The sequence below is a fragment of the Euleptes europaea genome, chromosome 19 (genome assembly GCF_029931775.1).
Source record: "Euleptes europaea isolate rEulEur1 chromosome 19, rEulEur1.hap1, whole genome shotgun sequence".
Classification (NCBI taxonomy): Eukaryota; Metazoa; Chordata; class Lepidosauria; order Squamata; family Sphaerodactylidae; genus Euleptes; species Euleptes europaea.
In genome coordinates, this window is record NC_079330.1 from 6,989,982 (window position 1) to 7,061,093 (window position 71,112).

A 71,112-nucleotide genomic window follows, 5' to 3' on the forward strand; every position below is an offset into this window, starting at 1 on the left:
AAGTTAGTACCTCGAGGTTGGCAACCCTAAATGTCCGCCCCACTCCCCCCTGCCCATAACAAAACGGACAACAACGGAGCCAGACCTTGGTACCAAAAAGATTTGTTTTTTATATATAAAGGTAGACAGACCTTGAATGAAAGAGTGGCCGAGTGAGTCCAGGACTATAGGAAATAGGCCAACGCAAGCAGACCGAGGCTAACGGAGTCGTGCAAAGTTGGCTTCTCCTCTCCACGTCTCAAATCTTAAAAAATAACTCTGAAACAGGGATGGGGCAATCATCCAAAGGGAAATCTGGATTTCCCCCCCTCCCTCAAGAAATCACAGGGAGGGAGGGAGAGGGGGAAAGAGTGTCTAATATTCCAAGAGCTCATCTGCCCCATACGCCAACCTGGACTCGCTATCTGGATACACAGAGACGTCCGAGTTTGCGCTGTCGGTGTGATCTTCTTGAAGTGCGGGCCGTCGGGGCTTGCGGCTCAAGAAACGAGTCCAGTTCCGCCACCACAGCCGCTAGGCCGGTTCACCCTTCCAGGCTCTTCTCCGATCTCCCCCAGGCTGCCAAAATCCTCAGTAGTAATCGTCTTTCTTGCCGACTCCTTCTATGTGGCCCTTGGCTCCTCGGACCGGCTCCAGGTCGTCGGGATCTTCCACCTCGCCTCCGTGATCCTCCTGGGGTCACAGAAAGAAGAGGGAAAGCAGGAGGCGAGATCGAAACGTGGCACCAATGCATGGAGAAAGTGTTGGAACACGGACTCCTTTTTGCACAATTAACCTGTAGAACTCACTGCCACGGGATGGCAGTTCCTGACGAGCCACTTCCTCGGAGGACCAGTGGTAGGCCGGCGGGTGCAAGCCGAACTGATCCCTGGCAGGATTGGTAGCCCCACAGGGAGCTGCTCTGCTCAGCCTTTGCCATCGGGGGGCAAAGATGTTCCCGCTGGCCGGGTCTGAGCCGGTCAGCTCCTATGGGGCCGGCTTGGTTCAGCTTGTTCCTGGGCTTTTGATACATCCCGACCTGCCCCTTCTCTGGCACTGGGCAACCAACTCCCTTCCAACCCAATTAACCCGCCCAAGTAACACACTGAGACAGCAGCCTGGCCTAGTTTCCAAAATGCACACCCCGCTGGTGACCAACCCCAAAGGCACTTAAACAGGGCTGTTAATTTTTTATGTTTTCGAGCGAGGATTGCTCCACTCCCGGAATCTTCTCTGGCTTTCAGAACCAGCGTGGTGTGGTGGTTAAGAGCGGTGGTTTGGAGCGGTGGACTCTAATCTGGAGAACCGGGTTTGATTCCCCCACTCCTCCGCATGAGCGGCAGACTCTAATCCAGGGGTGCTGAACTCAATTGTTACAAGGGCTGGATACGACATCAACGTCACTTGGTCGGGCCGGGTCATGCCTCGCCAGTCCTGATTTAGAGTGGGGTGGTGGCTGCCGTAGCTGGCTCGCGGGCCAGATAAGAGCTCTCAAGGGGCCGGATCCGGCCCTTGGGCCTTATGTTTGATACCCCTGCTCCAATCTGGAGAACTGGGTTTGATTCCCCACTCCTCCACATGAGTGGCAAAGGCTAATCTGGTGAACTGAGTTGGTTTCCCCGCTCCTACACATGAAGCCAGCTGGGTGACCTTGGGCTAGTCACAGCTCTCTTCGAGCTCTCTCACCTCCACCTACCTCCCAGGGTGTCTGTTGCGGGGCGGGGAAGGGAAGGTGATTGTAAGGAAGACTGTTTAAGTCGGCATATAAAAACCTCCTCCTCCTCTTCTTCTTGCCTCACAGAAGGGGCAGATGTGATTTAACTGGACAGCCCTTTGCTGTCTTCCAGGTCTATTATTGCAAGAGTGGGGAAGGGGAATAAAACCTCCTTTACTGCCCGTGCAGTCATATTAGCTGCTTCCCGTTGTGCTTGTAAAGCACAAATTATTATTTTTTTAAAAATGGCACAAACTGTTGACACTCATGAGGAACCCGCAGGCTGTACAAACGGGCAGCTCCTTGCCCGGCTTGCAATCAAAGCTTCCTCGGGCGTTCCAAAGCGGATATAATTTGCATCCGAACGTCTCATGAGACTCAAGGATACCAAAAGGGTTCATCCGAGGACAGAAGGGTGGCTTGAAATGGAAAAAAAAAAAGTGCTTCCCTTTTCTTCCACTCCTACCTCTTAACCAAATGCCAAAACATTACAGAAAAGAGAGAGGCCTAAATCGTTATTAAACGCCATGCTGGCGGCTTAAACATAATAATCGTCGGAAAGAGAGAAACGGCCATGGGATGGGAAAGGGCACGTTGCATCATGAAGAAGAGTTGGTTTTTATATGCCGACTTTCTCTACCACTTAAGGGAGACTCAAACCGGCTTACAATCACCTTTCCCTCCCCACAACAGACACCCTGTGAGGTAGGTGGGGCTGAGAGAGCGTGACTAGCCCAAGGTCACCCAGCAGGCTTCATGTGCAGGAGTGGGGAAACAAATCCAGTTCACCAGATTAGCCTCCGCCGCTCATGTGGAGGAGTAGGGAATCAAACCCTGTTCTCCAGATCAGAGTCCACCACTCCAAACCATCGCTCTTAACCACTACACCACACTGGCAAGGACAGAACAATGCTTTCGCCATGGCCAAGCACATGGGCTTCCCAGAAAAGGGTCGTTGCTCTGTGGTAAGAGTTGCCAACCTCCAGGTGACACCCGGAGATCTCCTGCTATTACACTTGATCTCCAGACGACCAAGATCTGTCCCCCTAGAGAAAACAGCTGCTTTCGAGGGTGGACTCTATGGCATTAGACAGCCAGCGTGGTGTAGTGGTTAAGCGCGGTGGTTAGGAGCAGTGGATTCTAAGCTGGAGAACTGGGTTTGATTCCCCACTCCTCCACATGAGGTGTGGACTCTAATCGGGTGAACAGGGTTGGTTTCCCCGCTCCTCCACATGAAGCCAGCTGGGTGGCCTTGGGCTAGTCACAGCTCTCTGGTTCCTGACATCTCTGGTTCAAGGATCTCAGGCCAGTTGTCAGGAAAAGGCCTTTCACTGCCCGAGACCCCTGGAGAGCTGCTCTAAATCAATGTGGATGAACTTACTAACTTTCAGAAGCTTCAAAGGCCACTCAGCCTTTACAACGAGCATTTGGTTGTGTAGGTAGGGTTGCCAGTACCGGGTTGGAAATACCTGGAGATTTGGGGGGCGGAGCCTGATGAGGGCAGGTTTTGGAGAGGGGAGGGACTTCAATGCCATGGAGTCCAACTGCCAAAGCGGCCATTTTCTCCAGGGGAACTGACCTCTGTCAGCTGGGGATCAGTTGTAATAGCGGATCTCCAGCCACCACCTGGAGGTTGGCAACCCTAGGTGTGGGTGTGTTTTGCTAACACTCCCTCCTTACGGCTGTAGAAAAAGGAAGCAAGAGTGAGGAAAGATCCCGGGATTCGTACCAGGTCCTGCTCCTGGTCTTGATAATCGTCCATCGGATCATTTGCAGCCTTCCTCAGTCCGGCAGCATCCTGGTAGGGGGGAAAGACAGGGACAGAGAGAGGAGACACTCTTCAGTCCAATCATATAGAACAGAATCATAGAATCATAGAGTTGGAAGGGACCATCAGGGTAATCTAGTCCAACCCCCTGCACAATGCTGGAAATTCACAACTATCCCCCCCGCCACATCCCCAGCGACCCCTACTCTATGCCCAGAAGATGGCCAAGCTGCCCCCCCTCTCATGATCTGCCCAACATCATAGAATCAGCATTGCTGACAGATGGCCATCTAGCCTCTGCTTAAAAACCTCCAGGGAAGCTCGCCACTTTCCAAGGAAGCCTGTTCCACCAAGGAACCGCTCTAACGGTTAGAAAATTCTTCCTAATGTCTAGACAGAAACTCTTTTGATTTAATTTCAACACGTTGGTTCTGATCCGACCTTCTGGGGCATGTGGCATCTAGCTAACAGAAAAACCAACAATGCAGCAGCAAAATACACCCTGGTCCACAGCAAAAAAAACAGCCATAGGCTACAAAGCTTGAAGCGCAAACGCCATCTCACGAGCGTCCTTTATTTTTAAAAGAACACACGGCCCAACCTACCAATTTTCTGTTTTAGATTCTGACAGGTAAAATGCCGCCTTGAGGAAGGAGCGACATGAAGAAAGCACGGCCACCTGTCAAAACAAGCGAGTGTTTCTAAAGCTCGTCTCAAGGATAATAGTCTGGAAGCGAGCCAGGAAGAGGGAGGACAGGTAAGCGGCCACGAGCGGTCCGAGAACAGTTCATTCTGTGCTCAAGAGCAGGAGGCCGCTCGGACCGTGGAGCCAGAGTCAGGAGTTTTATGGGACCAGGTGGGACCCTGCCGGATCCTCCTTTCAGACTTGCTGAGTTGGTAGCTGCAATGCCACCCTCTGGCCACATGCATTGGGGGTGCTGTAGAGCAGCAAATAATTTTCTTAGTAGCAGATAGTAAATCACTTGTTTTTTGTAGCAGGGGATCCCCCAACGGGTTCGGGTCTGCGGGCGTCTTTGGAATTCTGATGCAGAGTGATGGGGGCAACCACGAAATGGGTGCCACGGGAGGGGGAGCCAACCACAAAACATCAGAGAGGGAGGTTATGCATAACTTTAATAGTAACTCTTCAACATTTCAGGCAGAAGCTCTGCTTAACCTGTTAAGAGGGACATGTTGCTTAACCATGGCTTATCGTCAGTCGCTCAGTGAAGATCTTTGTGCTGCGGTATTAGCTGCTGCCAAAGCAAGGTTTATTTTAAATCTGCACAGCCAATCAGATCCCCAATGGCCAGTCACATGAACACATGAACCTGCCTTCTACTGAATCAGACCCTTGGTCCATCAAAGTCAGTGCCGTCTACTCAGGCCAGCAGCGGCTCAGGCAGGGGTCTTCTACATCACCTACTTGCCTAGTCCTTTTAACTGGAGATGCCGGGGACTGAACCTGGGACCTTCTGCATACCAAGCAGATGATCTACCACTGAGCCACAGTCCGTTCAGTCTTGTCTACTCAGACCGGCAGTGGCTCTCCAGGGTCTCAGGCAGAGGTCTTTCCCATCACCTACTTGCCTAGTCCCTTTAACTGGAGATGCTGGGGACTGAACCTGGAACCTTCTGCATGCCAAGCAGATGATTTACCACTGAGCCACAGCCCCTTCAGTCTTGTCTACTCAGACCGGCAGCGGCTCTCCAGGGTCTCAGGCAGAGGTCTTTCCCATCACCTACTTGCCTAGTCCCTTTAACTGGAGATGCCAGGGATTGAACCTGGGACTTTCTGCATGCCAAGCAGATGCTCTATCACTAAGCCATGGTCCTGCTGGGCAAAAGCCCCACCTGGTCCTGCACACTTCCCAAAAACATTTGATAGGTGCTAGGGAAGATAGTGCTTGGTACCATGGCGCCCAATGGGTGGCTGCATCAGGGACCTCTTCACTAGGGTCTCCAGTTCAAGACTTTACAGACTTGGAGATGGAACCGGTTTGCCCAACATACAAAACTGCTTGGTTACCTTCTGGATCTTCTGTTTTGTGGCATCTTTAGCGGGCTGGTGAGTATGGCCAAGTTGGCCCGCTTTCTCTTCAAAGTCCGGCCGCTCCAGCTCTGCCTCTTCAAATTCGTCTTCTCCTTGATTGTTGGGGTCCTGGGCTGGATCCGCGGCATTGTCTGGTACCTGAATAGGATCAAAGAGTTGGTGATATCCAATCTTTGGTTTTGTATTCGTTTGAGCGAATCGGACATTTCCGGTTTTCAACGCTTTGGACCATGTTTTAAAATCCCAAGTGGCTTTTCCGCTCCACCCAGAAGTCAGTTTTTCCCCCTCCTCTTACCATCGGTTCCTGGATCACCGATTCCTTCCGGGGGTTCTCTTCTCTCTCAATCATACCCGCATCTGCAGACACAAACACACATATGCCAAGTTACTGCATTGAAACCTGGCACTATGCCTTGTAAGGTAAAGGTCCCCTGTGCAAATAGTGGGTCATTCTTGACCCATGGGGTGACGTCACATCCCGACGTTTACTAGGCAGACTTTGTTTTTACAGGGTGGTTTGCCAGTGCCTTCCCCAGTCATCTTCCCTTTACCCCCGGCAAGTTGGGTACTCATTTTACCGACCTCGGGAGGATGGAAGGCTGAGTCAACCTTGAGCCGGCGACCTGAAACCGACTTCCGTCGGGATCGAACTCAGGTCATGAGCAGAGCTTGGACTGCAGTACTGCAGCTTAACACTCTGCGCCACGGGACTCCTTATGCCTTGGGGCTCCTCATAATTCCTTCTTTTCAGTTTCTCTACTTTCCCACCAGCTCTTTGATTTCTTCCCCTCCGCAATGAACTATTTTGTAATTCGGAGGGCACCGATGAGATTCCCACACTGTCTCAATTTCGACCGGCCTGGCTGCAAAGACAAGCATTTCCAAGGTATGAAGTAGTATGGTGCAACAATTCGGGTGGTAGATTAGGAGGAGAAAGACCAAGGTGCAAACCCTCACTCTGCCATTCAGCTTGCTGCGGGGCCTGAGGGCCACCGTTGTGTCTCAGCCTAACCTACCTCATAGGGTTGTTGTGAGGATAATGTAAAGCAGGGGTGAATCGTGTATGCGACTCTGAGATCCCTGAGGATCAGGGTTGTGGTAGGAGTGACAGGGTAATGTTTTGGCTAGTATTTTGGGCACTATATACATGCTAAGCGTTACAATTAAGAAACAGCTGTTAGGGAAAGGGTATTGAGATTTTGCTTGGGTTCGCCTGACGCCCAAGGAATCCACAAAGCTTCCAGGAAGAGGAGCAGAGTTCTGCAGATGCCTTTTTAAGCACAACCGATCGCAGGTGGGCACGAAAACCATTGCAATACGTATCGCCCCAGTTCCTTTACAGACAGAGGACCAAGTTAGTCGGCAGCCCCTTCCTAATCGGTATGTCCAGGATGCTGTCCTTCCCCTCGGGCGGTATCCATGGAAACAACGCAGCTGCGCAGCCAGTCAAGACTGTCGCCGGCGGCCTAGCCGTGCTGCAGCAGTTTAGGGGCCTGCGCGGCTGCGTCTTCCATCGCCATGGAAACAAGCAGGCCTTCATCAGAGCTTTGACTCTCGAACGCTTATACCCCCCCCCCCAAATCTTGTTGGACTCTAAGGTGCTAGTGGACTCGAATCACATGAACACACATGAAGCTGCCTTATACTGAACCAGACCCGTGGTCCATCGAAGCCAGTTTTGTCTACTCGGACCGGCAGCAGCTCTCCAGGGTCTCAGGCAGGGGTCTTTCACATCACCGACTTGCCTGGTCCCTTTAACTGGAGATGCCGGGGGTTGAACCTGGGACCTTCTGCATGCCGAGCAGAGGCTCTTCCACTGAGCCACGGCCCCTCCCCATAATTTTAAGAAACAGACATCATATGAACACATGAAGCGGCCTTGTACTGAATCAGACCCTTGGTCCATCAAAGTCAGTATTGTCTACTCAGACCGGCAGCGGCTCTCCAGGGTCTCAGGCAGAGGTCTTTCACATCACCTACCTGCCTAGTCCCTTTAACTGGAGATGCCGGGGATTGAACCTGGGACCTTTTGCATGGTAAGCATAGGCTTTGAACCATGGCACCTCCCCATGAAGCTGCCTTATACTGAATCAGACCCTCGGTCCATCAAAGTCAGTATTGTCTACTCGGACTGGCAGCGGCTCTCCAGGGTCTCAGGCAGGGGTCTTTCCCATCACCTACCTGCCTAGTCCCTTTAACTGGAGACTCCGGGGATTGAACCTGGGACCTTCTGCATGCCAAGCAGAGGCTCTACCACTGAGCCATAGCCCCTGTCCATGACTCTCCAGGGTCTCAGGCAGGGGTCTTTCACATCACCTACCTGCCTAGTCCCTTTAACTGGAGATGCTGGGGATTGAACTTGGGACCTTCTGCATGCCAAGCAGAGGCTCTGCCACTGAGCCATGGCCCCTCCCCTAGATGTTCTACCACATATAGGGTTGCCAGGTCCCTCTCCACCACCGGCGGGAGGTTTTGGGGGCAGAGCCTGAGGAGGGCAGGGTTGGGGAGGGGAGGGACTTCAATGCCATGGAGCCCAATTGCCAAAACAGGCATTTTCTCCGGGGGAACTGATCTCTATCGGCTGGAGATCAGTTGTAATAGCAGGAGATCTCCAGCTAGTACCTAGAGGTTGGCAACCCTAACTGCAGAGCAACACGGCTACCGTCTGAAGCTAGCTTTTAGTCATGATGTCTAAACAGAACTTCCATGTTCGGAGGCAGTATATCTCTGAATATCAGTTACTAGGGAGGCGGTACTGGAAGAGGCTTTGACCTCTGTGCCACGGCTTGCGGCTCTTCTGGAGTGTCTGGTTGGCCACGGGGTTGGGGGGTGGGAATAAGATGATTGAACAGGTGGGCCATTGGTCTGATCCAGCAAAGCTGTGCATGTTTTTGCTCTTGTTCAGAGAGGCACTACTTTAATGAGCATAGCTTCAGAGGCGAAAAGATGTCTTCAGCCAAAGTAAAAGCCGGCAGCGGTCTTATGGGGCAAGCTGGCTAGACAAATTGTTAAGACGTTCCCCCAACTCTGTTGGGTTAGTTTTTTCCTCCCTTTCGAAATACAGACAAAGCCACCAAAGGGATCCAATTAGACAGCCTCATCGCAGGGGCAGGAAAGCCTCTCCCTCGGGTGTTAATCCAAATTAAAGACACGGAGGTCAGACTCCCGATGATCCCCTCTGCCCCACGCTGCGAGCCTCCTCCACCCTGCGAGGATTTTGGCTTTGATGCAAAGCAATTAGCAAAAATCCTGGGGGGGGGGACTTGTTGAAAGTGGGTCGAATCAAAGCCGAAGGAACCAGCTGCGGCACTCCACGGAGAAGGGCAGAGCGCTCCGCTCGCCAAACAAGACCCTTGTTTTCTTTCCCATGTCTCCGCACTTCCGCCTGGCTCTTTGGTGGGGCACCGATGCTTCCCCCAACTCACAACAATGGGCTACTTCCTACTTTAAGAACATAAGAAAAGCCCTGCTGGATCAGACCAAGGCCCATCAAGTCCAGCAGTCTGCTCACACAGTGGCCAACCAGGTGCCTCTAGGAAGCCCACAAACAAGACGACCGCAGCAGCACCATCCTGCCTGTGTTCCACAGCACCTAAGATAATAGGCATGCTCCTCTGATCCTGGAGAGAATAGGTATGCATCATGAGTAGTATCCATTTAAACTAGTAGCCATGAATACCCCTTTCCTCCATGAACATGTCCACTCCCCTCTTCAAGCCTTCCAGGTTGGCAGTAGGGTTGCCAGGTCCCTCTTTGCCACCGGCGGGAGATTTTTGGGGTGGAGCCTGAGGAAGGCGTGGTTGGGGAGGGGAGGGACTTCAATGCCATAGAGTCCAATTGCCAAAGCGGCCATTTTTCTCCAGGTGATCTGATCTCTATCGGCTGGAGATCAGTTGAATTAGCAGGAGATCTCCTGTTACTACCTGGCAGTTGGCAACTCTAGTTGGCAGCCATCACCACATACTTCCCTTTCCTAGTGAAAAGGTGGCCAGATTGAGTTGCAAGAGGTCATAGTTCTGCCAAAGCCTCAGGGTGCTGCTTATGTTGGGTGTCCAAGAACCTCTTTAGGCTAAGTCTCAGTTCCTTGGGAGCTGACCCAAACTTCCTGGCAGTGGGCAGAGCCAAAATTCCTGGCCCTTCAGAATATGCCCTTGTTAAACTAGTAGTTGCAAACCAATGCAGTCCTTTCCTTGCTTCCTCCCGCTACACCAAAATATGCATTCTCAGTGGCCATATCCCAGAAGCCTCCACTGCTCTGCTTTCAAGTCCACGACGCCTGCCCATTTGAGACCACTCCAGATCCCAGAAGCAGTACCCATTTGAAGCTCCTCATCATCCGTTCCTCCTTTCCCTGTTTCCCAACCCGCTCGTGGTTGTTGCCGTTCGGCCCCTTGCTGCTGACTGCTCGGCATTCGATTGCGGTTTGGCAGCGCTTGCTCGGCTCGGGCGGGGAGGCGAAGACTTTGCCGGGGCGCTTGTTCCTCGTCCATCTGGGCGTTCACTTTGTTCACGATGTCTTGCCAACTAGGGTGGGAGGAAAGAAAAGAAACGTCAGAATCGTACTGGCCTTCTCACTGTTCTGCATGGGTGAATATGATTTTGGAATCACACGGGCATATCGGTTTGAAGCAGGAAATAAGATCCCAAGCAACACTCCAGGAAAGAGATCGATATTTTTATTCCTTTGGTTGAGCTGGGAAGCTGTAGAAGCAACCTGCCAAATTTCACCATTTGGGCCGGTTTGTCAATCGCCCTGATAAATTATTCCTGGCCTTCACCCCTTTTCACCTGCTCCTTCAGTTTGCACACAGGCTTTGTTTTGGTGCTGAGCTCAGAAGCGCAGAATGGTACTTTTGAAGTGGTGGGTCAAAAGTCATCTTGGAGGGAAGCTCTGAACCTGTATCCCAAGTTTATTTTAAAAAAATGACAGTCAAAATCTGTAATAGCAGGAGAAGAAGGAGAAGAAAAAGAAGAGGAAGAGGAAGGGAAGAGGAAGAGGAAGAAGCAGAAGAAGAGTTGGTTTTTATATGCCGACTTTCTCTACCACTTAAGGGAGAATCAAACCGGCTTACAATCACCTTCCCTTCTCCTCCCCACAACAGACACCCTGTGATATAGGTGGGGCTGAGAGAGTTCAGAGAGAGCTGTGACTAGCCCAAGGTCACCCAGCTGGCTTCGTGTGTAGGAATGGGGAAACCAACCCAGTTCACCAGATTAGCGTCTGCCGCTCATGCGGAGGAGTGGGGAATCAAACCTGGTTCTCCAGATTAGAGTCCACTGCTCCAAAGCACCTCTCGTATCCACTACATCACGCTGGCTGAATAGGGAGGCCATGAAGCCCGGAAGATCCTCCCACCAATCGGGAAGATAAATATGATCTACATTGTCCTCTGTAAGATTCCTTCACCACCATGAAGGATAGAACTTGTCCTTTCTTTAAAAAAAATGAAAGCCGAGACTGAAGATTGACAGGTTTGCTGCATTATTCACGGAGAGAGACGGGGCTGTTGGCAAGATGAAAGCGATGGTATCCCTGCTTACCATTTCCATAGCCCATACTCTGGAAAGAGACAATGCAGCATCTACTATCCTGCTGTGTCTGGAATACCATATAAACTTGAAAAAATAAGACAATACCTTCTAGCTTCTCTGCTCTGGCTTCTCCCACAGAGTCGGATGGATTACCGATTAATGAGACAAAAGGCAAGGGAGTCTCATTCCCAATAAAAAGCTTAATGCCTCTTAATTAGAGGAAGTGAACCACCCCCGCAACCCAAAAATGTGAGATCCTCACACAAAAGCAAAACCACAGAGTGTAACAGTTGTGAACTAACATTATGTAGTGCTGCGTCCTCCTTCCCATCAACACTCCACCTCACCAGTCCCTAAGTAAGGGAGGGGCCGTGGCTCAGTGGTAGAGCATCTACTTGGCATACAGAAGGTCTCAGGTTCAATCCCCGGCATCTCCAGTTAATGGGACTAGGCAGGTAGGTGATGAGATAGACCCTGAGACCCTGGAGGCTGCTGCCGGTCTGAGCAGACAATACTGACTTTGATGGACCAAGGGTCTGATTCAATATAAGGCAGCTTGAGGTGTTCATGTGTCTTGTGCGCTGATGGTCCTGAGCAGATGGAAATGTTGAGAAATATTCCTGTTGGAAAATGGAACTAGGAGGGAAATTCTACCTGATGGCCATCGACCTAACACTTACCTCTGCACCACGGGCTCGCGGTCATTTCCCGTGGAGGGTTCTTTCTCTGAAGCCTGTGCTTTCTCGCCAGGTGCAATCCTTGGCGAATTTGCATGGTCCTCCCTTTCTTCCTGCATAATCTTCAAAGCCTTTTGATCCTACAGGAAAACAAGACCTCAGGAGCAATTCCCCAGCATTTCCAGATTATTTATTTGTTTACTTGCTTATTTTATCCATTTATACCCCGCCCTTTCCCATCCCGAGATGGGCCCAGGGTGGCTTCCAGCAGTACGGACCATACAATATGCATTAAACATTAATTAAAATGCAAAATTTCCAACACATACAATACATTAAAATGGCCATTCAATCTATACCTTCTGCCACAATAAATTTATATCATAAAGGTGAGGAAGCCCATCATAATTGTGGGCAGAGGGCCAAAAGATAGTAAAAAGGCATGAGGAGGAGAAGGGAAAGGGAGGCCAATTTCTTGAGGGAACCATTGCTGCCTCAACCATATGCCTGGCAAAATATCTCCATCTTACAGGCCCTGAGGAATTCAATTAAGGGAAGGGAAGGAATTTGTAATCTGCTTTGAGACTCCTTTTGGTAGAGAAAAATGTGTGTGGGGGGGTGAAAAACCAACTCTTCTTCTTCTCACAACAACTCTGTGAGGTAGGTTAGGGTAAGATTGTGTGACTGGCCCAAGGTCACCCAGCAAGCTTCCATGGCAGTGAGAGGATTCAAACCTGGGTCTCCCAGTTCCTGGTCCAACACTCTAACCACTACACCACCCTGGTAGCCAGTAACAAAATATAAGTAGAATCGGTTTAAAGCCAATGCAAAAACACAGTAGCAATACAAGGCAGAGTCCGTAAAAATAGAGTTAAAAGTCTGTTACCGAAGAGAAAGAGAGAAGCGGGATGAGGAACGAATAAAACAACCTCACCCAATCGATGAACACTTGGGTAAATGAGTAAACCTCAAAGGGGCTCACGTCCAAAAATTTTCATTACCCAGTTGTGAGCATGCATATATATTACAGCTATAATGATCCAAGCCCACAAGGGCTTTTTAACCTGCGGTTCTCTGGCTCACCACAAGGGGTAGCACAGCGCCAACATACCTGGCTCTACTCTGCGTGACTCCTGTGACCGAGGGCCTCGAGTTCAAATCCTGACTCAAGGGTCGACACCCAGCATCCAAGAAGGAGGGGAACATTCACACGAGTTTTGCACCTTTTCAGCGTGTCGTCTCCAGCGCAGAACATTTCGAACCGCTCCGTGTTCTTACCTGGCTCACGCTCTGCACGCTGTTCACCATCCTTGTGAAACGGATGACGTGGCCGTCCTTTGGCCCCGGAGGAGGCCAAACGGCGAGGGGCAGGCGAGGCTCGCGCAGAGGCGCCAGCTGGCCAAGCGGCACGGGTCGGTTGTTGCTTTGGGAAACCTGGCCTCGGGGAGGGTTCTCGTCTTTCCAGCGTTTGGGATCCGGCGCCTGAGCGACCAGTGAGCTCTCCCGGGGAGCTGCGGCCTGTTCCAGGGGACTCAGGGGAGGTTTGTCCTCATTGCCTGGGGAAGCCTAGAGAGAAGAGCAGGAATGACAGGTGACAGAGTCCGATTGCCAAAGCGGCCCTTTTCTCTAGGGGAACTGACCTCTGTCGCCTGGAGATCAGTTGTAATAGCAGGAGATCTCCAGCCACTACCTGGAGGTTAGTAATCCAAAACAGACACCTCTGTGTACAAATATGGTTACTCAAAATCTGACACAAATGATACACCTAGTATAGCTAAACAAGAGACTGTATTATACACAAACCACATAAACACACACACATACATACAAAAGTTCACATCCAATAAGTATAATGTCCCCTATTTCAAAAATCTCAGTCCTATAGACTAATAATTATTATTTTCTTTCAGGTATGGATTGCAAGTGAGTATATTCTTTTCGGCCCTGACCTGGATGGCCCAGGCTAGCCTGATCTTGTCAGATCTCAGAAGCTAAGCAGGGCCAGCCCTGGTTAGTATTTGGATGGGAGACCACCAAGGAAGTCCAGGGTTGCTGTGCAGAGGAAGGCACTGGCAAACCACCTCTGTTAGTCTCTTGCCATGAAAACCCCAAAAAGGGGTCGCCATAAGTCGGCTGCGACTTGACGGCACTTCACACACAAACACACACACACATTCTTTTCAGAGGCAGGAGGATCCCAGGTGACGAGGAAAGAGGAACTACCTGGACTGCCTGGAGGTCTGAAATCCTAGCTGCAGCAGCATCGGTAAGAGTTCCCGAGCCCTGCCAAATTCAACAGGAGAACTCCTTTGTTTGGCCAACTGTGCATTTAAACAGGGGAGGGGGACAAATATCGGCATGAAAAGAAATCGCAAAGTGAGCAGACGTGACGGGCAAAGGATTTCGAAGAGGGAAAGAGCACCTTGTCTCTGGCAAGCTGCAGCAGGCCCTGGGCGGGCTGTGGGGGCCGCAGGTTGGGAATCGGTTGCTGCTGCCCGTCGGCGGCTCCCGCTTCCTTGAAGCTTGGCATCCTCTGAAGCGTCTCTTTGAGCTGTCTGAACTCGTCCATTTGGGCCTGGAAGAACGGCAAGAGAAGTTGCAGGCGGTCATGGTCTACAATTTACATCCGCGCATAGCTCGTTTCCATATACTTTTGTGTGTGTGGGGGGGGATAGTCCATTTCTTCACACGTGCAAAGATAACTGTGGGCTATAGGGTTGTCAGATCCAGGTAGGGTTGCCAGGTCCCTCTTCACCACCGGTGGGAGGTTGTGGGGGTGGAGCCTGGGGAGGGTGGGGTTTGGGGAGGGGAAGGACTTCAATGCCATAGAGTCCAATTGCCAAAGCGGCCATTTCCCCCAGGTGAACTGATCTCTATTGGCTGGAGATCAGTTGCAATAGCAGGAGCTCTCCAGCTAATACCTGGAGGTTAGCAACCCTAGCCCCTTGGATGCAGGGTCTAAGCCTCAGGAGTCTAGTAACTGTAGAACTGGCTGATCTTAAAACATTCACCCCTGGAGACCCAAAGACTTTGTCCCAGTCTGTACAATGCAGCAAAAGGACGTGGTACAGTCCTGAAATGGTGGAGTGGACTGTACCACTTCAGGCCGCAGGTGAAGCAGGCCATTTCTGAAAGCTCCCTTAGTTTTTAAAAAAGTGTTTTTTGATTAAGCACTTCAGGGAGAGAGGTTCTAGCCTAGCCTTTTCCTTCCCGCATGCCCGCCACCATTTGCTGCTTCCGTTCGAAGCACAAGAAGCAAGAAGAAAAACATCCCTGGGGCATTTGCAGGAACCATCTGCCAAAAGGAGTTAAAGTGAACGGTGAACAGAATAAATGCATGTGTTTCCCCCCCCCCCTGCATGCTTTAAAAAAAAAAACCCTCTCCAGTTCAACAGCTGTGCGCTCCAGCCTTTCTTGGTCCTTCCAAACTGAAGTACAGAAGACAAAAGCTCTTTTCAGACAAAATGTCCATTTCGTAGCAGATTTCCATCGAGATGCAGCTGTCAGAAGGAAAGGGTTCTGCCAACTACTTCTCTGCCCTCGTGCCCAAGACCCTGGAGAACATGGTTTGGGTCACTTGGCTCGTCTGTAGTGGAAGACATGCTTTGGCACATAGGGGCACATGAATGCACGCAAAGTTGCCTTCTACTGAATCAGTATTGCCTGCTCAGACTGGCAGCAGCTCCCCAGGGAAAGGTCTTTCACATCACCCACCATCTGATCCTTTTAGCTGGAGAGACCGGGGATTGACCCTGGGACCTTCTGCCTGCCAAGCAGATGCTCTACCTCTGAGGTTTTTCGCTTGCTAGAAGGGGGGACCTGGCAACCCTACCCCATCCTCATCGAGCAGAAGGAGGGGCTGTGGCTCAGTGGGAGAGCATCTGCTCGGCATTCAGAAGGTCCCAGGTTCAATCCCCGGCATCTCCAGTTAAAGGGACTAGGCAAAGAGGTGATGGGAAAGACCCCTGCCTGAGACCCTGGAGAGCCGCTGCCGGTCTGAGTAGACAATACTGACTTTGATGGACCAAGGGTCTGATTCAGTATAAGGCAGCTTCATGTGTTCAAGGCCATTCCAAGCACCTACCTGAGCACTGAGAAGTTGTGAATGGACATCCTGGTGAGCCTTTCGAAGCAGTTTGCTCTCTTCCCGCAGCTTGTAGACCGTATCTATGAGAAACCACACCGGGCCAGTTTAATCGGGCTATTTGCATTTATAGAATGGTTTCGGCTTTTTAAAATACTTCACCTACACTGGTGGTGGAAAGTGCTGTCAAGTTGCAGCCCGGCTTACTCAAATGAGAAGAAGGAGGAGGAGGAGGGAGGGGGAGTTGATTTTTATATACTGACTTTGTCTACCACTTAAGGAAGAATCAAACCGGCTTACAATCACCTTCCCCTCCCCTCCCCACAACAGACCCCCTGTGAGGTAGGTGGGGCTGAGAGGGTTCTAAGAGCTGTGACTAGCTCAAGGTCACCCAGCTGGCTTCATGTGGAGGAGTGGGGAAACCAATCCAGTTCACCAGATTAGCCTCCGCCGCTCATGCAGAGGAGTGGGGAACCAAACCCGGTTCTCCAGATCAGAGTCCATCGCTCCAAACCACCGCTCTTAACCACTTCACCACGCTGGCATTGGGGTTGCAGAACTCATTAAAATATTATTTCCCTTGCACCGATTGGTCCTTTGCTTTTGTTTTGGTGCGGCCCTCTCTTTTTCTAACCCTATCAGCAACCCTTTGGAGCTACAAAAAGGATTTTCCAGAATAAATGAGCTACCATGTGGGGAAGGGAATACTGTCCCTTCCTCCCAAACGATATAGGAGAAGGTGTTTTTCTTTGGTGGGGGACCACTGCCGAGATGGGGCATCTTTTCAGGGGGGATCAGGGTGGGCTGATCTGGCTCGGCCGTGACCCCTTTCGCCCTCTCTCAAGCCTTCCCACAGAACTGACAAAGAGGGGAGTCGTTTTGCGGGGGGGGGGGCGAAGCTGTTTGTGCCCCCTGGCTCGGCTCAGCCCTATTAAATTCCTCCATTACCAAAGAGAAAGCAGCTGTTCCACTAATTGAAAACAGCGAGAACGATTCTTGCGGCGTCCTACAAGCTCATCTCTGCTGCAGTTCATCGCAAGGTCTTTGGGCCATTTCTCAGACGTACGAACCCGGTCCAGTCGACCGTTTCATCCCCCTACCCACGAAGGCTTTCCTGAGATCACGTTCCACTGGATCTCAACAAGTGATTAAAATGCAGGAATCCGCTGCCAGAGGATGTATGATGGCCACAGGCTTAGGTGGGCCAGCATGGTTTAGTGGTTAAGAGCGGTGGTTTGGAGCAGTGGAGTCCGACCTGGAGAACTGGGTTTGATTTCCCACTTCTCCACATGAGCGGCGGAGGCTAATCTGGTGAACCGGGTTGGTTTCCCCACTCCTACATGTGAAGCCAGCTGGGTGACCTTGGGCAAGTCACACCCTCTCAACCCCACCTACCTCACAGGGTGTCTGTTGCGGGGAGGGGAAGGGAAGGTGATTGTAAGCCGGTTTGAGTCTCCCTTAAGTGGGAGAGAAAGTCGGCATATAAAAACCAACTCTTCTTCTTTAAAGGGATCAGACAGATCCACGGAGAGGTCGATCAGTGGCTACTAGCCATGGTGGCTAAAGGGAACCTCCACATTCAGAGGCAGTCAACCTAAGGTTGCCAGCTCCCAAGTTGATGAATTCCTGGAGATCTGGGAGGTGGATCCTGGGAAGGGTGAGGTTGGTGTAGGGGAGAAACCTCCATGGGGTATAATGCCATAGAGTCCACCCTCCAAAGCAGCCATTTTCTCATGATCTCTCTAGTCTGGAGAGAAGCTGAAACTCTGGAAGATCTCCAGGTCTCACCTGGAGGTGGCAACCCTAAATAAACCTCTGGACACCAGTGCTAGGAGGAAACATCAGGGGAAAGCCTCGGACTCTATGTCTTGTTTGTTGACCCTCTGTAATAACTGGCTGGTCACTGTGTAAGACAGGATGCTGGATTAGATGGACCGCTGGTCTGATCCAACAGGGCTCTTCTTGACATTCTTAGCCCCCATTTTGTGCAACCAGCATCTCTGCAATAAGTAGATTGTCAATAAAAGCCTCGCATCCCCCAGAGGGGCCGTGGCTCAGTGGTAGAGCATCTGCTTGGCATGCAGAAGGTCCCAGGTTCAATCCCCGGCATCTCCAGTTAAAGGGACTAGGCAAGGAGGTGATGTGAAAGACCCCTGCCTGAGACCCTAGAGAGCCATGGAGAGGGGCTGTGGCTCAGTGGTAGAGCATTGGCTTGGCATGCAGAAGGGCCCTGGTTCAATCCCTGGCATCTCCAGTTAAAGGGACTAGGCAAGGAGGTGATGTGAAAGACCCCTGCCTGAGACTCTAGAGAGCCATGGAGAGGGGCTGTGGCTCAGTGGTAGAGCATCGGCTTGGCATGCAGAAGGTCCCAGGTTCAATCCCTGGCATCTCCAGTTAAAGGGACTAGGCAAGGAGGTGATGTGAAAGACCCCTGCCTGAGACCCTGGAGAGCAGCTGCCGGTCTGAGTAGACAATACTGACTTTGGCAATTCAGTATAAGGCAGCTTCATGTGTTCAGATCATCAGAAAAGTACTAATGTCAACCCAGTCTCACCAATAATAAAAAATAAGGATTCGTTCTTAAGCCATCTGGAGCTATTTCTTCCAGGCCCTTTCACTAGCACATTTGATGCCCGATAACGGCACATGGCAGAAAGAGTCTAGCAGGAATGGCTCCAGATGCCTAAAGTAAGCCAAGGGGGTGGCGGAAAGGGTGTGGGGTAGGGTTGCCAGGCCCCCCTCTTCCCACCGGCGGGAGTTTATTTTGGGCGGGGCTAGCGATTCCATAGAGCAGCTGTGCTCCACGGAGCACTTGGTGCTCCGCGAAACATCTCCTAGTGCTCCGCGAAAAGATTGGAAAGAAAAATACGACTGTCATTTCGTTTAGTATATAGGTGCTAGGCAAAAATTAGTGCTCCGTGACGAATTTCTCTCCTGAAAAGTGCTCCATGACTCAAAAAGTTTGGGAACTGCTGCCATAGAGTTTCCAGAGGAAATGGCTAGAGTGTCTCGAGCGATGCCGGCACGTCTGGGCTAAACCCGGAAGCGACAGTATCGTGCTGGGAGCACGCGTGTTCGCGGGTATCGCTCTCCCCTTCTTGCTTCCGCCCACCGACCATCAGCTAGTCGGCGGACAGCCTGGTGATCGACAGGCATTTGGCCGGCACAACCAGGCAGTTGGGAACCCTAGAGTGGGGACTCAGGAGCAGATAATCCTGGCTCACAGGTTGAATTGAATCAGAGGGCGCGAACCTGGGCTGCCCCGTCGCTCCTTCCCTCTGGGGTTCTCGCGCTCACCCTGCAAAGCGACGACCTCCACTTCTTTCTCCCGCTGCAGCTGCGAATATTTCTGGCCGTGGGTCTCCAATGCCTTCCGATGCTCCAGTTTCAACCCGTTGTGTTGCAGCTGCAAATCCAGAAGCTGCTTCTTCACATCTTCGTGCTGGTTCTGAGCGGAGGACAAAAAAAAATCAAAAGAAATACACTCTGGGAGGGTTGCATTGGTCGCATTCAGACAGAAGAACAACCCAGGTTTGTCAGGATGAGATTAATCATCGGCACTCGTTGCTTGTTGTTTCGCTCACAACACCCATTGACAGTGGCAGAAGCTGAAATAAGGTTCTACAAGCTAGCACTCATTAGGGTTGCCAACCTCCAGCTAGAGATCTCCTGCTATTACAACTGATCTCCATCCGAGAGATCAGATTCCCTGGAGAAAATGGCCGCTTTGGCAATTGGACTCTATGGCATTGAAGTCCCTCCTCTCCCCAAACCCCGCCCTCCTCAGCCCCCACCCCCAAAACCTCCTGCCAATGGTGAAGGGGGACCTAGCTAGGGTTGCCACCCTCCAGGTACTAGCTGGAGATCTGCTATTACAACCGATCTCCAGCTGCTAGAGATCAATTCACCTGGAAAAAATGGCCGGTTGGCAATTGGACTCTATGGAATTGAAGTCCCTCCCCAAGCCCCACCCTCCTCAGGCTCTGCCCCCAAAACCTCCCGCAGGTGGCGAAGAGGGACCTGGCAACCCTAGACCTGGCAATTCTAGCACTCATAGAAAACTGCAGGCGTTCTAGTATTCAGATACATGATCACTGCAGCAAGGGGGGGCAATTGCTATTAAACGGAAATTGGAAGAAGCTCCTAAAGCAGAAGACTGACTAGATACATTAGCAGAATATGCAGTGACGGCCAGGCTAAATGAACCTTGCGAATAAAAGACCCGTAGAAGTGTTCAAGGAAAACTGGAAATTGCATAATGATTATGTGCCTTAAATTATTTTTAAATCTGTAAGAGAAGCTATTGAGTAATGCAACTAATTTCATCAAGCTATATAGTGGTGACGAATAGAACTTAGGGAATTTAATAAAGCTTTCTGTTTTGTTTGAATAAGAATATAAGAAATTTAAGAAGAATCAACAATAGTTAAGTTTGTTGTAATAGTATGTTTTATTTACAATATATTTACAAAATATAAAGAAGGTTTGAATAGAATGAGTAATCCACTAGGGATAATATTAAAACACGGTTAATTTCTCCCCCTCCTTTCTCATTAACTGAAAGTAAAATGTAGATGGAAGGTATTAAAATAGCATATGCTCACCCAGAATAATGTTGTTTTGGTATATGCTAGCTCAGGGAAGTTTACTGTTATGTATTATATTCTATGGATTGTTATATTTGTATTGTTCAGTTATGTGCTGTGAGTAAAATGAAAATAAAAACATTTCAAAGAGGAAAAAAAGAAAACTGCAGGCGTTCTACAAGGGGGCAATAAGGCACGGAGCCATCTTGTCTATTGAGTATGAACCTGCAGGAAAATTTGACTGGGAAGGGGGCTAATTCATGATTTTGCAATGACCAAAGGCCGGAAGAATAAAGCTTTAAAGTTAATTGGCCCAGTGTTTGCAGCCATCCTGGTCCATTAGAGTTAAAAAAGAAGAAGGATAATCCCCTTTTAATGACCAAAAAGTTACAGAACAGTTAGCCAACTAGTAGCACTTACAGGCTGGGTTAGGGTTGCCAGCTCCGGGTTGGGAATTACCTGGCGATTTTGGGGGTGGAGCCTGAGGAGGGCGGGGTCTAGAGAAGAGAGGGACTTCAATGCCATGGAGTCCAATGGCCAAAGCGGCCATTTTCTCCAGGTGAACAGATCTCTGTCGCCTGGAGATCAGCGGTAATAGCGGGAGATTGGCAACCCTAAGTGAGGATGCAATCCTTTAAAAATTTCATTCCTTGACTTAGAAATATATGTTACAGCAGAGTTTTCTTTGGCAGTTAGACCCTTCCGTAAACCCATGTCTAGGGACTCTGGTTTCCATTATTCATCTTTCCATCCTGAACATCCTAAACGGAACCGGCCTTTTAGTCAACTCTTGCGCCTAAAACGAAATTCCACCTTCTATGAAGATTTTAACGCAGCAGCAGGACGGTTACAGGTTGCTTTACATGGAAAGGGTTATCCTAAAGATGTCCTGCATATTGCGAAAAACAAAGCAGATGCACGGGAACGCCCCACGTTGTTAAATAAAATGTCTGAGGCTCATAAGAATAATAACATCTTTTGCTCAGCATCAGGCTCATAAGAATAACATCTTTTGCTCCTTAGCATACAGTAGACATTTGGGGGCAATAAAAGGAATTATAAGAAAACACTGGCATGTAATTTCTAGCATACCGGGTTGCTCTCAAGCTCCGATTTTTGGTTTGCGCAGGTCAGCAACTCTCAAAGGGGGATACTAGTCATGACGCAGACCTGTTCTCTCCAGGATCAGAGGAGCATGCCTAATATATTAGGTGCTGTGGAGCACAGGCAGGAGAATGCTGCTGCAGTCGTCTTGTTTGGGGGCTTCCTAGAGGCACCTGATGGCCACTGTGTGAACAGACTGCTGGACTCAAAGGGTTTGGGACCCTTTCAGCAAAACCAAAATCAGTTGGCTGCAAAGTGTGGGGGGGAGAGAAGGCCGCCGACTTTCCTTTTCTTCCCAACCGCCCCCTTCTCACCCTCCCTCCCAGCCGGCCTCTCCGTCGGAATGGTTTTGGAGAATCGGCTATTGTGCACCGGGCCAGAGGTTCACCCACCGATCTGCATATCTAATTGGCACTGCCAAGTCCGGGCTGGCAGGATCGCTGCAGGTTGCTATGAGAACCCAAAAGGGAGGTGAATTCCGGGTCAGCGGTGTTACGCAAAAGGATGTCTCTGCGTATTTCGGTCCCTGGCCTGGGAATGAGGCGCAGGAGAGAGGGGCGTCTTATATCAAATTCCGTACGCTCCAGCTATTCCCTGTTTACTAGAGACGGTCCCCATTGTCTGGTCCCGGCCTCTAGTAAATCACTGTCCGGGTTTCTGTCTTGTGGGGGTGGAGGGATATCCTTGTGAAACCACTGGCAACGGGAGATGCTCAAGTTGTCATTCTGGAAGGTTTTGTTCTCCTGGCTTCCCCTCTCTTTAATTTACATCTTCAAGTGAGGATCATGAACGCATGAACACATGAAGCTGCCTTCTACTGACCCTTGGTCCATCAAAGTCAGTATTGTCTACTCAGACCAGCAGCGGCTCTCCAGGGTCTCAGGCAGAGTTCTTTCATATCACCTACTTGCCTAGTCCCTTTAACTGGAGATGCCGGGGATTGAACCTGGGACCTTCTGTGTGCCAAGCAGAGGCTTTGCAACTGAACCACAGCCTAGAGAACACATGAAGCTGTCTTATAATGAATCAGACCCTTGGTCCATCAAAGTCAGTATTGTCTACTCAGACCGGCAGCGGCTCTCAGATCAGCCCGGGACAAATTTTTGCACTGTAAACCATTACAGGAAACAGAATAGGGTTATAGCAGAAACGAGGGTATAAGCAATTAGTATAGGTCACTATGCTAATCTCTGGCCATTGGAAAGTATACAATTCCCTAAATTCCTGAACCTTTTTACCTTCAGTATCTTATGCTGGGAGCTCAGAGCACCGTATCTGTTCATGGAATCTTGCTGTAACAAAAGAAAAGAGAAAAACACATCTGAGTGCGCACTGTCTACCTCCAAACCCTAGACAGGAGGAAGGGCAGGCACGTTTTGCACATGCTCAGAAAAATGTTCCCAAAATTAGATACAGGAAAGGGGTTGAACATCAATAGGGTTGCCAGCTCTGGGTTGGGAAATACCTGGAGATTTTGGGGGTGGAGCCTGAGGAGGGCGGGGTTTGGAGAGGGTGGGGTTTGGGGAGAGGGGAGGGGCTTCAATGCCATAGAGTCCAATTGCCAAAGCGGCCATTTTCTCCAGGGGAGCTGATTTCTATTGGCTGGAGGTCAGTTGTAATAGTGGGAGATCTCCAGCTACTATCTGGAGGTTATCAAAAATATGTAAGCACGTAGGCTCATTCAATAACATAAACAACTTTCTGGGTATTCAGTTTTATATTTTTCTTAAACAGAATCAATCACAACAAATATTCTATTGTTGTTGGCAATATTTGTTGTGATTGATTGTGTTTAAGAAAAATATAAAACTGAATACCCAGGAAGTTGTTGATGTTATTGAATGAGCCTATGTGCTTACATATTTTTGATAGTCGATACTGTTAGAGTCGATACTGTTAGGTTTATTGTTAATTGTAACTATCTGGAGGTTGGCAACCCTAGAGATCGAGGAGGTCAACAATGCAGGTCTCGTCATCACTCGAACTGGGTTCCCTCTCCCGATGGCCAAGGCACTGAATTCGAGGCTTCTGCTGTCAAGATGTGGGGGGAAAGTGATCCCCTTGTCAGAGTCCAGCATAGAGAGAGAGAAAGATAGGGTTGCCAACCTCCAGGTACTAGCTGGAGAGCTCCTGCTTTTACAACTGATCTCCAGCTGATAGAGATCAGTTCACCTGGAGAAAATGGCTGCTCTGGCTATTGGACTCTATGGAATTGAAGTCCCTCTCCTAACCTGGAGGTTGGCAGCCCTAACCACACCTAGATCTGGCACCAGCAGAGAATCCCGTCTAGCTTCCACTGCAGAGACCTTCGGAGGTAGGGCAAGGAAACTGCCAGGTTATCACTAGGGTTGCCAGGTCCCTCTTCGCTACCGGCGGGAGATTTTGGGGGCAGCGCCTGAGGAGGGTGGGGTTTGGGAAGGGGAGGGACTTCAATGCCATAGAGTCCAATTGCCAATGTGGCCATTTTCTCCAGGGAACTGATCTCTAACGGCTGGAGATCAGTTGTAATAGCAGGAGATCTCCAGCTAGTACCTGGAGGTTGGCAACCCTAGTTATCACTCCGTCACGCCCCCATCTGCAGAGTGCCCTTTCGGCTCACAAATTTTCATGTTTTATATACATATCATAAGTCACAAATGAGAGGAAACCATTCCCCTTCGTGCAGAGCATTTTAACTCTCATCCTCCGTCAGCTCAGCTAACGCAAGTTTTTTTTTTTTTTTAAACACCCCAGATTAACAGGGCCAAGATTGATTCCCTGAGCAAATATGCTTTGGAACGCAGATAATTTACCCTCTTGTCACGCCCGGCCTCCCTGTAATGAATAGCTATTAATTTAGCATCCAAATTGTCAGCCCATTAGGCATAACTGTCCCCTCCCACCGCTTCTGTCCTAGCCTTGTTGGACGGGAGCGACTGAGCCATTCCCAAGCACCATCACGCTCTGGACAGAACACACAGTCAAGTCCCAAAACCTATGAGCCCATGAAGCTGCCTGATACCAAATCTAGGGTTGCCAACCTCCAGGTGGTGGCTGGAGATCTCCCGCTATTATAACTACAGAGATCAGGCTGCTCTGGACTGTGGAGTCTATGGCATTGTATTCTGATGAGGCCCCTCCCCAAACCCCACCTTCCCTTGGCTCCACCCTCCAAATCTCCAGATATTTCCCAAGCCAGAGCTGGCAACTCTACTATTGTTAATGAGAATAACTGAAGACCCGCAGACCGCAATGCATATGCACTAAAATTATAATAAAACAATCTTAGGAAAGACAAATTCTGCGAGTTTCAAGCCTGCAGGTTTGAAGATGGCACTCTTCCCTTTGAGAAACTCTGAGGCCATTTATGATTAGCAGCACGTTCCAGGCCGAAGTGCCCTACATATTTTTTTTTGAGTTTTTCATGATGAACCGTCATTCAGGAAGTGACTGAGAAGCCGGCACAGAGCTCCTTTAACGCGACCTTTTGTGTTTGCTCCGCCCCGCCTCAAAGAATCCCCTCAAGGAAGCATGCAAAATCACAGCCCCGTGTTAGCTATGCAAACAGCGGTTGCTAATGGAAGGAACAAAGGAGAAGGCGAATGGGGGTGGGTGGAATTTCTCCTTTTGTGTCGGGACCATGAATAGGCATTTTAAAGGTCGCATTTTAAAAAAGAGGTTTGAGCGAGCATCAAAACTGACCCTGCATAAATGGCCTGAGATAGTTAAATTTAGCGCTGAACATAGGCTATTACACTGTTGTACGTTCTCTATATACAGACACAAAATCAGAGAAACTCCATGTTACCCACCTTTTCTTTGTTAAGGGCTTCCTGAGCTTCTAGTTTGTATACTAAAAAATCTGAAAGGAGAGGGGGGGAAAACAGAGAAATTAGCACAAAGGCATTTACAAGGATCTGGTTTGCATTTTCAAGAGGGAGCGGGCCAAAAGCCTATGAACCTAAATGGATGGAATGCAACCGCTGCAGACCATTAAAAAAAAAACCATGAAAGCAAAGTGGGGGAGAAACATCTAAATCTTCAAAAGTTAGCTTTGTTGCACTGGAAAACAAAGGGAGAACAAAGAATAAAAGCAATAGAAATAGTTGGTAGTTTTTTATCCTTGGCAAAGCATTTTGGAGGGGTTAGGCGTGTCACATTATCTCAGCAATCTTTACAACCAACCTGCAAGGCAGGCCAGCCTTTGATTTAATTGCATACCCCCCACTCCACACACGATCATGCATTTCCAACGTGGCATACCGTAACTGCACCAAAGCAAGCTCCCATAAGAAAATCCATTGTTAAGACAGGCAGGTAAGGGGAGACATGATAGAGGTCTATAAAATTATGCATAGTATGGAGAGAGTGGACAGGGAGAAGCTTTTCTCCCTCTCTCATAATACTAGAACGCGGGGTCATCTGCTGAAGCTGGAGGGTGAGAGATTCAAAACAGACAAAAGGAAGTATTTCTTCACACAACGCATAGTTAAATGGTGGAACTCCCTGCCCCAGGATGTGGTGATGGCTGCCAACTTGGAAGGCTTTAAGAGGGGAGTGGCCATGTTCATGGAAGAGAGGGCTGTTCATGGCTACTAGTAAAAATGGATACTAGTCATGATGCATACCTGTTCTCTCCAGGATCAGGGGAGCAGGCCCATTATATTAGGTTCTGTGGACCACAGGCAGAATAATGCTGCTGCAGTTGTTTGTGGGCTTCCTAGAGGCATCTGGTTGGGCCACTGTATGAACTGACTGCTAGACTTGATGGACCTTGGTCTGATCCAGCATGGCCTTTCTTATATTCTTATGAAATTGGCAACCCTAATTTTCAGCTGCTGAGGGTGATTCTCTTCTTGCCAAAGGGCAGCTGCTTCTAGGATTTGGGCCCTCCAAAGCCCTCCCCAGATTCTCGTGCTCTCTTGGGAGGAGATGAGGACAGATGAACCCCTGTTTCCTCCCTCTCTAACCTTCATCTCAGAATTTAATGTTTGCGAAGCAAAAAAATCAATCCTGTTCAACTTCCTCTCTGAACTGCAAATTAATGGGGGGATTAATCAGTTGAGGCAGTTGCCAAGGAATGACATCTTTATTTAGGACAACCAGAGATCGCTCGCCGGGAGGCAAAACGCTCAGAAACCTTCGACAAACACGCAGCAATTGCCTAATCGATCTTTTGGAAAGTCCTAGAATGCATCAACGCAGCTCAGCATCCTGGAAAATAAATGTCTGTCTGTCTGTCTTTCTTTCTTTCTTTCTTTCTTTCTTTCTTTCTTTCTTTCTTTCTTTCTTTCTTTCTTTCTTTCTTTCTTTCTTTCTTTCTTTTAAAAGGCGCTGGGATTGTTGAATGGGAGAAAAATTTGCTTGGAGGAGGAGGAAGAGGAAAGAGGGAAGAAGAGAGGGCTATCCATGCCTACTAGTAAAACACAATACTAGTCGTGATGCATACCTATTCGCTCCAGGATCAGAGGAGCATGCCTATTATCTTAGGTGCTGTGGAACACAGGCAGGATGGTGCTGCTGCACTCGTCTTGTTTGTGGGCTTCCCAGAAGCACCTGGTTGGCCACTGTGTGAACAGTGCTGGACGTGATGGGCCTGGGTCTAATCCAGCAGGGCTTTTCTTATGTTCTTACATCCCCCCTGAGCTCTTCCCCTTCACAAAACTCTCCCCTCCCCAGGTATCACCCCCAAATCTCCAGGAATTTCCCAAGTCAGAGGCGGCAACACCACCCAGATCTATGTCCCTGTGCTCTAACCTCTACACCATGCTGATGTTGTACAGCTTGTCAGATAGTCTGTTGGGTCTGGTTGCCACCTAGGCTGAACACTCACCTTCTTTTGTCTTCTTATGTTCCCCTCGCTCCTTCTGCAAGGATCGTTCTAGCCGAGATCTGTGTTCATAAACAACTAGAGGAGGATGCAAAGAGAAGAGAGGGAGAAAAATCAGCCTCTTTTATTTTATTTTATAAACTTATCCACATTTTGTTCCTGCTCTTCTTCCCAATAGCTCAGGGTGGCCCAAATGCTTTCCCCTATCATATTCACAACAGCCCTGCCAGGTAGGTGAGAATAGATTGGCCCAAGGTCAACTCTGGCATTACAACTGATTTTCAGGTTACAGAGATCAGTTTCCCTGGAGAAAACAGCTGCTTTGGAGAGAGGACTGTATGACATTATACACTAAGGCCTCTCCCTTCCCCAAACCCCACCGTCTCCAGGTTCCGCCCCCCAAATCTCCAGGAATTTCCCAACCTGGAGTTGGCATCCCTAATAGGATGACATCTACAAAAAGCCATGCAGGATCAGGCTGCTGTACGGAGAGGGTCTGAATGAGAATCTTTTTTTGCACTAAAGGAAAAGTTGGGAGGATCCAACCCGAAGTGTTCTCTACACACTACCCTTGATCTTAGCCAAAAGGCAGAGAAGCGATTCTCATAAATAGCTTGAGGGCTTCCTCACTTAGCTAGAAGCTGAAAACGCGTAGAGCTGTAATCGAGGATTTTAGCTATGCTTATTTATTTATAAGATTCCTATCCTGCCCTGCTCCTTCAAAAAGCACTCAGAACAGCTTACAAGACAATTATGGTTATCGCAAAACAAACATTAAAATCAGCAGCAGCAGTTAAAGAGGGCAAAAACATAACACATCCAAAAACACCAACAACAGTCGGTTTTGGAGAGATGGTTCATTTACCCCTCCTCCCTATGTCCCTGGAAAAGAATAGTCTGAAAAGATGAAAAAGGGATATTTTTCCTCTCTTTTTCTCAAAACTCAGGACGTGATTTCATAGCAGAGGCCATCAAACCAGTGCAAATGACTAGGGTTGCCAACTCCGGGTTGAGAAATTCCTGGAGATTTGTGGGTGAAGCCTAGAGAAGGCGGGGTTTGAGACCTCTGTGGGGTATCATTCCATTGAGTCCACCCCCTTCCTAAGGTTGCCAACCTCCAGGTACTAGCCAGAGATCTCCTGCTATTACAACTGATCTCCAGCTGACAGAGATCAGTTCACCTGGAGAAAATGGCTGCTTTGGCCATTGGGCTCTATGGCACTGAAGTCCCTCCCCTCTCCAAACCCCGCCCTCCTCAGGCTCCACCCCAAAAACCTCCTACCAGTGATGAAGAGGGACCTGGCAACCCAACCCCTCCCCCAAAGCAGCCCTTTTCTCCAGGGGAACTGATCTCTGTCATCTGGAAATCAGTTATCATTCAAGGAGATCTCCAGGCCCCACCTGGAGGTTGGCACCCCTATGGACACCACAGATGGGACCGAACACTGAGCTGTGGATGTTCTGCCATCATACATCTGAAGCGGTTTAAACCTGGCACAAGAAGAGGGAATCGCAGTCAGCCAGAATTACAATCTGATAACAGGGGGTACAGCAGAGAACTGGACCTCTGCCCGCACCAATGCAATTTTTTTTTAAATACCTGGACTGGTAAGGGGGAGGGTCTCCATCAGTAGGGTTGCCAGGTCCCTCTTTGCCACAGGCGGGAGGTTTTTGGGGCAGAGCCTGAGGATGGCGGGGTTTGGGGAGGAGAGGGACTTCAGTGCCCCCGAGTCCAATTGCCAAAGCGGCCATTTCCTCCAGGTGAACTGACCTCTATCGGCTGGAGATCAGTTCTAATAGCAGGAGATCTCCAGCTAGTACCTGGAGGTTGGCAACCCAATCCATCAGCTGCTAGAAAAGCAGCAGAGTTCCAGCTCTTATTAATAATTTTTGCCAAGACCTCTCTTGTTCTCTCCTCACAAACAATCACGTTAAAAGGCCACGCCGGCCTCCCTACCACGCCAGGGAATCGAAACAATGCATAACTCTTCCCCTGAGAACATTTTTTTTAAAAGAGAGTTATTTACGATTCTTCTGAGATTGTGTTTTTTCCCCTTCCAAGAACATAACCGCCTCGAGGCAAGTACATTTTGCCTCCTGGCGTTCCCACCTTGCTAGGATCGTAGCCAGAGGTTTGGGGGAATGAACAGGAATGTCCAGAAGCAGGAGAGCAAAACCTAATTTGGCCCGGGAAGGGTGGATCGACACCAGGGCTTCCCGGTATTTCCTTCGCTCGCTAAATTTCGGCTTTGATCAAGAAAGAACGAGAAACTTTGCTGCTTTTTTCTCTCTCTCACTAAGCGGACAGGACCGCCGGCACCTGTCAAAGTGGCTTTTTAGAGCACTTTAAAAGCAGCTCGGTACCCTACGGGGCACTGGGCTTTCTGAAATTTTAAAAAAAGACAGGCCCCGTAGCTCCGTTCCTCTGACAAGGCCTTGACGCGCTGGGGTCAACAGGATGAGACATCCGACTCCATTGTGGACTGGTCAAGTCACCGGGGCCGTTTCTGCGGTAATCCAATTGACAGCTACCCAGAGTCCTCGGGACAGCTGCCTTTTCACAGACCGATTCCGAAAATGCAAATGACAACAGGGAAGACACCTTCCGGGATGCCAGCATGGACAGAGGGTGACCATCACCGCGGGTTACGAAATCCAGGCCTCAGGTTTAGCAGAGGTAGCCTGAGGACTAGACGCTTGAGCCGGTTTTTAAAAAGCACTTCTCCAGAAGATGAATTTTCAGGCCAAATGGTAGGGTTGCCAGCTCCGGGTTGGGAAATACCTGGAGAATTTGGGGGTGGATGCTGAGGAGGTAGGGTAGCCAGGTCCCACTTTGCCATCGGCGTGAGGTTTTTGGGGTGGAGCCTGAGGAGGGCAGGGTTTGGGGAGGGGAGAGACTTCAATGCCATAGAGTCCAATGGTCAAAGTGGCCATTTTTTCCAGGGAAACTGATCACTATCGGCTGGAGATCAGTTGTAATAGCAGGAGATCTCCAGCCATACCTGGAGGCTGGCAACCCTAAAAGGAGGGCAGGGTTTGGGGAGTGGTGGAACCTCAGCAGGGTATAACGTAGGGTTGCCAGGTCCTTCTTCGCCACCAGCGGGAGGTTTTTGGGGCGGACCCTGAAGAGAGTGGGGTTTGAGGCGGGGAGAGACTTCAATGCCATAGAGTCCAATTGCCAAAGCGGCCATTTTCTCCAGGGGAACTGATCTCTATCGGCTGGAGATCAGTTGTAATAGCAGGAGATCTCCAGCTGGTACCTGGAGGTTGGCAACCCTAGTATAACGCCATACAGTCCACCCTCCAAAGCAGCCATTTTCTCCAGGTTTAACTGATCTCTGTCGCTTGGAGAGCAGCTATAATAGTGGGAGATCTCCAGCCACCACCTGGAGGTTAAGGAATCAAAATAATGCACTTGTACAGCTAACAATAAAAGCACAGACTCAAACTGGAATGCAATTAGGTCTATTCAAAAGAACAACCTCAATGATAAGAATAAATACGTGCTCAAGGAGCAAAAGACAAAAACCAATCAATATTCACAGTTACAATATCCCAAAGGTAAATGTAAGTATACAATTTCTCTAAAAGGTAAATAGAGGTATAATAAGCAAAAAGTCCAAACATCCAACTGGTAAGTATGCACAGGCAACGGAGTAGTTATAAACCGCAATGGGCTTCCGGTAAAGTCCCCATTTCATATTCTTTTTTCAAGCTTCAAATGTATCCGTGTGCCAATAACCCTTATGGGAAAAGAAGCTTATAAGCTTGCAATTAAATATGGCCAGCTTTGGTAAAGCCGAAGGCTTCATTTTGTCCAGGAAAGACACCCTTTCTAAAGTTTCAGCCCCAGACGTGCACAACGTCTTAGGGTTTGAGTGTTGGGAAATCAACACCGTTCTTTTTACGCTCCTCAGATTTTGTTTAAAAAAAACAACACGCAGAACAAGCCAAGACAGCCTTTTCTTCCCCCTATAAGCGCCTCAGAATTGACCTGAGTTGAACGGACGGCTCTGTTTCTAGCCACATACCACAGCGTCTCGCCTGCCACAACGTGACAGGATATGAATGAGACCTTTGGGGAATTATCCCAAGTGCACACTAATACTCCTTAGATGCGGATAACCTGCCACATATTAGATCCGCCTTCCCTTGAACACATGGAAGCTGCCTTATACCAAATCAGACCATCAGTCCATCGAGGTCGGTATTGTCTACTCAGACCGGCAGCAGCTCCCCAGGGTCTCAGGCTGATGTCTTTCACATCACCTACTGCCTGATCCTTTAACTGGAGATGCCGGGGATTGAACCTGGGACCTTCTGTTCGCAAAGCAGACGTTCTATCTCTGAACCACAGCCTCTCCCCTTAAGTGAGGGTTGTTGCTTCCTCCTCCCTTCTGATCTCACTCTAAGAGGTTATGAGTGATATTAAGGTTGCCATGAACAAATGAACGCATGAAGCTGCCTTATACTGAGTCAGACCCTTGGTCCATCAAAGTCAGTGTTGTCTATTCTGGCCGGCAGTGGCTCTCCAGGGTCTCAGGCAGGGGTCTTTCACATCACCTACCTGCCTAGTCCCTTTAACTGGAGATGCTGGGGATTGAACCTGAGACCTTCTGCATGCCAAGCAGGTGCTCTACCACTGAGCCACAGCCCCTCTCCATGGCTCTCCAGGGTCTCCGGTAGAGGTCTTTCCCCTCACCTACTTGCTTAGTCCCTTTAACTGGAGATGCCGGGGATTGAACCTGGGACTTTCTGCGTGCCAAGCAGGTGCTCTGCCACTGACCCACAGCCCCTCCCCAGCCATCTCTGGTTTGGGAAAATCCTGGAGGTCTGGGCAGTGTTTACTTTGGGAGGGGGCTCAGAGGGGATCATCTGATGCCATAGAGTTTGCACTCCAAAACTGCCATTTCCTCCCGGGGAAACTCTCTCTGTAATCTGAAGGTCAGTTGTCATTCTGGGAGAACTCCAGGCCCAGCCAAGTGGTTGGCAACCCTCCAGGTACTAGCTGGAGATCTCCTGCTATTACAACTGATCTCCAGGCAACAGTGATCAATTCAACAAACATTTTGTGTCTGTGCCCACCAACCTGTGTCAGAATACCAAAGGTGCCCGCAGGCTCAAAAAGGTTGGCGACCCCTGGTGTAAGCTCTCCTTAGGTTCACAGTGAGGGGAAAAAGTATTTGATCCCCTGCTGAATTCGCCCGTTTGCCCTCTGATGAAGAAATGACCAGTCCATCATTTTAATGGTAGGTTTATTGTAGCTGTGAGAGACAGAATAACAACAGGAAACCCCCAGAAACCCAGAAGACAAAAGTCAGAGATTGATGTGCATTATAATGAGTGAAATAAGTATTTGATCCCTTTGCAAAAGATGACTTAGTACTTGGTGGCAAAACCCTTGTTGGCAATTACAGAGGCCAGACGTTTCTTGTAGGTGGCCACCAGGTTTGCACACATCTCAGGAGGTATTTTGTCCCACTCCTCTTTGTAGATCCTCTCCAAGACAGTAAGATTTCGAGGCTGATGTGTAGCTACTCGAACCTTCAGCTCCCTCCACAGATTTTCGATGGGATTAAGGTCTGGAAACTGGCTAGGCCACTCCAGGACCTTAATGTGCTTCTTCTTGAGCCACTCCTTTGTTGCCTTGGCCGTGTGTTTTGGGTCATTGTCATGCTGGAATACCCATCCTCGACCCATTTTCAATGCCCTGGCTGAGGGAAGGAGGTGCTCACCCAAGATTTGACGATACATGATCCCATCCATGGTCCCTTCGATGAGGTGAAGGTATCCTGTCCCCTTAGCAGAAAAACACCCCCAAAGCATATGTCCCCTCCATGTTGGACGGTGGGGATGGTGTTCTTGGGGTCGTAGGCAGCATTCCTCCTCCTCCAAACACGGCGAGTTTAGTTGATGCCAAAGAGCTCGATTTTGGTCTCGTCTGACCACAACACTTTCACCCAGTTCTCCTCTGGGTCATTCAGATGTGCATTGGCAAACTGCAGACAGGCCTGTACGTGTGCTGCCTTGAGCAAGGGGACCTTGCGGGCTCTGCAAGATCTCAGTCCTTCATGGCGTAGTGTGTTACCAACTGTTTTCATGGTGACTATGGTCCCAGCTGCCCTGAGATCATTGACAAGTTCCCCCCATGTAGTTCTGGGCTGCTTCATCACCGTTCTCATGATCATTGCAACTCCACGAGATGAGATCTTGCATGGAGCCCCAGACCGAGGGAGGTTGACAGTTAGGGTTAGGGTTGTCACCTTCTCACCAAGCTGCTTGGCAATAGTCTTGTAGCCCAGTTCAGCCTTGTGCAGGTCTACAATCTTGTCCCTGACATCCTTGGACAGCTCTTTGGTCTTGGTCATGGTGGCTAGTTTGGAATCTGATGGATTGCTTCTGTCAACAGCAGAACCCTAACCCTAATCTGGCTGGTTGATAGGGGATCAAATGCTTATTTCACTCATTATAATGCACATCAATCTCTGACTTTTGTCTTCTGGGTTTCCGGGGGTTTTCCTGTTGTTATTCTGTCTCTCACAGCTACAATAAACCTACCATTAAAATTATGGACTGGTCATTTCTTCGTCAGAGGGCAAACGGGCAAATTTAGCAGGGGATCAAATACTTTTTTCCCTCACTGTAGCTCCAGTCCCATATGCTCCTTCCTCAACTCCCCCACATGAAGCCAGCTGGGTGACCTTGGGCTAGTCACAGTTCTCTTCGAGCTCTCTCAGCCCCACCTACCTCACAAGGTGTTTGTTGCGGGGAGAGGAAGGGAAGGAGATTGTAAGTTGGTTTGATTTCTCCTTAAAAGGTAGAGAAAGTCGGCATATAAAAACCAACCATTCTTCTTCTGTAGCTGAAGATTAGTTGTCATTCCAGGAGATCGCCAGGCCTCACCTGGAATTTGGCAATCCCTACCCATGATCCCAGGCATAACCTTTTGGTTACAAGGGGTACTTCCTTCCTCACATGCCTGCAGAAAAACTGGTAGGATCCAATCCTTTGTCCCCCCCCCCCCCCGTTTCAAAGGAAAGAAATACAAATTTCTTGTTTTCATCATTTCTAGTAACCAGAACATTTGGGGGCAACTCTTCTTCTTCTTCCTCTTCCTCAACTCCTGGTTTCCGTTCGCTGGGCAGGTTTCTTTCCCTGCAGGCCTAGCTCCCAACCGAACTGGTTTAAAGCCCCCCCAAAAAACTATTGTGGAGCAGGAAACAAGAGCAGGGGTTTCAACTGTATTCAGATAGACAGAAGAGCAAGAAACGGAGAAGTTGGCTAGGCGGGCCGGCAGCCAGCGAAGCTATTACGAGCAGCTACTAAAACGCCTTTTCCAAAAATCCCTCCGGAGCAATAAGGAGGAAAGAAGAGTTCTCCTCGTTGTAAACGTTTCCAGAAAGGTGGTTACGCCAGTAGGAAAACTCCAGTCTCGGCAGCCGTTCAACCACATTAGGAAAACATTCTTCCCCATTTGTCAGTTTCCCATTTTCAGCCTTCGAGGCAGACGGAATAAGCACCCCCTTCGGCAAGCCAAACGCCAGCCTAGTACCCGCTCAGAAAAAGCCCTGGGCACAGCTCTCTTTGGAGTTGTCCGCTTGGAAATGTGGGGGTACACAACTCGATTGTTGACTGATTTCATAAAGAAGGACCGTTCTATAGATGGCTATGAGCAATGATAACTACGGGGAACCTCCCCGTTCAGAGCACTCTACCTCTGAATACAAATTGGCAGAGGGCTCACAGTGGAGACGGCCTGTCGCCGTCATGATCGACTGATAGTGTTCCCAGAATGCAGCTCGCAAGCGTTGGACTTCTCTTCATCAGGATACATGTTCTAAATTCCCTTCCATGATTCTATGAAACCCCCCATAATAACAAGGGGGCAACCATCTCCAGTTCCTCTCCAAAGTCAGCAGAATAAAGAGGCCATAAGAATAATCCGGCCTGAAAGATCCTTTCTCTCCCCCCACTTTTTGCTTTTTAACATACATCCAGGTGAAGAGTTCTAGAGAACTCAAAACCCTACACGCTGCATTGTGTTATTTTGGTTGGCCTTAATAAAAGGCATGACATGGCTTCTGTCTTTCAATTCTTCTGGATTTCAGATAGGGTTGCCAGGTCCCTGTTTGCCACCGGCGGGATATTTTTGGGGCGGAGCCTGAGGAGGGTGGGATTTGAGGTGGGGAGGGACTTCAATGTAGGGTTGCCAACTTCCAGGTACTAGCTGGAGGTCTCCTGCTATTACAACGGATCTCCAGCCAATAGAGATCAGTTCACCTGGAGAAAATGGCTGGTTTGGCAACTGGACTCTATGGCATTGAAGTCCCTCCCCTCCCCAAATCCTGCCCTCAGGCTCTGCCCCAAAAACCTCCCACCGGTGGCAAAAAGGGAACTGATCTCTATCGATTGGAATTCAGTTGTAATAGCAGGAGATCTCCAGCTACTACCTGGAGGCTGGCAACCCTAATTTCAGTACTGTAATATGCTCCCTTTTCCCTATTTAGTTTGAAAGGGTAGCCAGAGGAAAATTCCCTCTGTTTTGTTACTTTGCTCTTGGGAATGCAACATGAGAACAGTTGTGTAAACCCAAGGCAATTTGCAAATTTGCACAATGCCTTGGTTTGGATGGTACAGTGGCATTATAGATAGGGTATCAGCCTTGGGATTAAGGGGTTAGCAGCTGGTGTGGTACAGCCACACCCCCAGTCCACAAACATACCACCTGGAGCTGTTGAAACCTGCAGGAAGGAAGGCTGGGGCGGCACAGAGAAGAGGAAGAAGGAAGAAAAAAAGGAGAGAAAACGGGAAGGCTAGGGAAGGGAAAGGATTGAGGAAGGAAGAAAAGTAAAAGGACGAAGAAAGGAAGGCAGGCGAGAATGAGACGAAGAAGCACTTTCTAGGGGAGAGGGTTAAATGTTTTTTCCTCGTCTGTTTACTTTGAAGGAACAGCCCAGCCCGGCGTTCAAACCCAACATGCCCAAACGGTGCACAAACTTGATTTTTTTTCTCCCCTTGCCCAAAATGCAAAATGCAATCCAGCTGCATATGAGAATACACTGTTTTCAGAGAAATGTTGTTATGTGTGTGATGGGGGGGGGGAGGGGAGTCAGGGTGAAAAGAACGGTTCGTGCCAGAGATCAGAAGTTAGTGAAGCCACAAGGAGAGCTTATTTGTCTGCTGGGTTTTCCCACCAGACTTGACAGTCCTCTACCAATGAATACCTCTGAGGATTTTTTTTTCGGGGGGGGGGGGATCTTTCTGTTGCTCCGTCCCTCTGCTCTAGGAAACTGTAGCCAGCTGAAATCGCCAGGCTATTCAAACCATAATTACCGGAAGGGGCGCCGGGGCAGGATTCCTGGGCTGGGTACCACACCAAGCATGCAAAGGCAAAACCTTTCCCTTGCAAAAGAACCACCGAGAAAGAATGGGGCTCTCTTCAGGCCCAGAGGAGGAAGCTGGAATGGCCCAGGTTTTTTTTCCTGATATGGAGGCAATTTAATGCCATAGTTAGGGTTGGCCAGCCTCCAGGTGGGGCCTGGAGATCTCCCACTATTAATGCAGGGGCTACCTAGTAGGATCATACTTACAGCAATGGACAGAGTTAGATGGCCAAGTGGACAGCGGAACCCAGATCTCCCCAGTCATAATTTGGTGTTCTGACCACTATACCAAACTGTCTGTGATTTGATTTTAAAAAACAACTGGAAACTGAAAATCCCGGGAAATGTCCTAAAAACAAGTGTTGCCAGGTGCCTCTTCGCCACCAGCGGGAGGTTTTTTGGGCGGAGCCTGAGGAGGGCGGGTTTGGGGAGGGGAGGGACTTCAATGCCATAGAATCCAATTGCCAAAGCAGCCGTTTTCTCCAGGTGAACTGAGCTCTATCGGCTGGAGATCAGTTGTAATAGCAGGAGGTCTCCAGCTAGTACCTGGAGGTTGGCAACCCTACTATCGGCTGGAGATCAGTTGTAATAGCAGGAGACCTCCACTTAGTACCTGGAGGTTGGCAACCCTACTAGAAACCCTGGAGATGGGGGCGGGGGAGCAACTGGAAGAAGGACAGCTTCTTCAAACGTCTGCTTGTTGCATTTTGAGTATCATGTATCCTCCAAACACATGACAGTCAAAAATAGGCCCAGGTTGCGTTCAAACACGCTGGGCTCTTGCTGCTCAGGGAGAAGGGAACCCGCTGTTTTGGACAGAGGAGGGAGGCCAAGCAGAGAGCGAACGCTCGCTGCATGCCCTCACACCCCGAGGAGATCTGAAACATTAACTTCAAAAGATGCAGCTTTCCATAAGAGAGAATACACCATTTGCCACCGAGGGATCAGCATCAGCGGCTGGCAAGTGGAGATTTCCTTAGGAACTAGAAAAGGTCCTGCTGGGGCACATTCCTGATGGAGTGGGTTGTTAATGTAAAATAAGATGCCATATTCTTAGGTTGCCAACCTCCAGGTATTAGCTGGAGATCTCCTGCTGTTACAACTGATCTCTGTCCGATAGAGATCAGTTCCCCTGGAGAAAATGGCCACATTGGCAATTGGACTCTATGGCATTGAAGTCCTTCCCTTCCCCAAACCCCGCCCTCCTCAGGCTCCACCCCAAAAACCTCCCGCCAGTGACGAAGAGGGACCTGGCATCCCTATTTATCTGGGACTCTAGATGTGAATTGGATAATTTGAGGTTTCCTTTAGCAGGGCTGGATTTTAATATTGCACTGGCAGTTGCCAAATTGATTAAGATTAAAAATTATTAATTCTCTATTGTTTATCCAGATATTTCCCTTTCTTTTAGTCTAGTCTTAGCGTGACACCGTTCAGAGCCAAATTGGCTGTATAAGCAGAATCGTTAAAGTAATTTTTTTAAACTGTGTTTGTTCTGACAAGGTACTAGTATGGTGTAGCAGTTAACAACGTCACACTAGTATGTGGGTCTGGGAAACCCGGGTTCAAATCCCCTTGCGCCTTATTGCATTCTTTATCCTTGTGTCTTGTCCTGTTTTTATTACTTTTTTTAAAAAAATGTTGATATCTGCCTTAAATCTCAGCGGGAAAGGTGGACTATAAATCAAGTCAGGAATAAATAGTGCCAGGATTTGCACTGTGAGGCTTATGAAGCGCTGAAGCACCTCTGAGCATGTTCGTGGTGTCTTTTGCTTTCCACCAGGGGTCCCCGTACAAATCCTGCTTACCAACAATGGACTTTTCTGTATGCAAAAGACATGCTCTGTCAATTACAATGTTATCTCGCCATCCTTCTTCCAAGAAGCGCAAGCCAGCATACATGGTTATCTTCTTCTCCATTTTATGTTCACAACAGCCCTGCAAGGTGGACGAGGCTAAGCCAGCAAGTCACCCAGCACACTTCCGTGACCAAGCAGGGATTTGAACCCAAGTCTTTCCAATCCAAGTCTGACACACAGACTTTCAGATCCCATCTTTTGCCCGCAACCTCTTCCATGAAAAGGCACGCGGGTTAAGTAACAGGGCTGGACAAAACCGTTCTTGGCCCAACACCTGGTGAACGTCTGCCTGTTGGGCAAAACTGAATTGGCCGGCTTGGAGCTCCAACTTAAAATACAGCAGCTTCAGGGGCACGTATTAAGCCTTATCAAATGCAAACCAGCAAGGCAGCATTAAAATGAGAGACATCTGGTTTCCCTCCCGGTTGGAAACCTGTTTTCCTTTTCCACCCTGGCAAAACAACAGCCAAATCTATTGCCGGATCTAGATTAATATGTGGCAAGGGGCCAGATCCAGCCAACAGCTTGCCAGCCAGCCATCCTCGGCCCAGAGCGGGCAGGGAAAGGGGGCATTCGGTGCCAGAGAAGCAATGCCCCCTTCTTCTTTCCCTGGGGCTGGCAGCCTCTGCTAAATTCTCCAAGTTTATGGAAGCAGAAAGTGGGACGGGTGGCAGGCGGTGGGGGATGGAACCAGGCAGCTGATGGAAACCAAAACCCGTTTGCTGCTCTTGCGACTTTCAAACTCGCAGCCAGCCTCTCAGGCCTGCTATTTCCTTCTCCATCCCAGGGGTGGGCCCTCCAGAGGAAACATCCGCTCAAAGCAATGTCCTGGCCTGGATTTAGCAACTGTCTGCAGCCAGGCCGGAAGGGCAGATCAATTCTGCTTGCTAGATGCACAGGACTTTCCTTGCTAAGGATGAGGACTAGGCTTGCCAACCTCCAGACACTAGCTGGAGATCTCCTGCTATTACAACTGATCTCCATCCGATCGAGATGGAGAAAATGGCTGCTTTGGCAATTGGACTCTATGGCACTGAAGTCCCTCTAGGGTTGCCAACCTCCATGTACTTACAACCAAATAAACACAGACACAATTCTTATCAATGCAAACATTCAATGTATAACAAAACCTATACGATTACATGCTAATCAATATAAACCAACCGGTGAACAATATAACATAGACCAGCAAAGCAGGTTCAACATTTCTCCAATCAAGTAAGTGTAACAGGTAAGTACAAAATCTCTTTCTGTTCTTATTCCAATATCATATCCTGGTAGGATTAATGATCTATGTAATTCTATCCACAGATGTTAGGCAGAAGAGGAAGACGACCATTTCTTGTTCTTCTTCAGTTCCTCTTCTGACACCTGATTTTCTCCAGTTGGTAACCCATGAACTCTAAGAAGTGTTACTAGCCTAAGTTAAGGCAGAAAGGAGGACTTTGGTGCTACCCATGGGGAGCTTATAGAAGTGAATGACTTCAGACAGAAAAAGGTTTTTACCAACTGGAGGAAATAAGGTTTCAGAAAAGGAACTGAAGAGTCCAACTTTAGGGTTGCCAGCTTCGGGTTGGGAAATACCTGGAGAATTTGGGGGTGGAGCCTGAGGAAGGCGGGGTTTGGAGAGGGGAGGGACTTCAATGCCATAGAGTCCAAAGGCCAACGTGGCCCTTTTCTCCAGGTGAACTGATCTCTACCGGCTGGAGATCAGTTGTAAAAGCGGGAAATATCCAACCACAAGGGTTGCCAGCTCCACGATGGGAAATACCTGGAGATTTTGGGGGCAGAGCCTAAGGAGGGCAAGGGTTTGGAGAGGGGAGGGACTTCAATGCCGTAGAGTCCAATTGCCGAAACAGCCATTTTCTCCAGGTGAACTGATCTATATCGGCTGGAGATCAGCTGTAAAAGCGGGAGATCTCCAGCCCCCAACTGGAGGTTGGCAACCCTATCCATCTTCCAAATCAGCCATTTTCTCCAGGTGGATTGATCTCTGTCGCCTAGACTGAATTCCAGGAGCTACCCAGCTACATCTGGAGGTTGGCAACCCTATTCCTTGGGGTTCCCCCCCCCCAAAAAAAGTCTCCAGGCCACAACTAGGGTTCTCTCAATGTAACCCCCAAGAGTTCCCCCCTCAAGGCAGATTTCTGGTTCCTCCATCCCTTTGCTACACCAAAGAGTTCACATGAGGGCCAGGTGTGGGGGCAGGTGACCCAGGCAGTTACCTGAGGTGCTAGAGTCAGGGGTTTCCTGTTGCAGGATGCATTGAAAAGATGAACAAATGAAGGGAAGAATCAAAGAGGGTGCCATATGATCTAGGACCAGGGGGTTGCCAACCTCCAGATGGGGCCTGGAAATCTCCTAGAATTACAAGTCTCCTCTAGACTACAGAGATTAATTCCCCTGGAGAAAAATGGTTACTTCAGAGGGAAGACTCTATGGTATACCATAGAAATGTAGGTGAAATTGTTCCCCAAGTTCTGCCGCCATAGGCTCCGAACCCAAAATCTGCAGGAATTTCCCAGGCTGGAGATGACAACCCTCCTAAAGCATACACGCTCCACTTGGAACAAATTCCTGACATTTTGGGTTCAAATCTCACTGGGTCTTTTCAGACAGAGGCTTTTCCCCCCCCTGGACTTCAGATGCTGACAAAGGTAACAAATTGAAAATGAGGACAGGAGAGAAACTTGGAGAAAACTGCAGGTCACTACCCATACCGAGGGAAAAGGCCGATGGTCTTCTCCAGTGAAAAGGAGATCCTATTCATGGGAGACAGTCTGGGGTGAGAAACACCAGAGGTTTTACTTAGTATACAGCAGCTTCATACCATCAAGTCAATGCTTAAATGTACCTCCAACAAATGGGTGTATATGGATGCGTTTAACCCTACCCGGCAGCATGACTAGGTTATGGGATCCTACAAAAACTGTCCCATCTGTCTCTTTAGCTCAGTGCTGTGATTGGCAGTGGCTCTGGGGCAACCCTGAGTGGCCCATGCTAGCCTGATCTTGTCCGATCTCAGAAGTTAAGCAGGGTTAGTAGGAGAAGAAGAGTTTATTTTTATATGCCGACTTTTTCTACCACTTAAGGGAGACTCAAACCGGCTTACAATCACCTTCCCTTCCCCTCCCAGCAACAGACACCCTGTGAGGTAGGTGGGGCTGAGAGAGTGTGACTAGCCCATAGGCCACCCAGCTAGCTTCATGTGGAGGAGTGGGGAAACATGACCCTTTATCCCTTAGAAGCTCCTTGATCCAATTGATCTTGAGCAGCGTAAATCTAATGTTTGAGGGATATAAGGACTGAAATAAATCTTGCCCCTAGCAATGTAGCCTTGGGATCCCTGTCACTTAATAAAAAGGGCATTGTGTCAGACACAGAGGCGTTCGATTTAGATGTTAAAAGGGGAGAGATATCACGTGATGGAGTGGGGAAACAAATCCAGTTCGCCAGATTAGCCTCCGCCGCTCACGTGGAGGAGAGGGGAATCAAACCCGGTGCTCCAGATCAGACTCCACCGCTCCAAACCACCGCTCTTAACCACCACACCACGCTGGCTCTGTACTTGGGTGGGGGACCACCAATGAAGACCAGGGTCACTATGTAAAGGCAGGCAATGGCAAACCAACCTCCTTCAGCTCTCACCTTGAAAACCCTACAGGGCCTCCAGGGTCACCATAAGTTGGCTCTCAGCCCTCCCAGGTCATATACAGAGCAGGATCTTCCTTATCTCCTGCTCCCGGAACTGGAAATGTGTGCGCGGGGGTTGAAGTTGGAACCTTTTGCATGCAAACATGTACTCTGCCTCGAAGCTCTGGGCCATGCAATCACTGGAAGGTGCCTTATGCCCGACCCCGTTGGCCCATTCAGCTCAGCATCATCTCCTCTGATTGGGTCCCAGGTCTCCTTCCCTTGAGCGGGAGATGGCTGTGATCAGGCCTCCTTCCTCTGAGCCAGAGACCAGGGGGTTGCCAACCTCCAGGTGGGGCATGGAAATCTCCCAGGATTACAAGGGACCGCTAGACTACCGAGATCAGTTCCTCTGGAGAAAAATGGTTGCTTCAGAGGGCACACATGAAGCTGCCTTCTACTGAATCAGACCCTTGGTCCATCAAAGTCAGTATTGGCTACTCGGACCGGCAGCGGCTCTCCAGGGTCTCAGGCAGAGGTCTTTCGCGTCACCTACTTGCCTGGTCCCTTTAACTGGAGATGCCGGGGATTGAACCTGGGATGCTCTACCACTGGGCCACAGCCCCTCCCCAAACACTATGGTAGACTCTATGGTATACCATATAAATGTAGGTGAGCCAGAGATGGCTCAGTCACTCCCCAGCCCCAGACAGAGGTTGCCTAAGCCATCCCATAAACATGCACTGACAAATGTCCAACACTGAAAAGTAAATGACAAGACCAATCCATGTACACACATTGTGTGATGGAGGTGTACCTGCTCTTGTTCTCTACACTACACTACAGGAGCCAGTGTGGGGTAGTGGTTAAGAATGTTGGGCAGGGAGCCGGGAGACCCGAGTTCAAATCCTGACCTAGCCATGAAGCACACTGGCTGACCCTGTGCCAGCCACTTTCAGCCTGATCTATCCTTACAGGGTCACTGTGGGGCTAAAATGGGGGAGAAGAAGACGAAGAATTGGTTTTTATATGTCGACTTTCTCTACCACTTAAGGAAGAATCAAACCGGCTTACAATCCCTTCCCCTCCCCACAACAGACACCCTGTGAGGTAGGTGGGGCTGAGAGAGCTGTGACTAGCCCAAGGTCACCCAGCTGGCTTCGTCTGTAGGAGTAGGGAAACAAATCCAGTTCACAAGTTTTCCTCCGCCACTCATGTGGAGGAGTGGGGAATCAAACCCGGTTTTCCAGATCAGTCCACTGTTCGAACCACCACTCTGAACCACTACACCATGCTTGTTCTCAAGAGGAGTTTGCTCTCAGATAGCAGGATGCTGAGCTCCACGGACCCTCGGCCCGATCCCACAAGGCCGCTTGTACATTCATCCGCCTTAGCACATATGCACTCACTCACATGCGCAGTCAGAGACATGATGCTATCTTCCTAACTGTTGCCAGTGCCTAATTGGAGGCATCCAGAATGGGATGCTGAGCTAGATAAACCTGGGGTCTGATTTAGCAAGACCCACGCTTATTTAATTGGGGGGGGGATACTTGGGGAGAAGCCAGCAAGCAGAAACCCAACAGCAGGCCGGGGGACTCCAGAGAGACTCACCTTGCAGCTGAGCGGAAAGCGCCTCTTGCTGCTGCCTGTATTTCGAAGCCAGCGCCTCGGACACCGTCACCTTCTGCCGGAGATGGGTGTACAGGAAAGCTCCGGAGCCCAGGCAGGCGAGCGCCACCAGGCAAAACCCCGTCTGGAGAAGGCCCTTCTGCCTCCTGCTACACAACCCGGTCCCCATCACACGGGTCCTCCGGCCGCAAGGTTCCCTGGACCGTTCCCTTCGCCGCTACAGCATCTGTCCCGAACTGACAGCGCTTAGCCTTCTCTGCAAACCTTCTCCAGGTTCTCCCGGACGGAGGATCCTCCTCTTTTCTTCGCCCTGGTCCGGAGCAACTGGTCAATCTTCATAGTCCCACGGCAGCGAAAGGGTGTGGGGGGAACAGATCCCTCTTCTCTGTAAAAAGGTGCATTGGGCTAGAAACCTTCCGAGCTTTCTTTAAAAGGCAGAAAAGAAGGAACTAGATTCTACTGCTTTGTACCAGAAGATCTTGGCTCCCTCGGTCTGGCCCTTCTCGTTTGCCGCCAGGCAGGTGAAGCGGAAAGAAGAAACTTTTGTGTTTAAAACTTCATTGTTCCAGGTGCTGCAGAGAAGAAACAGGGATCGAAATGCACAGATCTCGCCATAAAGTTGCCGGGTTCCCTCTAACATGCGGCGGAGTTGCTCATGCCTTAAGCAACTTCCTTCCCCCGCCCCCCAAACAGGAAAAAAATATATTTTAAGGCAACCAGGAGCTCATTCCCCCGCCTCCCTTCCCTAAAACTTGCCAAGGCAAAGAAGGGGGGGGTCCTCCCAAGGGAGCCGTGAAACTGACCAGGAAACTGACGAGAAACTGACCAGGAAACTGACCAAGAGGACAGGGGAAAATATATTTTAAGGCAACCAGGAGCTCATTCCCCCGCCTCCCTTCCCTAAAACTGGCCAAGGCAAAGAAGGGGGGGGGTCCTCCCAAAGGAGCCGTGAAACTGACCAGAAACTGACCAGGAAACTGACCAGAGGACCTTGAAGCTGCAGCCGACGGGCGTTTCTTTCCTTCCTTAAAAAGGAAAGTCCAGGTCGTGGCAGGGACGTCTTGCAAGGAGGGGGGGCTGGGGGAGATGGAGGAGGAGGAGGAGGAGGAGGAGGAGGAGGAGGGACCGTTTTGGCGACTGGGGAGAAAGAGGCTGGCCGGAGAAGGATGCGGAGCTGGGCGGAGCTGAACTAGGAAGGAAAGGGGTAGCGCAGGCGAGCATCAGCGGGAAGGGGCCGGACATCGAGGGAGGGGAAGGGATCGCAGGCGTGCAAACGGGGGGGGGACGGGAGGGAAGGGAGGGGGGGCTCCCGGCTGGGGCTTCCTCGCGAGCAAAGGCTCCTAGGCTGGGATCGGGGCGCGCCCCAATGCCGTTCCCCCCGGCCGGTCCCCTTCCTCCCTTCCTTTCCCCACCGCCCTTGGTTGCGCACAGCGGGGCTTGCTTCTGCGTAAAGGCGCCTCGGCCAGGGCTTTGCCGGATCGCGTCCTCGGGCGCCGCGTTCCTTTCCGCGTCTCCGGAAGGATCGGGGAGGCAGCCCGCAAAGGTAGACTGCGCCCGAGCCTGGAGGTTCCATGCTTTGCGGTCAGGGCTCCCAGCTTGCTGATGGAGCGCTCTGCCCGCCGGGAAGGTCTTTAGCCCTTTCAGCGTCACAACTGCCGGCTCCATCTGCTGTTACACAAAGCTACACACGAAAAGCACATAAGCAACAGGCCTGCCCCATTTTTTATTTTTTTTTGCTCCTGGCATTTAGAGATATACTGCCTCTGCAAATGGAGGTTCCACTTGGCTCTCATGGCCAGTTCAGTATATTATAATCTTTAGCCTGCAGGAGCTAACCGTAATAGATGGACCCGCACATGAACACATGAAGCTGCCTTTTACTGAATCAGACCCTTTGTCCATGAAAGTCAGTATTATCTACTCAGACCGGCAGCATCTCTCCAGGGTCTCAGGAAGAGGTCTTTCACATCCACCTACTTGCCTAGTCCCTTTAACTGGAGATGCCGGGGATTGAACCTGGGACCTTCTGCATGTCAAGGGGATGCTCTACCACTGAGCCACAGTGAATTATATCCAGTGGGGCAGTGCCTTTCCTGCTAGCCAAGCGGATAAAATCATGACCAGGCTTAGCAGTCCGGAAAGCAAGGGAAGAATATCCAGAATTGGCTGAGGCTGTGCAGTAGTTCTGTATGGCTGAGCCAAGCACTCTTCCACCGTGCCTGGACCTCTCTCCAACTGAGACCCCCCACCCCGAACTAGAGTCGCCAACCTCCAGGTGGTGGCTGGAGATCTCCCACTTTTACATCTGCTCCCCAGGAGACAGATATCAGTTAACCTGGAGAAAATGGGCACTTTGGAGAGGGGGGCTCTATTGTGCCACACCCCATTGAGGTGAGGTCCCTTCCCTACCCAAACCCCACCCTCCTCAGGCTCCACCTCCAAAATCTCCAGGTATTTCCCAACCCGAAGCTAGCAACCCAAGTAATGCCATAGAATCCACCTTCCCAAGTAATAAATCCAGTGTGGTGTAGTAGTTAATAGCGGTGGTTTGGAGCGGTGGACTCTGATCTGGAGAACCGGGTTTGATTCCTCACTCCTCCACATGAGCAGCAGACTCTAATCTGGTGAACCGGGTTGGTTTCCCCACTCCTACACATGAAACTAGCTGGGTGACTTTGGGCTAGTCACAGCTCTCTTAGAGCTCTCTCAGCCCCACCTACCTTACAGGGTGTCAGTTGTGGGGAGAGGAAGGGAAGGTGCTTGTAAGCGAGTTTGATTCTTCCTTAAGTGGTAGAGAAAGTCAGAATATAAAAACCAACTCCTCTTCCTCCTCTTCCTCCTCCAAAGCAGCCATTTTCTCCAGGCTATCCCTGTCACCTGGAGTTCAGTTGTAATAGCGGGAGATGTCCAGCCACCACCTGGAGGTTGGTAACCCTGTACATCTAACCTGGCCCATCTGTAGGATAGGCCAACCTTATCATGTCCATACTGTGGATGAGAGGGAGAAGGAGGCCATGTTGAGACTTGTTTAAGGTTCCAGCAGGAAGAAGATTTTAACCCGGGACTTCCTGATTCCCTTCCTGATTGTAACTATTGTGGGACACGGCTCAGTAATAATATTATGATTAGACACCGTTCTGGGAATAGGGACGTGCCCGATACCATTTAAGCCCCCGCAGCCCTTCTGTTTGCTCCTCTTCGTGCAGCCTCGCTCTTTGCAAATGCAAAGTTGCTCTGCTGCAGAATCAATGGGAACACCAGGCTCTGCAAACAGGCGGGATCAATATTTCAGAATGATTAGGAGGCCGGTTTTCATTGGCATGTTTATTGCCCGGCTGCCTTTCGAGCTCCATCAAGGCTGGAAGATGGAAGAGGTTTTTGCGAGATGGAAGCTCCTTCCGCGCCTGACCACTCCACTTAATGGACCTGCGGAGGGCTGTGATATTATTTTGCCCTTTTTTCTTTCCCAAGAATTCAACAGAGAACGTGCAACTGCGGGTCCTTCAGATCCAGCTTCCTGTTTCTAACAGTGGACAGCCAAATGCTCGAGGATGGTGGCCATTTCCGGATGTTTTTCCTAGCATCTGGTCTGCAGAGCTATACTGCCTTGGAACATGGAGGTTCCAGCCTTAGCTGTCATGGCAAACAGGAGTTGAAAGAACGATCTGAATTTATCTAGAACATAAAAATAGATTTACTGTTTTGGTTCGGCATAAGACTCAAATAAAACCTTGTGCACTGAATTAAATTTCCTTGCTCTGTCAGATCGAAAATCTGCTGGGTCAGTCCTGCATTTTGTTTTCAACTAGGAATGCCAGGTCCCTCTTCGCCACTGAGAAGGGTGGGGTTTGGAGAGAGGAGGGACTTCAATGCTATAGAGTCCAATTGCCAAAGCGGCCATTTTCTCCAGGTGAACTGATCTCTATCGGCTGGAGATCAGTTGCAATAGCAGGAGATCTTCAGCTAGTACCTGGAGGTTGGCAATCCTATTTTCAACAGCCACTTGGTCTGGAAGTTCATAAAGACAGCATGGCAACCAAAATGATCAAAGTGCTAGAGTAGCTGCCCTATGAGGAGTGGTTAAAACGTTTAGGGCTGTTTAGCTTGGAAAGAAGGCGGATAAGGGGAGACATGATAGAGGTCTATAAAACTATGCATGGTATGGAGAGAGTGGACGGGGAGAAGCTTTTCTCCCTCTCTCATAATGCTAGAAAGCGGGGTCATCTGCTGAAGCTGGAGGGGGAGAAATTCAAAACAGATAGAAGGAAGTATTTCTTCACACAACACAAAGTTGAATTGTGGAACTCCCACAATTTATTTCTTTGCACAGCACATAGTTAAATGGTAGAACTCCCCCAGGATGTGGTGATGGCTGCCAACTTGGAAGGTGAGTGGACCTGTTCATGGAGGATAGGGCTATCCATGGCTACTAGTTGAAATGAATACTAGTCTTGATGCATACCTAGGATAATTCTGCAGTTGTCTTGTTTGTGGGCTTCCTAGAGGCATCTGGTTGGCCACTATGTGAACAGACTGCTGAACTTAATGGGCCTTGGTCTGATCCAGCATGGCCTTTCTTATGTTCCTATGACAATGCTAGCCTAAATACTGCTGTCATTTCTCATATTTGGGGGTACACTGTCTCTGAACATGGAGGCTCCATCAGCTGTCTTAGATAACAGCTGTTGAGAGACCCTCCCATTTGTACACAGTGCTTTAAACATAGTTGAAACCGTTTCACCATTTCTATGAACAAGTGTGGAGAAAAGCATTTACAGGCATTGTTCACTTTGGGGTAGGAAGGACTGAATGTCCCTTTGATTTGTTTCTTTTTCATATTCATTTACATTTTGGTCAAAGGTTTTGGTTCTCTGCTTTCCACTGTTTATTCCCTTTTCATTGTGTGTGCACACCGAACAGTTTATTATACACAATTTATGCCTGCAACCCGCACTGTTTAAACAAAGATGTTTAAAGTTGACTTTCTGAAGCACAAACTATGTTGGGAAATGTGGGGTATAATGCCATACAGCCCACGTTCCACAGCAGCCATTTCCTCCAGGGGGACTGATGTCTGTCACCTGGAGATCAGTTCTAATTCTGGCTCCCTAAGAGGTTGAATACTAGGGTATCGTGGTTCAACGTGCAGTGCAGAGATGCAACAGGCATCCTCCTTTACGAGTGACTGCTTTCAGCTCACTGGGTGTTTTTTTTTTAATGGGTTAGCCAACCAATCTCTTATGAAGCTGCCTTCTACTGAATCAGACCCTTGGTCCATCAAAGTCAGTATCGTCTACTCAGACCGGCAGCGGCTCTCCAGGGTCTCAGGCAGGGGTCTTTCACATCACCTACTTGCCTAGTCCCTTTAACTGGAGATGCCGGGGATTGAACCTGGGACCTTGTGCATGCCAAGCAGATGCTCTACCACTGAGCCACGGCCCTTCCCCAATTTGGAAATCAGGCTTCAAAGCACAGGAGCGGAGACGGGGAAACAAAGTTGGCCACCCCAGGGAGGAATGCATCTGAGAGCTCAGTCCTGGCTGGAGAAAATCAATTAGGTCTCAGCCAGGCATCTTCCGGGCTCCCTGCTGGCTGCTTTTTAAGAAGCCAGAGGCCCGGCGGGCGTCGACTCAGAGAGGAGCCCGCTTCTCTCAAGAAATATGCAGAGGCCGTGGTAATCTGTCTCCTAACCCAGCGCTGGCACTGTGCATTTTTATGAGGATCAGAGACGAGTTCTTGCTCCCAGCAGTAATAAAAAAGGCATTTCACCAAAAGGAACAGCAAAGTTGAACGCGGGTCTCTTGCATGGGCAGGCAACCTTTTGCATTCCATCTCCTCTGCATCCTGGGAAAGAAGAAAAAGAGGAAGGGTTGGTTTTTATATGCTGACTTTCTCTACCAGTTAAGGGAGACTCAAACCAGCTTACAATCACCTTCCCTTCCCCTCCCCATAGCAGACACCCTGGGAGGTAAGTGAGGCTGAGAGAGAATGACTAGCCCAAGGTCACCCAGCTGGCTTCGTGTGGAGGAGTGGGGAAACCAACCCAGTTCACCAGATTAGCCGCTGCTCATGTGAAGGAGTGGGTATCAAACCCAGCTCTCCAGATCAGAGTCCACCACTCCAAACCACCGCTCCAAACCACCGCTCTTAACCACTACACCACGCCGGCTCTGAAAAGGGGCCTGAAAAGCAGAAAGAAACGCACACAGAGTTGCCGGGGGTTGGCAGTAGGGTTGCCAGCTCCTGGTTGTGAAATACCTGGAGATTTTGGGGGTGGAGCCTGAGGAGGGTGGGGTTTGGGGAGGGGAGGGGCTTCAGTGGGGGTATCATGCCCTAGAGTCCGCCTTCCAAAGCAACCATTTTCTCCAGGGGAACTGATCCCTGTTGCCTGGAGGTCAGTTGTAATCCCAGGAGATGTCCAGCCACCCCCTGGAGGTTGGCAACCCTCGTGGGGGGAGGCATATTGAAAGGGAGAGACGACGGGGGCACATTAGCTCAGCCAAAATCCAGTAAACCCACACCAGATCTGCAGAGGAGACGCTGGAAAAGAACGTGACATTTGAATTATATTGAAGCCTGAGAAAGAGTTATGACCCTCAGCACCATCAATATTCATTTTTATTGTGGCATTTATTGATGCATTGGCTAGTTGGCTGTACAACAGAAATGCAGATTCTGGGCTCTTCAAGGAGATTATGGAGCAAATTCTAGCCTGGAGAGAGTGAGATAGAGAGGAAGGATGGCCAAAATCCTGCCTGCCAGATTAGCCTGCCAGATTAGCATCATAAATGATTAGTCTTTTATAGACAATATTGTTAACTAGAGTAAAAACAAAATATTTATTATACTTATCTGATATAAGAAAGATCTTGTACCTTTTTGATACTTTGTATGTATACACTAGTTGGTGGATTGTATAGTTTATATGGGTATGTTGACAATTTTTGTAACAAAGTATTTGCATCTATATTAAGTTGTGACTGTATTTTTTTTGGGTTGTAATCTCCAGGTAGTAGCTGGAGATCTCCTGCAATTGCAACTGATCTCCAGCCGATAGAAATCAGTTCCCCTGGAGAAAATGGCCGCGTTGGCAATTGGACTCTATGGCATTGAAGTCCCTCCCCTCCCCAAACCTCACCCTCCTCAGGCTCCGCCCCAAAAACCTCCCGCCTCTGGTGAAGAGGGACCTGGCAACCCTATTACTGTCCAATGGGGTGACGTCACATCCCGACGTTTACTAGGCAGACTATGTTTACGGGGTGGTTTGCCGTTGCCTTCCCCAGTCGTCTACATTTTACCCCAAGCAAGCTGGGTACTCATTTTACTGACCTCGGAAGGGTGGAAGGCTGAGTCGACCTTGAGCCGGCTACCTGAAACCGACTTCCGTCAGGATCGAACTCGGGTCATGAGCAGAGCTTTTGACTCCAGTACTGCAGCTTACCACACTGCGCCACAGGACTCATCCTGGTACTTTTAATTTTATTTAAAAGTAGCCACAAGCCGGGGTGAGTGGCTTGGCCCAGCAGTGTTGGCTGGGGGTGGGGTTCCCCTGTACCCTTGCCTGATCTGACTCATCCCCCCATCTCTGTTATTTATTTGATAAACCTTTGACTAAGGAGAAAAGGCCATATGTCTGTGTGTCACCCAAGCACAGATTAAAAGGCAAGGATCCACATTCAGCTGCAGCTTGCAAAATGTCTTCAAGGTCCGCTCCAAGCTGAGGGCACTGCAGTAGTCAAGCTGGGAAGCTACAGACTCATGGATCTGCACAGCAAAATTAGAAGGGTTGAGATACTACACCCTACGGTAATTTCTGGCAGTAAAGGCCACTGTTAGCAGCAACCAACCTGCTTTTCAAAAAGTAGATTTTGGGTTCAGGAACCCCCTTTGGCTATTCACCTGATCTTAGGAGATAACAAGAACCTCATTTGTATACTGGCACCTTCTAGAATACCAGAGTTAAGGATGATTCTCCATTTCCGACCCCTGCTGTTTCAACCAAGAACTTCCTTTGGATTTTTCTCTTCCCTTCCCCCAAATCCTTGATTTTCACATGTTCCCTTTCCTCAGACTGAATTTTTCTTGCAAAAGAGATGCATTTTTCAACGTTATCTGTGCATCCGTAAATCAGCATTACGCTTTAGACAAGTATTATGCATATAAACGACTTTCATTTTACATATAAACGCTGTATAAATTAAAAACTGTCCGACATGAAGCAAACTGAAATGGTTGATAAAAATATAAAAAATATATATTTTTAAAACCCTGAATGGGGAACATTTGTTTATTCCTACGAGAGTCACTTAAATCAGTAGAGGCGCTTTCGGTATTAATACATGCGGGGGAACAGGCATCAGTGAGCTGTCTGACTGGATTGTACCGCTTCAGACTGCAAAGGAAGGATCCTTTTGGGATGTCCGTTTTTTAAATTTTTTGTATTAAACTCCCTGAAAATAGAAAAACAGTACTAAGAGGAGGCAGAACCTTTGTCTCTGCTGTGGTGTCTTTCTGTCTGGTGGAAATGTTTCAATGACAAGGCAACATTCAGATATAAAATCCACCCCCTCCAAAATCCACCCCCTCCAGCTCCATGTTGGGAAATACCTGGAGATTTTTGGAGCGGAGCCTGAGGAGGGCTGGGTTTGGGGAGGGAAGAGACTTCAATGCCATACAAGCCAATTGCCAAAGCGGACATTTTCTCCAGGGGAACTGATCTCTATCGGCCAGAGATCAGTTGTAACAGCAGGAGATCTCCAGCTGGTACCTGGAGGTTGGCAACCCTAATTCTGACCCTCAGAACTCCGCCACCAAATTCTCCCGCTTATATCTAAGGCCACACCTCCAGGCGAATTGTAGAGACTGACATGGTAAAATGGACCACGCCTCTCCAGACCGCAGATGGAGGATCGCATTTTTGATCACTACCCTATGTAAAAATTTCCCCGCAAGCAGAAAGCCAGCTCACCAAGCAAAGACTGGGGGGGTCCAAGTGCCCTCCCAACTTGCTAGTTTTCTCTTTGCAGGGAGGGTTTAAGAAACACAACAGAAAATTCAAAGATAGACTCTTCCACCTCGTGCCAGCTAAAATGTTGCCCATTTTACCACCTTGTCCTCATCTATTGGTGAACCAGATCTCAGAGTCATTCGGAGGGAATAGGGTTGGCAGGTCCCTCTGCGCCACCAGTGGGAGGTTTTTGGGGCAGAGCCTGAGGAGGGCAGGGTTTGGGGAGGGACTTCAATGTCATAGAGCCCAATGGCCAAAGTGGCTATTTTCTCCAGGTGAACTGATCTCTATCGCCTGGAGATCAGTTGTAATAGCAGGAGATCTCCAGCTAGTACCTGAAGGTTGGCAACCCTAGGAGGGAAGATATCCAGCAACAGACCCTCCTCTGCCTCTTGCAAATCCCTCCCCTAAGCCCAGCCTACAATTCTTGCCAAAGCCTTTCTGCAGTCAATCAGCCGCAATTCCATTTCTCCCTTCATCCTGAATATTTTTAAAAAATGAGGCCATAAACACCATTATGATTTGGCAAATATTTACACTTCGGCTTGAAAAATGAGGGCCGTTAAAGACGAACGCGTGGTGTGGCATAGAGAACTTTTCCCTTCCCCAGCCTCCGTCTTCATTCCTTCTCTGTGCCGCACACAATGCTATCAGTTCCCCAGGGGAAGATCAACTTATTGAATGTTCGCAATGATGGTTTCTCCAACAACAGCCAAAGGCGGTGGTGAGCTTATTTCCGCCTAGAATTTGCAATAAATTCCGGGCACCCTCGCATATAGGTTGCAAGAGATGGTTTGGCTGTCTCCCAGTCAGAAAGGGAGCATTTCCCCCTCTGTTCTGCGGTTCTGGCCTTTGGAATGCAGAGGTAGACTGCCTCTGTATATGGAGGTGCCATTTAGCTCTCCGGGCATTCAAAGGGGCAGCCAGACATACAAAGAATATAAGAACATAAGAAAAGCCTTGCTGGATCAGACCAAGGCCCATCGAGTCCAGCAGTCTGTTCACACAGTGGTCAACCAGGTGCCTCTAGGAAGCCCCCAGACAAGACAACTGCAGCAGCATTATTGTGCCTGTGTTCCACAGCACCTCATATAATAGGCAAGCTCATCTGATCCTGGAGAGAATAGGTATGCATCATGACTAGTAGCAATTTTGACTAGTAGCCTTGAATACCCCTCTCCTCCATGAACATGTCCACTCCCCTCTTAAAGCCTTCCAAGTTGGCAGCCATCACCACATCCCGGGGCAAGGAGTTCCACAATTTAACTCTGCAAGCAGCTAAACCTTAAGACAGCGAGCGGCGTGTAGTGGTTAAGAGCAGCGGACTCTAATCTGGAGAACCGGGTTTGATTCTTCGCTCCTACACATGCAGCCTAGCCTACTGGGTGACCCTGGGCCAGTCACAGTTCTCTCAGAACTCTCTCAGCCCCACTGACCTCGAAAGGGACCTGTTGTGGGGAGAGGAAGGGATTGTGATTGTCAGCCGCTTTGAGACACAATAAGGTAAAGAAAAGCGGGGTATAAAAAACAATTCATCTTCTTAATTTGTCAGGCCTGTCATAGGGATAGAGAGCAGGGGAACGTCAGCTGCTAAATTTCTGTGTTGAGCTGTTATTCAAAAAACGGCCTATGGTAGCAGAGGCTGCATCGGGTGAAGAGACCTCATGGGCTCTTCTCAGCGTGGTGCACGTTGCCAGAAATCACATTCTTTATGTTGCGCTTTGCACCTGAGACTGAGCAATGCGTATACCCAAACCAATAGCTACGGCGGGCACAAGTCCATAGCCGGAGATACCCTTCTATGCGGCAAAACTTCACCAGGCGACGAACAAATTTTAGCACGGGGCTGAGTCTCCATCTTGTGGCCAAATGGCATACAGTGCGGGGGCTCCACAAATCCAGAGAAAGACATCCTTGCAATTTAAACAATTCATATAATTGTATTTATTAAATTCATTTATCCCCCGCCTTTCTCTACAGTGGACACCCGAGGTGGTTCACATTATTCTCCTCTCCTCTATTTTATCCCCATATAAACCTCTTTCCCCACTGTTCTAAGACCATATACATGGGGGGATGGATGGAGTAACATTACAGGGGGAAGGAAGCTCCCCTCCATCCTAGAACCATAGAATCATAGAGTTGGAAGGGACCACCAGGGTCATAGAATCATAGAGTTGAAAGGGGCCATACAGGCCATCGAGTCCAACCCCCTGCTCAATGCAGGATCAGCCTAGACCAGGGCTTTCTAAGCTTTTTCCACTCGCGACCTCTTTTCTCCTGAGAAATTTTTACACAACCCCAGGTATATAGGTATATAAAATAGGTATGCAAATTAAACATTTACTGATAATAACTCATAAAGAAATTTATTTTAAAACAATTCTTTAGTATACATATAATTCTACCATTTATTAAAGCCAAAAGCAAATTTGCATACTGTTGCCAAATTTTTTGCGACCCCCACATTCAGTTAAAAAGGTAAAGGTCCCCTGTGCAAGCACCGGGTCATTCCTGACCCATGGGGTGACGTCACATCCCGACGTTTTCCAGGCAGACTTTGTTTACGGGGTGGTTTGCCAGGGCCTTCCCCAGTCATCTCCCCTTTACCCCCAGCAAGCTGGGTTATGCGACCCCATATGGGGTCGTGGCCCACAGTTTAAGAAGCTTTGGCCTAGAGCACCCATGACAAGCATTTGTCCAGCCTCTGCTTAAAGACGGCCAGTGACAGGGAGCTCACCACCTCCCTCGGTAGCTGATTCCACTGTCGAACAACTCTTACTGTAAAAAATTATTGTCCTAATATCCAGCCAATACCTTTCCTCCCACCATTTAAACCCATTATTGCGAGTCCTCTCCTCTGCTGCCAACAGGAACAGCTCCCTTCAAATACTTAAAGAGAGCAATCATGTCCGTCCATCCCCCCCCCCATCATCTAATCCAACCCCTTGCACAATGCAGGAAATTCACAACTACCCCCCACACCCCCAGTGACCCCCTACTCCATGCCCAGAAGATGGCAGCAATCTATGCGTGTTCATTGGCTACAAGCACTTCTGCATTTGTGGTATCAACAGAAGGAATACGGGGAAATGTCAGCCTCTATATACAGCCATTCACACAACCATGAAAACCAGCCACAAAACAGAGAGGTCAGTCATAAAGCAGAAGACAAATCCCTTGGACAGAGAGAGAAAAAGTTGTTTTGCCCCGCTGCTCAAACTCAGTTCCTCCAAGTTTTGCGAACAGGGAGAGGGTTCTGGAAACAGGGGGCCACCACACAGAAGGTCTCGTGCTCGACAGCTGCCCACCTGACAACCCACATAGGATTTCCTTGCTGGTGAGGACTGCCCAATTCACTTGATGGCCTTGGCCAAGCCTTTCGCCTTTAGACTCAGCCTCCCCGTCTACAGAAGTGGAATGATACCGGCCTGCCTGACAGGACAATTGTTGAGACAGAATGGAGATTCTGGAGGTGGAGCCTGAGGAGGGCAGGATTTGGAGAGGGGAGGGACTTCAGTGGGGCATATTGCCACAGAGTCCACCTTCCAAAGCAGCCATTTTCTCCAGGTGAATTGATCTCTGTCGCCTAGAGATCAGATGTAATAGCAAGAGATCTCCAGCCATCACCTGGAGGCTGGCAACCCTACCAATGAGTGGCTACTCGCCAAGCAGGGTTGCCAGCTCCAGATTGGGAAATTCTTGGAGATTTGGGGAAGGGAAGGACCACGGTGGGGAGGGGTTGGGGCTCAATGGTAGAGCCTTTGGTTGGCATGCAGAAGGTCCCAGGTTCAATCCCCAGCATCTCCAGTTAAAGGGACTAGGCAAGTAGGTGATGTGAAAGACCTCCGCCTGAGACCCTGGAGAAGCGCTGCCGGTCTGAGCAGACAATACTGACTCTGATGGGCCAGGGGTCTGATTCAGTAGAAGGCAGCTTCATGTGTTGAACATATGAAGCTACCTTATACTGAATCAGACCCTTGGTCCATCAAGGGTTCATCATGGATTACAGCCCTCCCCCCTAAAGCAGCCATTTTCTCCAGGGGAACTAATCTCTGTAGTCTGAGATCAGTGGAAATTTTGGAAGATATTAAACACTTCGTGTTGAAAGGCAGTATACCTCTGAACTCTCAAGTGCCAGAAGATTTGGGTTTGGGGCCTTCCAGACTGCTGTGAGAAAAAGGATGCGGAAATAGATGAACCATTCATCTAAACCAGCCAGGTTTTTCCTTAAATTACCAGCTTTTGAGGTAGAAAAGATCAAGAGTCCAGTAGCACCTTAAAGACTAACATAATTTCTGGCAGGGTTATGAGCTTTCGTGAGCCACAGCTCACTTCTTCAGATAGCGCTAGAATGTGAGTCCATCTATCCTTAAGTAGAGAAGAGTGAATTCAGACACCCAATGGCAATAGCATGTCAATGTCAATTGCAGGTAAATGACTAGGGTTGCCAACCTCCAGGTGGTGGCTGGAGATCTCCCGCTATTGCAACTGATCTCCAGCCGATAGATATCATTTCCCCTGGAGAAAATGGCCGCTCTGGCAATTGGACTCTATGGCATTGAAGTCTCTCCCCTCTCCAAACCCTGCCTCCTCAGGCTCCGCCCCCAAAATCTCCAGGTATTTCCCAGCCCAGAGCTGGTAACCCTATAAATGACATTGTGTGTGTGTAAAGTGCCGTCAAGTCGCAGCCGACTTATGGCGACCCCTTTTTGGGGTTTTCATGGCAAGAGACTAACAGAGGTGGTTTGCCAGTGCCTTCCTCTGCACAGCAACCCATGTATTCCTTGGTGGTCTCCCATCCAAATACTAACCAGGGCTGACCCTGCTTAGCTTCTGAGATCTGACGAGATCAGGCTAGCCTGGGCCATCCAGGTCAGGGCCCATAAATGACATTAGCAGGTGTGATTGGATTAGGTGTGCTATGCGGAGGGGTAGTGGGCGTGGAGAAATTAGCATTGGTAACGAGGCAGGAATCCCAGATCTCTGTTCAGTCCAGGAGAATGCATTGCCTTGAGCTTCATGATTGGTTGTAATTCAGTAGTCTCCCTTTGAAGATCTGCGGAAAACACAGGCAGCCTCTGTTCAATTTCACTTTCCCCGGTCCCTTCTCGTGCTGCCTACGATCAGCCACAAGGCGGCGCTTTTCTCCATGTTATCTCGTTTCCCAACTTTTTTTATATATATAAATATTTTTATTGGTTTTTAATAATAAATGGGATACAGAAGGAAAGATGGGCAAGGGAATAAGAAAATAAAAATAAAAAAAATAAAAATAGATACATAGATATTGTGCAGCATTAATATATCTAGTACTGCCCCCTTATAGAGTGTCATAATACATTAACTTATTAATTAATCGGGTTTGATCTCAAATATAAATATAAATAATAAATGGGATACAGAGGGAAAGAAGGGCAAGGGAATAAGAAAAGAAAACAAAGAAAAATATAAAAATAGATAAATACATAGATATTGTGCAGCATTAATATATCTAGTACTGCCCCCTTATAAAGTGTCATAATATATTAACTTATTAATTAATCGGGTTTGATCTCAAATATAAATATAAATAATAAATGGGATACAGAAGGAAAGAAGGGCAAGGGAATAAGAAAATAAAAATAAATAAAAATAAAAATAGATAAATACATAGATATTGTGCAGCATTAATATATCTAGTACTGCCCCCTTATAGAGTGTCATAATATATTAACTTATTAATTAATTGGGTTTGATCTCAAATATAAATCTGCTGAGTCTTATAAGGTTTTATTGTTATTTTTTGGTTTTAATGTATTCATAGAAGGATTTCCATTTGTCTCTATTTTGTTTTTGAGTCTCTTTCTGTAGCGTTTCAGTTAATTGCGCCATTGCTATATATTCGTATGCTTTATCAATCCTAGTCTATTAAAAGTGGGAAACGATGGAATACAAATCGTTTCCCACTTTTAATAGACTAGGATGTGGGTGGCTGGAAAAGGGAGGGGGGACACAAACAAACAGCCTGGCTCCCTTCTGCCAGAAGCCCGGTGCATGCCGGGAGGTGTAGTCCTTGCAGGTAGGAAAGTTGTCCAGGGGAGGTGGAGGCGGAAACTCCAATTCCCGGAAGCCTTTGCGCCCCGCAGGCTGGCATTGGGAACTGAAAGACGGGGGGGTGGGGAGGAACTAGTGACTGCCTAAGCTTGCTGCATAGGAAGGAAGAGGAAATCCAAGGGGGGGGGGAGAGGAGCTGACTCTGCTGGGAGCCAAAGGGAAAAGCTACTAGAGGGGGTCCTGTTTTGGAGGTGGATCTGCAGCTTTCTTTGCATAGAAACTTCGCAGTAAGTTTGGTTTTGGGGGGAGAAGGAGGGGGTGAGTTTGGAGGGTGGGGCGGGGCAGGGTGGAGATGGGGGGGAGAGAGAGAAAGTCGGGGCCGGCTGCTTTTTTTTTTGCAAAGTTCAGGGTCCCCTCCGGTTGCCTTGAAATTGTGGCAAACCGGGGAGGGGAAGAAAAAAAAAACCAGCCCTGCGTTGCAGGCCGGCTCGAACCGTGGGCCAAGGGGTCCGGTGCGTCGTCGGGGCGGGGCCTGGGAGGAAAGGGCGGGGCCTGAAGGGCTGGGGATGTGCAGAAGCTGCCAGCCGGGTTGGACCCTCGAGTCGCATGCTAGGGTGGATTCTCGAATCGCAACAGAGCCTGTGGCCGTATATGCATGGGAGGTTTTGCCGCGGATTTGCCACTCTGTAGCCATTTATGCATGGAAGGTTTTGCATTGGATTTGTCACTCTATAGATGCACATTTTCCCCATCTGAATTCTCAAAACTCTGCATGGCGGCTAGGTGCACATTTCCCCCCATCTGAATTCTCAAAACTCTACATATTAGCTTATTTTCGAGGTTTAAGCATTTGGATGGGGGAAATGTGCACCTATAGAATGGCAAATCCAAAGCAAAACCTCCCGTACGTAAGTGGCCTGTGTTTTTCCTTCCTGCGGGGGGGTTTACACGAACCATTTCTGTTGACAAAGCAAGGGGGACCTCTCATGGCAGGGTGAGGCCCCCCGGGTTCGACAGCCAGGACCCCCCAGTGTCAGACTCTCACGGGAAGAAAAGGTGGAGGGGAAGTCACTGAGCTTGCTATCCAGGGCTCGACTGCATGCCCTCACTGACACCCAGCATGGGGAGGGTCTCTTATTGACAGCCACGTCTCCCCCCACCCTTTGGCTTTTGAAATCCAGTTGTGGCTTGGCCGGGTTTGGTATCCGGCAGGTTGGTTCAGGATTGGCAATTTCTTCCCTATAATCAGACCCAGATGGCCCAGGCTGGCCTGATCTAGTCAAATCTGGGAAGCTAAGCCGGGTCGGCTCCAGTTAGCCCTTGGGTGGGAGACCTTGGGGAGGGGCTGTGGCTCAGTGGTAGAGCCTCTGCTTGGCATGCAGAAGGTCCCAGGTTCAATCCCCAGCATCTCCAGTTAAAGAGACTAGGCAAGGAGGTGATGGGAAAGACCTCTGCCTGAGACCTTGGAGAGCTGCTGCCAGTCTGAGTAGACAATCCTGACTTTGATGGAGCAAGGGTCTGATTGAGTATAAGGCAGCTTCATGTGTTCAATACATGGTCTCTAACACCATTCATATATACTTTGGGGATGGGCCATAGCTCAGTGGTAGAGCATCTGCTTGGCATGCAGAAGGTCCCAGGTTCAATCCCCAGCATCTCCAGTTAAAAGGACCAGGCAGGCAGGTGGATGTGAAAGACCTCTGCCTGAGACCCTGAAGAACCGCTGCCGGTCTGAGTTGACAATCCTGACTTTGATGGACCAAGGGTCTGATTCAGTATAAGGCAGCTTCATGTGTTCATGTGACCACCGAGGAATACCAAGGTTGCTACGCAGAGGCAGGCCATGGCAAACCGCCTCTGAACGTCTCGTGCCTGGAAAACCTTACAGCGTTGTTGTAAGTCAGCTGCCGCTTGACTTTCCGTCCCCACGTCTTGCTGCGGGCACCCGTGGGTGGCATGGGTTTGGATTTTCCAAAGTTGGCACAGCGCAGCCAGTTATTGGTGCGTGGGCTTGCCATGACTGGCGTGGCTAAAAGTAGCACCAGGGAGCAAAGTGTCATCTGTCGCCTGTGATTAGATAACATGTCAGCAGATTATCAAACTCTGCTGGATAACAGGTGATAGAGGCGGCTGGCTTGTTTCTCACATTTGCTCTCTGTTTGGGCCGCCGTTGGCGTTCTGTTTGTGTTTGTGTCTGTTCCTTGTTTTGTTTTGTGCAGCACACAGTGGCTGTTTTTAACAGGCGCAAAGGTTTCTGCAGAAGGAAGTGTTTCTTCACACAGCGCATAGTTCAATTGTGGAACTCCCTGCCCCAGGATGTGGTGAGGGCTGTCAACCTGGAAGGCTTTGAGAGGGGAGTGGACATGTTCATGGAGGAGAGGGCTATCCATGGCTACTAGGCAAAATGGCTACTAGTCATGATGCATACCTATTCTCTCCAGGATCAAAGGAGAATGCCCATTATATTAGGTGCAGTGGAACGCGGGCAGGATAATGCTGCTGCAGTCGTCTTGCACCTGGTTGGCCACTGGGTGAACAGACTGCTGGACTTGATGGGCCTTGGTCTGATCCAGCAGGATCTTTCTTATGTTCTTACGTTCTTATCATCCACGAAAGTTAACAAAAATAGCAACTGGGATGTTTACGACTGAATAGTAATACGTCCTAATAACCACAAATGGTTTATCTTAAGAGCTGTTCTGTATTAGATCAATGGACCAGCTAGTCCAGCATCCTGCGGCCAGCCAGAAAGCCCCCAAAGCAGGGCCCAGAGTGTGCCCTGCATCGGGGGCTATCTGGCTGGCCGCAGGATGCTGGATTAGATGGACCCCCTGTTGCTGTTAGTCAGCTGAGATACACTGCCTCTGAACATGGAGGTTCCACTTCCCTACCATTAGTCAATACTTCTTGATCGTGCTTGAATTTGCCTGTTCCCCTTTGCAGGGCACTGAGGCAGGGAGTTCCACAAGTTAATTCCACACTGTGGGCAGAACTTGCTTTCTTTTGGCTGGTCTTCTTCTGCCTAGCTGCTTTAGCGGGCTCCCCCAAGAGACAGAAGAGTTTCCCACCCTTTTTGACGTGTACACCATGGATCATTTTCTAACTTTATCATGGATCATTTTCTACACCATGGATCATTTTCTAACCTTATCCCTCTCTGTCTAACCTGAAAAGCTCCTTCCTTCTCAGGGAAAGCGCTCCAGGGCATTGATCATTTTCCGGGCGCTTTTTCTAGCTTTTTTGGTGGCTCTGTTTGCCCCTTTGAAAGTCCGAGAGAAGCAGAAATTCTCTCTTCTCTCCCTGCAAATGAGTTGACTTTTTGTTTAATTGTGTTAGCTTTCTCTTTGCTGACATCACATCCTGTTTTCACTCACCATATCAAGCCCCCCCCCCCCAGTCAATCTGTTAGGAAGTGTTTACTGGCTGGAAATTTACAGCAAAATGGGTCTCTCCCATGGGCAAGGTAGGATTTTTTTTTTTGGTGGTGGGGGAACGGAGGCCCATGACAAAATTGGGGGGGGTGTGTCTCTAACTGCTGCTTTAGATCAGGGCTTCTTAAACTTTTCCCACTTGTGACCCCTTTTTACCCGAGAAATGTTTACGTGACCCCGGGAATATAGGTATATGAAATAAGTATACAAATCAAACATGTACTGATAATAAATCATAAAGAAGTTTATTTTAAAACAATTTTTGGTATAGGTTCAGAGACCTTTTACTGTTGCCAAATTTTTTGCGACCCTCACATTCAGTTACTCGACCCCATATGGGGTCGAGACCCACAGTTTAAGAAGCATGACTTTAGATCTCTTGATGAAGAGACTGTGGCTGCATTGTAGATCCATATTTTCTGGTCTTGGGAGCGCAGGTGAAGATGACAGCCATTTGGAGAGGAAAGGAATACATGAGGACGGTAACAGGCTAAGGAGCAAATTTCTATTGGACATACCTCCTACTGGTGGGGTTCCCATTTGGTTTTAATAGTTTTTTAAAACTATTTGTATTGCATTAAAGTTCTGTTCGTTTATCTGATGTATCCTATTGGTATTCACACTGCAATTAAGCCATTTGTCAACCTTACATTCGGATACCCAGGGTTCCTGGAAGCCCTAGGTTCAATCCCTGGCACCTCCAGTTAACAGGAACGCAAATAATATTAATATTTATTTATTGTCTTCATTTGTACTCCATCTTTCTCCCCAACAGGGACCCAATAATTCTCCTCTCCTCCATTTTACCCTCACTGTGAGGTAGGTCAGGCTGAGAGTGTGTGACTGGCCCAGCGAGCTTCCATGACAGAGGAGGGATTCGAACCTGGTTCTCCCAGATCCTAGTCAGACACTCTAACCACTACACCACTCCGGGTGGGAAGGAGGGGAAGACCTTTTCTCCACCCGAGACCCTGGAAAGCCGCTGCTAGTCAGAGTAGACAATACTGAGTTAGATGGACCATTGATCTGATTTGGTATGAAGCTATTTCGTAGGCAGTTAAGGGGAGACATGATAGAGGTCTATAAAACTATGCATGGTATGGAGAGAGTGGACAAGGAGAAGCTTGTCTTTCTCTCTCATAATACCAGAACAAGGGGTCTTCTGCTGAAGCTGGAGGGTGAGAGATTCAAAACAGGTAAAAGGAAGTGTTTCTTCACACAACGCATAGTTAAATTGTGGGACTCCCTGCCCCAGGATGTGGTCATGGCTGCCTAAGTTGGTACCCGTAAGGACAGTGCAAAAGGATATGTACCAAGGAGTCCACTGACAGAAGAGGGCAGGGACAAAGCCGGTCTGAAAAAGGGATCAGCAGACTGCCCAGCAAAACCATTGAAAAAAGGCAAATTAAATCTTGTACGCATAAAGATTCTACATAACTTTGGGCTAACCAGAGAATCCAGATAGGAAGGAAGATTACCCTTAGACGACAGGCCCGGGGCACGGGGAGAACGTGTCCTCCGAGCATCGAAATGAGCGTCACTCTTATCTCTAGCATAGATCAATTTGGCCACATGCTTTTTTGACATTGACCAACAGAAGAAGAGTAAAGGTAAACGAAAAAAGCAAGAAGATGGGAAGGCTGTAAAAGAGGGAAGCGACTCTTCCTCGCTGCTCGTTCCCTTCTGCTCCTCGGCAGCCGGGCGCTCATGTGGGTTTGAGGCGTGTCAGGGCGGATTAGGCTTAGCCGCCGCTGATCGGCTCTGGCCCGGGGATAAAGGCCTCATGTGGGAAATCGACTGGAAGGGGAAGCTGATCCCTCTCCATGCGCGAGAGGGGAGATCTGGCGGCGCGGAGCGAGGTGGGGGCTGTTGACTCTGCCTTCGAGTGAGCGCTGTGCCCTTTGTGCTAAAAGGGGAAAAGTCACAGTTCTACACCAGAATAAAGTCGGAGGTGAGGGACGTGGCGTCCTGGATGTGGGTTTCTTGCCCTCGGGATGGGGGGTGTCTTGGGCAACTGCTGCTTTGGGGATTCACCTTGGGGACATCCAGGTGGGAGCCAGCATGGTGTAGTGGTTAAGAGCGGTGAACTCTAATCTGGAGAACCAGGTTTGATTCCCCACTCCTCCATGTGAGCAGCAGAGTCTAATCTGGAGAACCGGGTTTGATTCCCTGTTCCTCCACATGAACGGTGGACTTTAAGGTGGAGAACCGAGTTTGATGCCCCATTCCTCCACATGAATGGCGGGCTCTGATCTGGAGAACCAGGTTGGTTTCCCCAATCGTCCACATGAAGCCAATTGGGTGACCTTGGGCTAGTCACAGTTCTCTTTGAGCTCTCTCAGCCTCACCTACCCCACAAGGTGTCTTTTGTGGGGAGAGGAAAGGAAGGAGATTGTAAGACGCTTTGATTCTCCTTAAAAGGGAGAGAAAGTCGGCATATAAAAACCAAGTCTTCTTCTTCTCCTTCTCCTCCTCTCTCTCTTGCCCACAAGATTTCCCTGCGGGTATAATTCCTGATGAGAGCCGGCGTGGTGTAGTGGTTAAGGTGTCGGACTAGGACCTGGGAAACCCCGGTTCAAATCCCCACCCTGCCATGGAAACTATCACACACACTCTCAGCCTTCACCCTGGCAAGTATTTGGATGGGAAACCTCCAAGGAATACCAAGGGCGTGACGCGGAGGCAGGCAATGGCAAACCACCTCTGAAGGCCTCTTGCCTTGAAAATCCTACGCTGTCGCCACCGTTAAGTCAGATGTGACTTGACAGCAGGTGAAAAAAACAAGCTCTGATTTCTCTGATGGGGAGGGGGCTTATGGCCGCACCCAAAAGTCAACAAGTAGGGCTGTCAACTCCAGACTGGGAAATTCTTGGAGATATTAGGGACGGAGCCTGGGGAGGGGAGGGAAGGGTATAATGTAGGGTTGCCAGGTCCCTCTTCGCCACTAGCTGGAGGTTTCTGGGGCGGAGCCTCAGGAAGGTGGGGCTTGGGGAGGGGAGGGACCTCAATGCCATAGAGTCCAATGGCCAAAGCGGCCATTTCCTCCAGGGGAACTGTTCTCTGCTGGAAACCAGTTGTGGTAGCGGGAGATCTCCAGCTAGTACCTGGAGGTTGGCAACCCTAAGGTGAACCATTAAAAGGTGTACTTTGCACCTCCTAGAAGAAGTCTCTTACAACTCAATTTTGGAGAGCAACTTATTTTGAGCACCTGTAGGTTGGCAACCCTAGTAGTATAATGCCATGGGGGCCCCCCTCCAAAGCAGCCCTTTTCTCCAGGGGAACTGATCTCTGTCATCTAGAGATCAGTTGTAATGTTGGGTGATTTCTAGGCCCCGCCTGGAGGTTGGCAACCCTATCCCCAGGAGTTCATCTGCCTCCATATGCACCTCGGTCTGGCTGTCCTTAAAGAGATGTCTAGCTCAATCTGTCTGTTTATCTCTCTCTCTCTGTCCTTTCCCCCGATCTCCCCCCACCCTCCTAAGACCTTGTCCTGCCCATCTCCGGAGCTCCTGTTTCGTTTTAGAAGAGTTTTCTTGTCCCTCCTGCCAAGAGGCCATTTTTAAATACTAAGCTCTCACTTGGCAGCGAAGCAGTGATGAGGATTTTCCATTTCAGATATTGCTGGAGGAGGGGAGGGGAGAGAGAGAGAGGGCGTTGTGCTTTTACGAAAGAAGGAAACTGCCAGCGTTGTGGCCGGGAGTTCCACGGGCTTCGTGCGGGCGTGATTTGCCCAAGTGGAGTAGTTCCCGGGCCACGTGGTCTCTCTGGGACTGTTCTCTCTTGGACTGAGAGACAGCGTGGTGTAGTGGTTAAGAGCGGTGGTTTGGAGCGGTGGACTCTGATCCGGATAACCGGATTTGATTCCCCACTCCTCCATGTGAGCGGCGGAGGCTAACCTGGGGAGCCGGATTCGTTTCCCCACTCCTCCACACGAAGCCAGCTGGGTGACCTTGGGCTAGTCACACCTCTCTCAGCCCCACCTACCTCACAGGGTGTCTGTTGTGGGGGAGGGGGAGGGGAGGTGATTGTAAGCTGGTTTGATTCTTCCTTAAGTGGTACAGAAAGCAGGCACGTAAAAACCAACTCTTCTTCTACTGAGTAGGCGGGGGGGGGGGGGCAGCAGGCCAGCTCCAATGCTTCTCATCCTACCAGGCGTGCATCTTGAATTGGGTTGCCAACTTTTTTTTTAACCTGCTCCTGTGCTTTTATCAGTGGCTTCTTTGGCAGGTTTTAGCAGGCGTTAACTATTTAGAGACAAATGTTACAGCTGCATCGGAGGGGTCCTCGGTCTGATACAGTGGGAATGATGTTCTGGAATTGCGGGGCGCATGGAGCAGCGCATAGCTGCGCACCCTGCTTTTCCCCGTCCGGCACTGCTGTTTATGCCATCCATCCCTCTCCTGCTCCATTCATCAGTGCTTTGGTTGCCTTTCTTTGTTTGGGGCCATCGACCGTTGCAAAGGGGTGAAAAAAAGTCTTAAAATGCCAGGAATAATGCTGTTTTTGCGGAGAGAAGCCTGTTTATAACACAGTTCGTCAGGCAAAAAGAAAAGGGTTTTAAAAACACACACCCTCAAATCAGATTCCTGGTTACAGAGCAGATGTCCCTCCCGTGAGTTTTTGATCCATATATCACATGATTATCCTGACACAAAGCAGTCGTTTATGATATAGAATGGCGCCTTCATTTCCCAGGCAGCTGTTGCGAATCATGAAGTCATCAGAGTGATATATGTTTTAATTAGTTCTTTCTTTCTTTCTTTCTTTCTTTCTTTCTTTCTTTCTTTCTTTCTTTCTTTCTTTCTTTCTTTCTTTCTTTCTTTCTTTCTTTCTTTCTTTCTTTCTTTCTTTCTTTCTTTCTTTCTTTCTTTCCTGCCAGCGGAGACCAATTGAGAGCCCCTGGCTGAATTTTTTGTTTCAAGCTGTAACACAGAGAGAGCTGCATGAAGCTTGGCGTTTATATAGCCATTTGGGTGTTTGTGTATGCGATCTCGTCATCCTTACAACAGCCTGATGAGCTCAGCCAGTATTATCCCTGTGTTACAGACTGGGGAGCGGAGGCTGCCTATTGAATTTGCGGCAGGGTAAAACTTGAAGAAGAAGAGTCGGTTTTTATACGCTGACTTTCTCTACCACTTAAGGAAGAATCAAACCGGCTTACAATCACCTTCCCTTCCCCTCCCCACAACAGACACAACAGACCCCACAACCTACCCTGTGAAGTAGGTGGGGCTAAGGGAGCTCTAAGAAAGCTGTGACTAGCCCAAGGTCACCCAGCTGGCCTCAAGTGGAGGAGTGGGGAAACCAACACAGTTCATCAGATTAGCGTCCGCCGCTTATGTGGAGGAGTGGGGAATCAAACCCGGTTCTCCAGATTAGAGTCCACCTCTCCAAACCACCACTCTTAACCACTTCACCATACTGAACTCAATGCCTCCCAGAGCAACCCTGATCTTTAAGCCGCTACGCCGCACCAGCCCATGCGCTGTACAGTTTGTGAAATGACAACTTACCTCTCCTTTCCCATCAGCTCCGACCACCTTTAAACTGGCACAAGAGCAGACAGCATCTTTAATAGCAGAGCATCCCCGGTTCTTTTGGTGACGTGTGCATGTTAACTGCCGTCAAGTCGCTTCTGACCCAGGGTGGCCCTATGAATCAACATCCTCCAAAACATCCAATCCTTAGCAGCCTTGCGCAGGTCTTGCAGACTGAGGGCCGTGGCTTCCTTTATAGTGTCAGTCCATCTCATAAGAACACAAGAAAGGCCATGCTGGATCACACCAAGGGCCATCAAGTCCAGCAGTCTGTTCACACAGCGGCCAACCAGGTGCCTCTTGGAAGCCCCCAAACAAGATGGCTGCAGCAGCATTGTCCTGCCTGTGTTCCACAGCACCCAAGATAATAGGCATGCTCCTCTGATCCTGGAATAGGTATGCATCATGACCAGTATTCATTTTAACTAGTAGCCATGAATACCCCTTTCCTCCATGAACATGTCCACTCCCCTCTTCAAGCCTTCCAAGTTGGCAGCCATCACCACATCCTGGGGCAGGGAGTTCCACAATTTAACTATGCGTTGTGTGAAAAAATACTCCCTTTTATCCATTTGGAATATCTCACCCTCCAGCTGCAGCAGATGACCCAGCGTTCTAGTATTATGGGAGAGGGAGAAAAACTTCTCCCTGTCCACTCTCTCCAAACCATGCATCATTTTATAGACCTCTATCATGTCTCCCTTCAGCCGCCATCTTTCCAAGCTAAAGAACCCTAAGCGTTTTAACCGCTCCCCATAGGGCAGTTGCTCTAGTCCCCTAATCATTTTGGTTGCTCTTTTCTGCACCTTCTCAAGCTCTGTATTACTTTCTTCCATATTGGGTTCTCTCTCCCCTCACCCCGTTCATATCCCAGACCAAAAAATTCAAGCAGGATATAGCTTCGTCACCAACTTAATTTATTTCCAAAGCTGACAGCTCCAGCGCTGAGCCCTGAACAGCGCTGATCTCTCCGCTGGCTTGAGGGGTCACTCAGTCGGATCAGTCCGTCTTTGCCTTGGCGCTTTGGCACTCTGGTTCATGCATAGAATCATAGAATCATCATAGAGTTGGAGGGAACTACCATGGTCATCTAGTCCAACCCCCTGCACAATGCAGGAAACTCACAACTTACCTCCCCCACACACCCCCAGTGACCCCTACTCCATGCCCAGAAGATGGCCAAGATGCCCTCCCTGTCATCATCTGCCTAAGGTCATAGAATCAGCATTGCTGACAGATGGCCATCTAGCCTCTGCTTAACCCCCCCCCCCCGGGAAGGAGAACTCACCACCTCCAGAGGAAGCCTGTTCCACTGAGTTCCTTTACTGAGTTCCTTTACTGTTCCACTGTTCCCTTACTCTTGCCTTTCTGTTGGGCGTTCTCGGACTTCTGCTACGCTCTGGATCTGTTAGGGCAGAAGGGGGACTGAGAGGCAAGCCTGTGCTGAGTTTCTCGGCCTCGTAGTGTAACGATTAATTAAATCCGATGGAGGAGGCTTGGGTTCAAATCCCACACCCAGCCACAAAGTTTGCTGAGCGCTCTTGAGCTAGGCACTGTGTTTCAGCCTCACAGGGTTGTTGTGAGGATGAAATGGGTGATGGAGAATCATGTACACTATGCTGAGCTCCTTCAGGGAAAGGCAGGATAAATAGAAAGGGAGGACCATCGGTGTGAGAAACGCCGGAGCCAAAACTTTGACTTCGTCTTGGGCGTCGCAGCACCCCAAGGGAAGGAGTCAGAGAGTTTTAGCTCCGTGCTTCCTGGCCTTCTGCCATTCTCCAAAAAAACTGCTTACTTGGGAAGGCTATCAGAGTACATCAGAGTATCAGAGTGACTGGTTGAAGGACAACCCTGAAAAGAGAGATGGAGAGACCTTTTAAGATGAGTCTGAATTTTTCTTTGGTACTGTGCTGCTTTGTTCAAGACTTTCTATTCCTTGGCTCCACCATCAACCAAAAGGGAGACTGCAGCCAAGAAATCAGAAGGAGGCTGAGACTGGGAAGGGCAGCCATGAAGGAGCTAGAAAAGATTTTGAAGTGTAAGGATGTGTCACTGGGCACCAAGATTAGATTAATTCATGCCATCGTATTCCTTATTACTATGTATGGGTGTGAAAGCTGGACATTGAAGAAAGCTGATAGGAAGAAAGTAGATTCCTTTGAAATGTGGTTTTGGAGGAGAGGGTTACGGATCCTGTGGACTGCCAAAAAAACAAAAACAAATCGGTGGGTTCTAGATCAAATCAAGCCTGAACTAACCCTAGAAGCTAAAATGACTAAACTGAGGCTATCGTATTTTGGTCACATCAGCAAGAGTCACTGGAAAAGACAGTCATGCTAGGAAAAGTTAAGGGCAGCAGGAAAAGAGAAAGACCCAACAAGAGATAGACTGACTCAATAAAGGAAGCCACAGCCCTCAGTTTGCAAGATCTGAGCAAGGCTGTGAAAGATAGGACATTTTGGAGGACTTTCATTCATAGGTCGCCATGAGTCGGAAGCGACTTGACGGCACTTAACACACACATAACACACACACTGTGCTGCTTTGAGCTGCAGAACGCGGTTCCTTTCCTGCTTACAGTGACGGTCAGCATTTCAACTGGGTGAGTTTAGGCCTTTTGGTGATGGATTCTGGTTTTTCCTGAATCTTTTTGGAAGCCACCTTGACACTTAAAAAATATAGATATGTATATATAAGCTGTCTAAATAAACTAAGTTCTCTGACCTGGCAAGGGAGAAAGATGCCATTTAGGAACGGAGAATGTAATTTTTGATCTATAGACAGTTAGTTCAAGTAGGGTTGCCAGTTCCGGGTTGGGAAATACCTGGAGATTTTCAGGGCGGAGCCTGAGGAGGGCAAGGTTTGGAGAGGAGAAGGACTTCAATGCCATAGAGTCCAATCGCCAAAGTGGCCATTTTCTCCAGGGGAACTGATCTCTGTCGCCTGGAGATCAGTTGTAATAGCGGGAGATCTCCAGCCACCACCTGGATGTTGGCAACCCCAAGTCCAAGGCCCAAACAAGAGTGCGGAGAGAGACCTGGGAAAAGTTTATTTTTGATAAAAAGGAAATGAAAGAAGTTCCTCACTGGAACAGGCTTCCTCGAGAGGTGGTGAGCTCTCCTTCCATGGAGGTTTTTAAGCAGAAGCTAGATGGCCATCTGTCAGCAATGCTGATTCTATGGCCGTAGGCAGATCATGAGAAGGAGGGCATCTTGGCCATCTTCTGGGCATGGAGTAGGGGTGTGGGTAAGGTTGCCAACCTCCAAGTAGTAACTGGAGATCTCCCGC

The 71,112-nt window shown here is 49.2% G+C and overlaps 1 protein-coding gene across 1 annotated transcript; it reads right to left on the reverse strand.

Annotated features, from left to right (window-relative positions):
• Positions 1 to 521: 521 nt before the first annotated feature.
• On the reverse strand, positions 522 to 43,982 carry LOC130491453 (Golgi integral membrane protein 4-like). The gene is made up of 14 exons (XM_056865196.1): positions 43,796 to 43,982; positions 27,310 to 27,384; positions 25,289 to 25,338; positions 22,736 to 22,789; positions 19,105 to 19,255; positions 15,808 to 15,890; positions 14,146 to 14,298; positions 13,002 to 13,289; positions 11,727 to 11,863; positions 9,830 to 10,038; positions 5,810 to 5,871; positions 5,491 to 5,652; positions 3,423 to 3,491; positions 522 to 672 (listed from the first exon to the last, which is right to left on the reverse strand). Exons 1-14 carry the CDS (start codon positions 43,980 to 43,982, stop codon positions 571 to 573), a joined length of 1,782 nt encoding a protein of 593 aa, XP_056721174.1. The 3' UTR covers positions 522 to 570.
• Positions 43,983 to 71,112: the final 27,130 nt, after the last annotated feature.

Coding starts and splice junctions, on each gene's coding strand:
- LOC130491453 (XM_056865196.1), bottom strand. CDS start 43,982: ATGGGGACCGGGTTGTGTAGCAGGAGGCAGAAGGGCCTTCTCCAGACG. Junction 25,339..27,309: donor ACATAAGAAGACAAAAGAAG/GTGAGTGTTCAG, acceptor CTCTCCTTTCAG/ATTTTTTAGTATACAAACTA. Junction 5,653..5,809: donor CGGTGATCCAGGAACCGATG/GTAAGAGGAGGG, acceptor GATCCTATTCAG/GTACCAGACAATGCCGCGGA.